Here is a 72,089-nt window from a genome sequence, read left to right as displayed (position 1 = left end):
AGCATCAGGGGTTCCCAAGTGGGACCAAGCTATCGAGGAAGAGTATAGTTCCTTAATGAGGAACAACACTTGGGAGTTAGTCCCTCTCCCTAAGGGGAGAAAGATGGTTCGATATAAATGGCTCTATCAGACCAATTTTCCAGTGGATGGTAGTGTGGATAAGTACAAGGCTCAACTTGTTGCAAAAGGTTTCTTGTAGGTTCCAGGTGTTGACTATATTGAGACCTTCACGCCCATCACTAAGATGAACTCCATTCGCTTGACACTTGCTATTGCTATAGCTCAAGGTTGGGTTGTACATCAGGTGGATGTGAAGAGTGCTTTTCTTCATGGGGATCTTAATGAGGATACTTAAATGGAGCAGTCGTAGGGATTCATCCAAGATTCTTCATTGGTTTGCCAACTGAGGAAATCTACCTATGACCTTAAGCAAGCCCCTAGGGTTTGGTATGCAAAGATGGATTCCTTTCTTCTCTCTGCGGGGTTCGCTAGGTGTCATTCTGATCCAAATGTCTACATTTTGTGACGGGATGACTCACACTCGATACTTGTGGTCTATGTTGATGACTTGATCATTATAGGGAGAACCTCATCCATCATTGGCAATGTCAAATCTGCTTTGCATGATATATTTTCCATGATTGACTTGGGTCTTTTGCACTACTTCCTCAAGATAAAGATTTCATTGTCACCTTATAGGATTACACTTTCACAACCCAAGTATGCTTTTGATCTACTTGCACGCTTCCATGTGACTGATTGTAAGCCTGTATTGACTCCCTTCCTTTTAGGAGTCAAGCTTGAGGATAAGTATTACACTCCACTTGTTGATGCCACATTGCATAATCAGCTTGTGGGTAGTTTCATCTACTTTAATCACACACGCCTTGACATTTCATTCACGGTTGGCATGGTTTCACGTTTTATGCAAGAACCACTTCACCAAACCCTTCATTGAGAGTAAGTATCATCAATTGTGAGCTCTCTTGGGGGTGCAGGACATTTCATCAAGGGGGGTTAGCTAACTTATCCTTCCTCTCTTATGGGGGGACTTTTCCTCTTTGAGGTTTTGTCCTTCTTCTTTGAGAGTCTCTTTGTACATTCATCTCTATTTTGTAGGGGAGTTTTTCCCATTGGGTTTTCTCCCTTTCTCCATTTGTGAGAGATTGCATTGCATAGGGTTCCTTGCATTTTCATTTCTACATGGGTACCTAACATGGCCTAGTAGCCAGGACCCATCTTGCATTAGTTAGCTTGAGTCTACATTCCCCTAAGTTGCACTTAAGGGGGGTGTTGGTGTAAATTATGTCTCATAATTACTCTTTACTGAAGTTGACTTAGAATAATACATCTCATAGTAGTTTAGATATGAGACACTTAGGGAAGTGTGCACATATGGATCATGTATGTAGGAGAAATTCCACCTTTTGTGGTCCTATCTTGTTGTTGCATTCCACCTTCGATGGGTGATCCACCTCTTGTGAAATATTTTACTATTTATCCTACCTACCCTCGTATCTCATTGAGCCACATGTCATGAATGTGTGCTCACATATCCATATGGCATTGCCTTTATAAGCAGCCTCATCTTCTTTGTATTGGTTAATACAGTTGATCATATTTGCATATTGATGAGAATACAGTTCATTCTTGTCAAACTATTGTCTCTCTTATTTGTGCTATTATTTGTACCCTTGATCTTGGAAAATTATCACAATTTTGTTGGCATAAAATAAGGTTATATACCTAGATAATTCATTAGTGGTAATTTATTCATATGTTGAGTTTACTTAGGGACGAGAAATCTTTTCAGAAGTCTTAGTTGTCTAGATGAGATCTTATCTTATCTTATGTCATTTACATTTTGAGTTATATGTATTTATAATTTGTTTTCTTATCTATCTCATGTCATAGGATTCAGGAAAATTTCATGATCTTGTCTAATCTTATGCCCCTACCTTTCCTATATAAGGAAGGTAACTCTAGCATTGTAAAATATCATCTATGTACATGATCATTGTCCTACAGTATTCTTCATATGGTGGAATATAGCATCTTCTCTTGTTGCTTCTCTATTGTCTTGTGGAGGTTATTTGGAGTTGCAAATTGAAGATATTGGATGATTACTTCAACATTATATACATTCCTATTTTTTTTGTTTCTAAGGAGAACATTGTTCAAAAAGATTAGATCATCTTCAACATTCATTTGGGAATCTACCATCATTGTTGGAGACTCTACATTGAGAGAGGTTACATAGTCTAATTTGAGAGGTTTAGGTTGCAAATCTTGGTATACCTTGAAAATTTGAGTATGTTCTTCTCTTTCGTCAAATGATAATCCAAAGAGTAAAAAAACCATGATAGACATATCAGATTTTTTGGGTTTCTTCTTTTTGAGATTGTATTACAAACTTCAAAATCAAAGATTGTTGCTATATATCTAAGCTCATCATTGAGCTTAGAGGCTTTGATAAAGTTGATTTTGTCTCTTTTATCCAAATTGGATATTTAAGGCTAGATATATGATAATTTAAGTTGGGGGGTGGTTGCTAGATCCAAAATGTAGCTACAATTTTAGATCACTTTGGTTTAAAATAAATCGCACTGTCAAGTTTAGAAGTCCCAATAACCTTAATCTGATTATATTATTTTTTTAAATCAAAGCACTTGGTGTAGGACAATCGACGAAAAAAATCCCCCCCCCCCCCCCCAATAATGTAAATTTGCATGGAACAATCTATGTAATAAAAAAAAAATCCTATACAATGATGGCATCACCTTATGTAGTAATTTCATAGGTTGTACCGTTGGTAAATAAAAAATCTATTTTTTCTATTATCTTTCTATATTTTAATTTATTTAAATATATTGGATGGTTCATTCTTGATTATCTAGGTACTACAGACTTGCATCTATGTATGGTATGCAGGATAGTCTACCAAATCAAGCCATGTGCTAGAAATATATGTGCCACAACCCCACATCCTTATCACAAGTTGGATGAAAAATTAAAATGCCCATGCAATATTTTTTATTCTACCCAAGATTCCCTCGTTGTTGTAAAACTCCAATAGAATATTTCATTCTAAAGATTGTATCGCCAAAGTTTATATTAGGGAATATTTTGATCAATGATGAGAATATTTCACTTGATGGTATCATAGAATTGTGGTGAGAATCATGTTGACATAATACTGACATCAACATGCACCTAACAATTTTCAGCCTTTCACAATAAATAAATTTTTTTTGTAATAAATAAATTTGGCTTAGGGGTAAGTACACCAAGATGGTGAACAAAAAGGGGGGTATAAGTGGCCACTTTTTTTCTGAAAATAGGTAAACTTGAACTTCAAAGAGTTATTTGAAGGTCATGCACTCAAAACTAGGAGTTGAGAAAAGAATAAGAATTGCAGTACTCTAAATATAGTTTCTAAACCACTAATTTTTTAAAAAATTGGATAAGATTAAGAGGGTCAAACCTTTCATGCACAAAAAACTATTCCTACTTTTTTCAGAAAAATATAACATAGTTGTTTTCGTGCGCTACATAAAATATATAGTTAGATTTAGTATTTTGCAAAACCCTTTGGTATAATGATAGGTAAGAGTGAGATCTAAAAGTTGTGTATTTTTTTATAATTGTTTGTTGAGTATTTTATTTTTTATGATTTTTGGAAGTGACCGCATCCTGAAAAATTTGATACCTGTTCATGCATTGGGCATAACTTGAATCAAAATAATCAAAAATGCAATTTTTTTTTTTAAAAGTGTATAGAATCTAGTGTAGAACAATAATATATAATTTTTTTTGAATTTGGTCAATTATATCAAAATTTATTAAAAAAATGGTAGACATATGTTTGTGAGGACTGTCAAGGCATTGATAAAGAAAATTAAAGTTTACTATGCTAATGTTGTCCAAAAATTAAAAAATTTATATGGTCAGAAAACTAAGTAGATGTGTGAGATTATGGTGGTAATTTTAGAGATACCCACTTCATCATTTGTAAACCTGATGACGATGAAGTCAAGAAATCATGGTGGAGGATGAAAAAATGTGTAAAGGAACAAAAAAGGGGGGGAAATGGGCTTGCAAGTCTTAGGGTCATTTTCCAACCCTCTTACCAAGCCAAAACCGATATGGATTTTGAAGAACCAAAAGTACCATTTGCAGTTCTAAACAACCCATACGGGTTATGAAGAACTAGAAAAAAAAATTGTTTCACAAAACCCGTACGGATTATGAAGAACTAAAAACATTTTTGTTTTGTTTCACAAAACCCGTACAGGTTATGAAGACATAATAATGTATGCTTGTAAACTTAGCATTTACTACACATGTTTTAGACATACCTAGATAATATGTGTTTATGTATGTATATATGCATATCTATAGTTATATATACATATATTTATATAGATATATGTATATATGTTTGTATACATGCATGTACCTCTTATTTTCCTCTCTCTCTCTCATCTTACTTCCCCCATCATTATATTTGTCTATTCTGAGCCCTAATTATCTTCCTTGAGTTCTATCTCATCTCCCTCCCCCTCACACTTCTCTATTTTTTTATTCTCTCACCCTTTTCTCCTTCTTGTTCTCTCTCTACCTCATGTCTCTCACCCTCTCTCTCTCTCTCTCTCTCTCTCTCTCTCTCTCTCTCTCACACATTATCCTATCCTATTCTCACCCTCTCTCCCTTCTCTCTCTTTCTCTCCCCCTCCCTCTCCCTCTCCCCCCTCTCCCTCCCCCTTTCCTTATCTTAAATCTCTCTTTCTCTCCCTCTCTCTCTCTTATACTCTCTCTCTCTCTCCCTCTCTCTCTCTTTATCATATTTTCCCCATCTCTGCCCTCCCTCTCCCTTCCTCTCTCCCTCTCCCACTCTCCTTTTCCCAATATACCTCTCTCTCCCTCTCCCTTCCTCTCTCCCTCTCCCCCTCTCCTTTTCCCCATCTCCCTCTCCCCCTCTCCTTTTCCCCATCTCCCTCTCTCTCCCTCTCCCCCTCTCCTTTCCCCAATCTCCCTCTCTCCCTCCCCCTCTCCTTCTCTCCCTCTCTCCCTCTCCTTTTCCCAATCTCTCTCTCTCTCCCCCTCCCTCTCTCTCTCCACCTCTCCTTTTCCCAATCTCCCTCTCTTTCCCCTCCCTCCCTCTCTCCCTCTCCCTCCCTCTCTCCCTCTCCCCATCTCCCTTTCACAATCTCCCTCTCTCTCCCTCTCTCCCTCTCCTTTCCCCAATCTCCCTCTCTCCCTCTCTCCCTCTCCTTTTCCCAATCTCACTCTCTCTCCCTCTCTCTCTCTCTCTCCCTCCCCCTCTCCTTCTCTCCTTCTCTCCCTCTCCCCCTCTCCTTTCCAAAATCTCTCCTTTTCCCAATCTCCCTCTCTCTCCCTCTCCCTCCCCCTCTCCTTTTCCCAATCTCTCTCTCTCTTCCTCTCCCTCTCTCCCTCCCCATCTCCTTCTCTCCCTCTCTCCCTCTCCCCCTCTCCTTTTCCCAATCTCCCTCTCTCTCCCTCTCCCCCTCTCCTTTCCCCAATCTCCCTCTCTCCCTCCCCCTCTCCCTCTCTCCCTCTCCTTTTCCCAATCTCCCTCTCTCTCCCTCTCCCTCTCCCCCTCTCCTTTCCCCAATCTCCCTCTCTCTCCCTCTCCCTCTCCCCCTCTCCTTCTCTCCTTCTCTTCCTCTCCCCCTTTCCTTTCCCAAATCTCTCCTTTTCCCAATCTCACTCTCTCCCTCTCCCTCCCACTCTCCTTTTCTCAATCTCACTCTCTCCATCTCCATCTCTCCCTCCCCCTCTCCTTCTCTCCCCATCTCCCTCTCCCCCTCTCCTTTTCCCAATCTCTCTCTCTCTCCCTCTCCCCCTCTCCTTTCCCCAATATCCCTCTCTCCCTCCCTCTCTCCTTCTCTCCTTCTCTCCCTCTCCTTTTCCCAATCTCCCTCTCTCTCCCTCTCCCTCTCCCTCTCCCTTCCTCTCTCCCTATCCCCCTCTCATTTTCCCTCCCTCTCCCTCCCTCTCTTCATCTCCCCCTCTCCTTTTCCCAATATTTCTTTCTCTCCCTCTCCCCTCTCCTTTCCTTAATCTCCCTCTCTCTCCCTCTCCCTCTCCCTCTCCCTCTCCCTCTCCCTCTCCCCCTCTCCTTTTCCCAATCTCGCTCTCTCCCTCTCCCTCTCTCCCTCTTCCCCTCTCCTTTCCCCAATCTCCCTCCCCCTCTCCTTCTCTCCCTCTCTCCCTCTCCCTCTCTCCTTTCCCCAATCTCTCCTTTTCCCAATCTCCCTCTCTCTCCCTCTCCCCCTCTCCTTTCCACAATCTCCCTCTCTCCCTCCCCCTCTCCTTCTCTCCCTCTCTCTCCCTCTCCCCCTCTCCTTTCCACAATCTCCCTCTCTCCCTCCCCCTTTCCTTCTCTCCCTCTCTCCCTCTCCCCCTCTCCTTTCCTCAATCTCCCTCTCTCCTTCCCCTCTCCTTATCTCACTCTCTCCCTCTCCCCCTCTCCTTTTCCCAATCTATCTCTCTCCCTCTCCCTCTCTCCCTCTCCCCCTCTCCTTTCCCCAATATCCCTCTCTCCCTCCCCCTCTCCTTCTCTCCCTCTCTCCCTCTCCCCCTCTCCCCCTCTCCTTTTCTCTCCCTCTCTCCTTCTCCCTCCCTCTCTCCCTCTCCCCCTCTCCTTTTCCTAGTTCTACATAGCTCGTACGGGTTATGTAGAACTAAGGCCAAAAATTCTAGTTCTACATAACCCGTACAGGTTATGAGAAATTGTGAACGTTGACATATAAGGTTTCCATAACCCATACTGGTTATGGGAAAAAATTTATATATTTTAGTCCCAACGACCTAAAAACCAGCATTGCAAGTTGTTTGAAGGCCCCACTGCTTTTGCACATGATTTTCTGGGACAGTAACAATCAGGTTTTCATATTCTTTTGTCATTTTTGCTTTGGAATGATTGATTTTTAAGTTATTTTATAATTGTTACTTTAGATAATAACAAAATCATGATCATTTGTTGTTTTTTTGCTTTGATTATGATTTATTTGTCTTGTATTTTGGTTTTTTTAAGTTATTTTATTATTGTTACTTTAGATTATAGCAAAATGATGATCATCTATTGTTTTTTTGCTATTTGATTGTGGATTGTCATCATGATGTTATGTATAGGACAATGGGAAAGAATAAGAGAGGAACAAATGAACAAAGAGAGGCAGCAAAGGAAAGACAAAGGGAGCGTATGAAGAGATTATGTGAAGGTAGGTCATCTAATGCACCTAATGAAAGTGATGAACATTCAACAACTGAAATTGATATGATTAATGGACCAAATCAAAATGATCAACATACACCAATTCAAATACATATGATGAATGCACCTAATGAATGCAATGAACATACACCATTTGAAAATGATTCCATGAATGCACATGTTAATGAAATTGAAGAAGATATACCCTTTGAATTTTATGTGATGAATGCACATAATGCACCTAATGAAAATGAAGAGCATGCACCAATCTTAACACCTCTTAGAATAATTTGTAGAAAACCAAAGTTCCTAATAGATATTGATGAAAATATTGTGAAGCCAATGCATGATAGTTTTTTTGAAAGAACTTGTAGAAGAACGGTTAGAAGAATTTGGAATAACTATTTTGAAAACTTAAATCAAAGTGGAAGATGTCAATTAGTTGTTGAAATGATTAAAAATCTGAAATTTAGAGAGACAATGAAAATTTTGGGGTTAAGAACATCTAAAAATAATAGTGAAAGAACCATTGTGAGATATTTTTTTGATGCATACCAAGCCATTGGTTCAAAATCACACACTAAAGATGCTAATGTTACTCGTCGTGTCCTCACATCAACCATAATGGGAAAGGAAATGAAAAAATCTCATTTAATAAGCAAAACAAGCAAGTCATTAAGGATAAGTAGAACCAAATTACACTATGCCTTAGAGAGGCGAGAGAAGGGCACACCTAGCATAAACTCGGCCACCTGGACGCGCTCATGCTGACGGTTCATTCCCATGACAAGTAGAATGAAAGATGCACTATTTTGCCACCTCTCACTAACAGTTTTTTACGGTTTTTTATGTGACAGAAAAAATCTCACCACAAGAAAATGGAATCGATTTGCCAAAAACTGAGATAGGATTTTTTAGGCAGTGACAACATGACCCCATAGGTTCAAATGGATCATCAATAAGTGCCACGATCTCCGAGTTACGAGACGTCAAAGTTTGACCATTTTTTCCACTTTAAGCACTAAAGGGAAAACATCGCTACGAGGTGGCTCATAACGATTGGACATCTTGGGGAGAAAGACAAGGGCACACGTAGCGTAAACTTGGCCACCCAGATGCACTCATGCTGATGGTTTGTTCCCATGACAAGAAGAACAAAAGATGCACTATTTTGCCACCTCTCACTTATAGTTTTTGACGGTTTTTGATGCGAGAAAAAAAATCTCACCACAAGAAAACGAATTCAATTTGCCCAAAACCGAGATAGGATTTTTTAGGCAGCCACAACACAACCCCATAGGTTCAAATGGATCATCCATAAGTTCCACGGTCTCTGAGTTACGCTACGTCAAAGTTTGACCATTTTTTTCGCTTTGAGCGCTCAAGGGAAAACGTCACTATGAGGTGGCTCATAATGATCGGATGTCTTGGGGAGTGAGAAAAGGGAACACCTAGCATAAACCTGGCCACCCGGATGCACTCATGCTGATGGTTCGATCCCACAACAAGCAGAATGAAAGATGCACTATTTTGCCACCTCTCACTAACAGTTTTTTATGGTTTTTGATGCAACAGAAAAAATATCACCACAAGAAAATAGAGTTGAGTTTCCTAAAACTGAGATAGGATTTTGTAGGTAGTGATAACACAACCCCATAGGTTCAAATGGATCATCCATAATTGCCACGGTCTCTGAGTTACGCTACATCAAAGTTTGACCATTTTTTTCACTTTGAGCGCTCAAGGGAAAACGTCGCTACGAGGTGGCTTGTAACGATCAGATGCCTTGGGGAGAAAGACAAGGGAACACAAAGTTTAAACTTGGCCACCCAGATGCACTCGCGCTGACGTTTCATTCCCATGACAAGAAGAACGAAAGATGCACTATTTTGTCACCTCTCACTGACGGTTTTTATGCGACAGAAAAAATCTCACCACAAGAAAATGGAATTGAGTTGCCCAAAACTGAGATAGGATTTTGTAGGGAGCAATAACACAACACCATAGGTTCAAATGGATCATTCATAAGTGCCACAGTCTCTAAGTTACGCTATGTCAAAGTTTGACCGTTTGTTCTGCTTTGAGCGCTCAAGGGAAAACATCTCTACGAGGTGGCTCGTAACGATTAGACGCCTTGGGGAGCAAGACAAGGGAACACCTAGTGTAAACTATGCCATCTGGATGCACTCACACTGATGGTTCATTCCCATGACAAGCATAACGAAAGATGCACTATTTTGCCACCTCTCACTAACAATTTTTGATGGGTTTTTATGCGACAAAAAAAATCTCACCACAAGAAAAAAGAATCGAGTTGCCCAAAACTGAGATAGAATTTTTTAGGTAGCAGCAACATGAACCCATAGGTTCAAATGGATTTTCCATAAGTGCCACGGCCTCTGAGTTACGGGATGTTTGACCATTTTTTCCACTTTGAGCACTCAAGGGAAAATGTCGCTACGAGGTGGCTCTTGCACTGACGGTTTGTTCCCACGACAAGCAGAACGAAAGATACACTATTTTGCCACCTCTCACTAATAGTTTTTGATGGTTTTTGATGTGATAGAAAAAATCTCACCACAAGAAAATGGAATCGAGTTGCCCAGAACTGAGATAGCATTTTTTAGGTAGAAACAACACAACCCCATAGGTTCATATAGATCCTCCATAAGTGCCACGGTCTCCAAATTATGGGATGTCAAAGTTTGACCATTTTTTCCACTTTGAATGCTCAAGGGAAAACGTCGCTACAAGGTGGCTCATAACGATCAGACACCTTGAGGAGTGAGACATGGGCACACCTAGTGTAAACCTGACCACCTAGGCATGATCGCACTGACGGTTTGTTCCCACAACAAGTAGAATGAAAGATGCACTATTTTGCCACCTCTCACTGACAGTTTTTGATGGTTTTTGATGCGACAAAAAAAATCTAACCACAAAAAAATGGAATCGAGTTGCTCGAAATCGAGATAATATTTTTTAGGCAGTGACAAAATGACCCCATAGGTTCAAACAAATTGTCCATAAGTGCTTCAACTCTTCTTTTATAGGTGATGAAATGATGAACTTCACTCCATAAGCATGAAATGATGAAGTTAAGCATGAAATGTCTTAATTGGTTCTTCAAATGATGAACTTCACTCCATAAGAATGAGTTTATGAAATAATAACTTCACTCCAATCTCTTCATGCATGAAGGACTCAAAGCAAATCCACTCAATCAAAATACAGAATATCAACATTACCGGTATTAGTACTTGGGTATACACAATATGAGCAATAGATAGTTTAAAAGTATACGCCATATGAGTTACAAGTAATGAACAAATTGGATCACATTTCAAGACATATACACAACTAACAAATTTGATCGCATTTCAATAGCAAATAACTAAGTTTCAGGAATATCATGTTTCACCATCCTCATCTGCGTCAGTGTCTACACAAGAACATACACACTAGCAGGTGGTTCATGCCAAATGATGCATGAGGTGTTGCTGATGAAGGAGGTGTCGCTGAGGAAGGAGGTGTTGCTGATGAAGGAGGTGTCACTGATGAAGGAGGTGCTACAGGTGCTGGTACATCCTCTACTCCGACCAGCTATGTGCCATGCTGAACAATGACATCAGTGAATGATGCAGCTACCTAAAGAGTCTGTAATTCTATAGACTCCTTCAAGGATATAGGGACAGTGACATGAACCATGGGTTTAGGAGTTATACACCTCCTATGTTGTGGATCTACCACCCTATGGGCCCCAGGTCTTTCCTGCACAGAGCCTCTCCCTCTACCCTAAAATTTTTGGATGTCAAAGTAATTCGGTTTCTCGCTGAGGATAAACTCGCAATACAACTTTCTCAAAAAATATAGAGGCACCTCCCAATTATTACAAGTTGGTTGGTCAAAGACCATATACCACCTATCACAAAAAGCATCTTTCAACCTAGCATGAACACACCAATTTATAGGAAACAGAGTCGTATTTAGTTCTAGGTTGTTACTGGTAACAAGATCGGTGAAAAGAGCACATATGTTAGCTTTAACTATGCCATTTTTCTTCACTTGATCATATGACAATCCATCCGCATAAAATGTTCAACATCTATCCCTCCATGAACCCCATTTCGTAATCTCCCTAGATACCTCATTTGCACTATTAGCCATTGTTTCTAATGTTCTAGCAAGGGTTGAGTGGTGCTCAAGCCTAGAGGTCCTCAACCTATTCACCAATATAGAAATTTGGGCACTATTTTGTGTAAGGCGATTGATGAGATCCTCTTGTGTAGCATCTACATGATCTAATGGAGGACGTGGAGGGTTTCAGGGTGGTGGTGGTTGTTGAGGAGCAACATTTTCAGGATTTTGAGGGTTTTCTTGTTGCTCTTGTGCAATGTTAATAGGGTTTTCTTGTGTTGCTTGTGCAAGAGGAGGGCTTTGTTGTCTATTTCATTTTTGGGGATTGCTTGAAGAATCTAACATCAAATTAATAAAAACAAAACTTAAATCAATTTAAAAACCCTAATTTAATTTAAATGCAAAGAAAAATAATCAAACAAATCAAATCTTACCTATACGATGGGGTGCCATTGTTGAAAATTGCTTTCGATAATGGGAAAATAAAAAATTGTTGCAAACCCATGCGGGTTTGATGCTTTTTTGGCTTCTCTTTGCCGCTGTTCCACGGTTTTTGGCATTGAAAATGGCCAAAGCCCGTGGCCTACACAAAAGAAATATGTTTCTCAAAACCTGTACGGGTTTTGAGAAACTTTAAATTTTTTTGTTTAAAAAAAATGTTCCTCAAAACCCGTACTTTTGGTTTTTTTATTGTTTTTTCTCTAGGCTTGGTGTTACCAAGCCTAGCATGTTTTTGAAATTTTAGAACCCACACGGGTTATGAAAAATTTCGTTTTTTTTGGCATGTGGCCACTTTTCTCTTCACCATCTTGGTGCACTTACCCTTAGGCCCCCTTTTATGAGACTTTTTTTCTATTTGGGGTAGAATTTGATGCAATTCATAGTGGTGTTGTCGTTTTTCAATTTTTGTGCGTATGGTGAGAAAACACTTGGATGCATATTGTAGACACATAAAAATTTCCATTAATTTGTCTGCATTTAATTTTAAATTTCTCCGAACATCGAGCGAGTACTTATTATTACATTATTATTTCTCAATAATTCATTATTCATAATTCCCATCTTTCATTATATTATTATTAATATCATACCATTTATCCATTAAATTTATTAAATAAAACATTATATCATGCATACACCTTCATGCATACACCTTCATACATTCACATTATACACATTTTTCTATTTATTTAATAAAACCCTTAAATATCCCCTCCTACCACTTACCATTTCCCATTTACCACTCATCTTCCCTATACCACTCATCTTGTATTATCCCACATTCATCCCACAACATGAACTCACCCAGAGAAATTCTATTTAAACAAAGCCCCCTCTCTTATTTGAGGATATCTCATCTTTATGCGTCAAACGTATGCCAGTTTGCAGTCCATTATCATCTTATCTACTATCTTTGCATTCTCAAATCTCCATTTCCTCATAGCTTTTTTCATAAGTGCTTCTGAGAGCAAATATATCAAATGTGAAATCTTGAGGAATAAGAGTGCAATGGAGTGAATTTTGTTGCATGCATGTGTGTTTCTAGTTTATATTTCAATTTGCATGTATGTGTTTTGTAGGTACTTCATTGTTGGATGTTGGAAGAACCTAAATCCATGATTTAGTTTCCCATTTCCTCCATCTACAATTGGCACGCCCGATGGGACCTCCACTTATCATTCTATTGTTTGGTTTTTTCTTGATAGAAGATAAATTTCCAGGAAGAAAAATCTATTTGTCTGATTTTTCTTAAAATTTTCTAATGCCTCTGTGACAAATCTGTCTTGTGCATATCCTGCAGGTTGTAAATAAGAGAAAGAAAAAAAATAGCTCACCAGCTTGCTTGTGCTACCACGTTTTGCATGCATTTGCTTGAATGTGTAACAAAGCCTTTGCATATCATACAAATTTTGCTTGAGAGTTCTGGCAGTCATTTCAACAGATCTATTTTGAACATTTTTTATAAATATTATCATCTATGACAGGGCATGATATGAGATTACATTTCTTTGATATATTTTGTAGTCTTCAAACAACGCACCTGGCTTAGTCTATGCTCCACAATCTGCAATCTTCAAATAGCTAATGTGTTTGGTCTGTAACCCCACGTTGGGCATTCATTTTCTACACTTTTGAACAAAAAAAAATGTGCCTTGTCTATGCTGCCATAGTTTGACAAAAACATTTTCATTTCGTTATCTGGAAAAGAACTTGTGTGCTTGAAAAAAAAATTGTTACACATTGTAAAATCTTTATATCTGGCAGCAGTTCCTAGAACCTCAAAAAAATTGCAGGTTTATCAAATCGTGTTACTTCAAGGCATTTTGCAAAGTGTTTGCATGTCTTCAAAAAATTCTTTGAAACTATTCATGCCTTTCAAATCTTCATGCATGGATGTTGGCAAATGATTACAGTCTAAAAAAAAAAAAAAAAATCATATTTCATTGAGGCATCAATTCAAACAGCTCACAGGCCTCTTTTTAACAGCCACGTCCCTGGTTTCTGCTCTACGTTAAGACCACAGTCTGTGTGCTATTTTAACAGTCTGAATTTTTACCACGTGGCTAAAATTCCTTTCAACTAAATCCATTTTGGGCATATTGTTCAATCATAATAATTTTTATTAAAAAGTTTGTGAGGAACCTGTGTGAGGGACTGCCTTGGTAGCTTTCTACTTATGATTTAAAGTTTAGATTTTTAGTTTTTAAGTTTATTTTACTTTTTTCTAATTTTAAATATAGTTTAGATTTTTGTTTTATTTTTAAAGTTTAGTCTAGCTCAAGTTTTTGTTTTTAAATCTAGATTAATTTAAATTTTATTTTTTTTCTTAGATTTAGATTTAGATTAGTTTACTTTTTCATTAGATTTAGATATTTTTTTGTTAATTAAAAATTAGATTTAAAAAAATTAAAAAAAAAAAATTGGTAGTTTAGATTTTTAGTTTGGTAATTAGAATTAGATTTTTTTTAATGTTCTTAATTTAGATTTTTTAATTTGTTAATTAAAAGTAGATTTTTAAATTTACTTCTTAGCTTAGATTTTTCTATTTGGTAATTAGAAATTGATTTATTTTTTTATTTTTTTAAAATTTGTTTTTTAGTTTAGATTTTTTAAATTTGTTGTTAGTTTAGATTTTAATTTGTTAATTAGATTTCAATATGGGTAGTGTTTTTCTTTTTATTGACTTTAGAGACTAATCGTTGTTGCTTTGTGTGCTGGTGCAGGTTCACTCTTATGGCATCCAATCTCGTGTGTTGAAGATCATATCTTGAAACTACTAACATTGTTTGATGTAGGACGCATATCAAAGAAATGGTGATTTGAAACAGATTGTCTAATTTTTAGATTAGATCACATTTTGAATTGGTGCTTTAAAATTAACCAGTGTCTTTCGTGTTTTGAGCATTAGGCTCTTTTGTGTTTACCTTTTAGAGGGCCTGCCTCCCGAGAAGCCCTTAAGGCTCAGTGAGAGGGAACGACCCAAGTGGTAACGGGCTAAAGCCAAGCTCTTCCGAACCACTATAAATAAATGTGTTTGTGACGAAAGTTGCAAGCAACGAGTGCTAATTAGTTCATACCGACGGCATGTCTCCCCATAAACCCTATAGAGCACAACCTCTATAGGCTGGGAGCCTTCCTTAACGGAGTGTACGCCGCTGCATGTATGGCCACTCGAACGGATGCCCTTACTAGACACCATTTGTGTTAGAAGCCAAAAACCTTCTAGTTGTTGATGCAGGAGGTCGGACCTCTGAAGCGGCTCACATTCTTACGGTTCTTAGTAGAGATACAAAGTTCGCCATGGGGATTTTTCGTGGGGACTGATGCTTGGCTGCCCCGAAGAAGTGAGTGCCGAGGGTGGAGCCAGTGGGGTCAAGCATCTAAGTATCCGCTCTGAATTGCGTAGCTCGAGGTAACCCCCCAAGTGAGATTCAACAACTATTGTCCTGGCCAGCCTTAGGATTGTGCTTGAATGTGTTTTTATTGCAAAATCAAACAAACACTATGTCTGCCCTATTTTCTGAATGTGTGCACAAACAAACAAGAACATTTCACAATCAACACCACACTTGAAATTGAAACACTTTACAAAAACCTTGGTCTAAGCTTTTAAGTATCCATCCACATTGTAAAACAACATTGTCCTTGAAACGTTGAACTTGTGTTCTCAAAACAACCATTTCAAATCTCTTGAGACATTGCTTTTGGAGTTCTGATCTTTTAGGTCCTCATATAGTCACATCATTCTAGCTTTCCATACCTTTTAGGTCCTTGCATAGTCTTCACCTAGTTGCACCTTTCATCCTTGCATATCTTATTTAATCATACCTAGTCTTTGCATATCCCCCCTAGATCAAACCCATGCATAATCCCCTTAGATCATACCCATAATCTTTGCATAGCCTTCCATCATTCCTTTAGGACATAACCTTAAATCCTACACAAGTTCCTTAGGTCATTTCATCATTGGTCCTAACATTTCATTATTATTTGCATACCAAAATCAAAAAAAAAAATCAAAAATCCAAAAAAACCAAAAACATTGCTTGCACTTAGGATTTCTCATCTTAGGTCTGACATCAAATTTTTATCATCAATCCCCCTTATCAATTGAGGTGCATATCATAGCGCAACTCAAACCTCACATTGCAAATATTTTAAGGCCTAGAGTATCCTTAGTCCTTGAATCAAACATCCTCATATCTCATTTAGGGTTTAGTTGCACATCACTTTCCTATCATATAGATCGCATTTTGCATCAATCCTTTAGCACATTCCCATCTCAATCATGTCACATAGATTACATTTTTACATTGATCCTTATCACATCCCAATCTCACTCATATCATATAGTTTCCCCCTTTGCACTTTAGGGTTCGCATCATATCTAGAGTCTCATACATTGTCCTAGGTCAAAGATTAGAACTATCATAAATATCCATGGCTACCTTGGCTCAAAAAATTCAAGATCTCAAGAGAGAAATATATGACATTCAAGTTCAACAAAATGAATCAATGACCCCTTTTGAGAAACAAATTCATGATATCAACAGTGAAAAACTTCAAGGAATGCTAAAATGACTATATAAGGTGGAACAACAAATAATTGAAAATCAAAAGCCAAATCTCAAGAAAGATCACATGAGTCCTTCACCAAGAAAACAAGACATTTCTTCCAAATATCCCTTAGATAGACAGTTTACACCTTTGGGGCAATCTATTGAGTCAACTTTGAAAGAGCTTCTTGAGCACAATCTTATCATATTGCCTAACAAGACTACATGGGGATGTGAATTTTTGAGCAATTATTGTGAATATCATAGACATAACAAACATAAGACTTCAAATTGCATGGAACTAAAACATAAGATTCAAGACCTCCTTGATAATGATATCATTGAAATTGAAGATCCTAATGACTCATCTATAGAGAAACAAGGCAGTACTCCTAAGAATTATCAAAATAATACACCTATGTCTAGCAAGGCTCCACATGCGACCTCCATCTCTTCCACAATGCCTTCATCTCCTAAAACTTCTCAACAACAATCCATACCATCTCCTTCAAACAATGAACCTAATGGTGAAACTTCTCATGTTGAACCTCTAAGGCTATCAATAGTACAAATCCAAGCTAACCCATTATTTTATACAAATCCTTTATACGATTCAGATATCTTAGATCCTATGCCATCATGCACTCCAATTTCAATCATACCAACTCTAGAAGGCCCCATCCAAAATGCTTCACCATCATGCAAAAACAAGAACACCTTCCAAGAATCCCCCATGCATATCGTAAACACTACCCCTTCCTTAGAAGTGGCTCCATGTCAAGAGGATAATCTGAAAAATGAAGAAATGAGTTCTATCATAAATCAAGATCAAGACACCAAAACTCTCCAATCCCATCCAATGGTTGAAAAAGATCCTACCTCCCTAGAATCCCATGATGATCCCCTTGTACCTTTCTATTTCTTCCAAGATGATCCCCTTCCATCTCAAGAGAGAAGCATCCTTCCAAATCCTATTCCTAATCCACTTCCTAAGCAAGATCATGATGCCTCTTCCACCTTTTCAAATGGTCCTACTCAAAATGAAGTGTCAAACACCCTTCCTACTCTATCCAATGGTCCTCTTCCATGTCAAGATCAAAGTATTCCTTTATTCCCTTGTCATAATTCTCCATGTTTGCCTCAAGAGTCCATCATGCCCATAAAGCCCTCTCATGATCTTATCATTCCCTACATTCCACCTCCACCTCAAAATGGACTTGCCTCTAGCATCAAAAGTAAGAAGAAACTCTTTGTTAAAAATATCTTCCAAAGCATACATTATCAAAGAAAAGGGTTAGACATTCAAGAACATGGTATATTAGAACCCCCTGGCTACATTGCTCACTCCCAAGATGTCGGCATCCTTCATAAATCCTATATTTCTCCCATTAAATACAAATACACACCTTCCCCTTCACCCCTTCCATCTATTTTAGGTCCCTATATCCCTCCATCCCTTATGCGGGATCAACAAAGGCACACATCTTTGAGCATCTTCCATCCATCCAAAATACCTTCATATCATTCCTATCCATCTACACATTTTTTTCCTTCTCCAAGCAATTTTGATGCCAAGCATACAAGTCACAAGTCAAACAATCCACATGCATTTAATGATCAACATGTCCCATCTCATCGACATGTAAAAACAAATAAAAATGCAATCCAAAAAGAAAAAGAGATATACAAAAGGCCACAAAGGCCCATTGAGAAAAAGAAAGAAATTTCAAAAACCATATGGGTTCCTAAGGTGCTTGTAGAAGCAATGCATTCCAAGGGACTACAAAAGAAAGAAATTTCCAAAAGGCCACAAAGGCCCATAAAGAACGAAGAAAAGTCAAAATGTGTATGGCTTCCCAAGTCTTATATCAAGGAAATGCATTCTAAAGTATCACAAAAAAATGAAAAATCAAGAACCATGTGGATTCCCAAGTCGCTCGTACAGGACTTGCACACTAAAGAAAAATCAAAATTGGCATTCAAGTTTGCTACCCCAGCTTTTCCCACATCCACTATCCTAAAACCTATTTCACCTCCTACATCCATTTTGTCTCCTTGTGTCCTAAAATCCACCTCAACCTTTCCATCAAAATCACAAACTCCAAAATCCACTACTCCTCCACTAGCCCACTACCCCTCAAGGTCCGTGCCAATGTTGATCTTGCCAGCATTTCCATCCAGCCATGCACAATTCTTCCAACATCCCATCCATTATCCAAAAATTATGTTCTATCCTTCCATCCCTCTTATCCAATCCTTTGCATAAATCCTTATGACCTTTTTGTCTTATCATCCATTTCATCTCCCTTTACCATCACCCTATCGACATCTTTGAGCATACCTTCAATAGCCATGGATCATTATAGAACATCTTTCAGGGATATTATCTAGAGAACAACTTGATTCCTGAGTCATATCTCCTATCAAGTATCCATCATCTTCCAATAGTTTGAAAAAAGTCAAAAACATGAAAGAAAGAAGTCAAAATCAAAAAAAAAAAATGAAAAATAAGAGAAAAAAAAAAGTCAAAAAAAAGAAAAGAAAAGAAAAAAAGTGAAAAATCAAAAAAAAAGTAAAGAGAAAAAAAAAAAAATCGTCCATTGGTGAAAACCTGGCAAATAGGCACCTTAGGCAAGTACCATGATGAAAACCTGGCAAACAGGCATCATGTGTAATTCATTATTTTCTTGCACTAATTCACTGGGGGCAAGTTCCATCCGTGTGTGTCCATTTATTATCCCCCATCCTCCATTATCCCTCATTCACTCTATATCCATCCATATCCCTTTTTCCACCTTTGATCTTGACAAGGTTAAGGATCTTTACAAGCTTTTGTGTGTCCTATCTATTGCACTTGATCCACAGCCTTAAGCTCCTATCCATTATTTTGTCAATTGCTTACTTCCATCCATCATTACCCCCTTTTGATCTTGCTTATCATATCTGCCTCCTAGCCAAATCTATCCCTTGATCTTGATCTGAACTAAGGACATAAAATGCAACAAACCTCTTGGCATGGTCATTTCTTTGGACCATATGACATTAGTTACACCATACCCTTTCTTTATATTGCTATATCTGGTCCTTGAGCTTGGATTAACATGCTACCTTATTTTGAGATAGTCCTTGACAATCACATAAGCTTTCTCCATCATTTGCTTATCCATTCATATCCTATTCATTCATTCATCCACTCAAAATCCCTTTTACCTTGCTAGACACAAGGGGCAAACATGAAAAAATCTTAAAAATCATAAAATGTCCTGAAAAAATCATTAAACATCATAAAATGTCCTGAAAAAATCTTAAAAATCATAAAATGTCCTGAAAAAATCTTAAACATCATAAAATGTCCTAAAAAAATCTTAAAAATCATAAAATGTCCTGAAAAAATCATTAAACATCATAAAATGTCATGAAAAAATCTTAAAAATCATAAAATGTCCTGAAAAAATCTTAAAAATCATAAAATGTCTTGAAAAAATATTAAAAATCATAAAATGTCCTCAAAAAGTCATTAAACATCATAAAATGTCTTGAAAAAATCATTAAACATCATAAAATGTCTTGAAAAAATCATTAAAAATCATAAAATGTCCTGAAAAAATCATTAAAAATCATAAAATCTCCTAAAAAATCATTAAAAATTATAAAATCTCTTGAAAAAACCCTAAAAAAACAAAAACATTCATAAAACCCTAAAAATCATAAAACTTCAAAAACATGCAATAAACATTGCGATGACACAAACACTTCGGACAAGCATGGAACTTTGGAACTTCAACGGACTCATGACAAGACGAGACTTAAATTGAGCAAATAGGACAACATTTGATCAACTTATACACTTGAACCCATCAACTGTGAACAAAAAAATCATTCAACGTGAAATATATTGTGTGCTTATTTTCTTTTTTTTTTTGTTTTTTATTTTCCTTTTTGGTGACATGTCTTTTAGCTTTTCTGGGATGTCTCTGACTAGAGATTTTATCTCCAGGATGTCTTTGACTAGAAAGGCAAGGATGAGGCATGTTCACTTGTTTGCTGCTTGTGGGATGTTCCTTAGGAATATGACGACACGTCTTAGGACATGATCACTTAAGATCATTGAGGACATATTGGTCTGATACACACTAAGGCATTCCTTTACTGTTTGCTATGTTTTCTTTCTTGCAATTGGTGTGACTAATTCATTTGGATCTAATTGATATCCAAATATTTTTTTGCCTTTTGCAATAATAAGCTCGATGATGATACAAGCACTTAAAAAAGCACAAGAATTCTCATCGCTTTCATATCCTCTTTCTCATCATTCTTCATAATCATCACTTTTCTCTTCTCATCCTCCTTCTCATCTATCTTTTTCATCATTTCTTTCATCATCTTCTTCCTTCTTCTTATTGCAGCAAGATCAATTAAACACTTTATCCAACTGATGCATGTCTTTGAATCTTTCATCTCTTTTTCAACCAACGTGCTTCGTGCAATCTCAATGCCCTTGGAGTCAATCAATCAATCAATCAATCATTGGATCACCTTATCTTGCGCTAGCATCAATCCCTATCAGCTTAATAAGTTCAATCAGCTTAATCAGCTTATCAACCTGGCTATACTGTTCATTTCCATCAATTGTTCAATTACGCCTCATCAACTGTGCATTTCCATCAAATGTACATCTCAATCTAATTACTTGCGCAATATCAATCATCCAATCTTCTCTCCCATGATCTATCGAGAGATCAATCCCCATCATTCTGTTTGATCAATCTCTCGAGGGGGCATAACCAATCAATCATCACTCTTACCAAGACACCTCTGGGGCATATATCAGTTGATCATTTTCTTTGAAACAACGCGACACGCTGCATTGTCTCAAAGAGGGGCAAAATGTAGACACATAAAAATTTCCATTAATTTGTCTGCATTTAATTTTAAATTTCTTCGAACATCGAGCGAGTACTTATTATTACATTATTATTTCTCAATAATTCATTATTCATAATTCCCATCTTTCATTATATTATTATTAATATCATACCATTTATCCATTAAATTTATTCAATAAAACATTATATCATGCATACACCTTCATGCATACACCTTCATACATTCACATTATACACATTTCTCTATTTATTTAATAAAACCCTTAAATATCCCCTCCTACCACTTACCATTTCCCATTTACCACTCATCTTCCCTATACCACTCATCTTGTATTATCCCACATTCATCCCACAACATGAACTCACCCGGAGAAATTCTATTTAAAAAAAGCCCCCTCTCTTATTTGAGGATATCTCATCTTTATGCATCAAACTTATGCCAGTTTGCAGTCCATTATCATCTTATCTACTATCTTTGCATTCTCAAATCTCCATTTCCTCATAGCTTTTTGCATAAGTGCTTCTGAGAGCAAATATATCAAATGTGAAATCTTGAGGAATAGGAGTGCAATGGGGTGAATTTTGTTGCATGCATGTGTGTTTCTTGTTTATATTTCAATTTGCATGTATGTTGTTTGCAAGTACTTCATTGTTGGATGTTGGAAGAACCTAAATCCATGATTTAGTTTCCCATTTCCTCCATCTACACATATGTTCATTAGTATCTTTTTCTATATATATTTTTATTGAATCATGCAAAACACTTAAAGAGGATTTTCAAACTTTGAAAGTTATATGATATAACTTATAACATCATGGTATATCAAATTGATGATGATTTGATGAATCTTAATTCAAATGTTTCCAAGCAGATCCAATACCACATCTCCAAAATCTAGCAACTAAGAACACAACTAAAATACTACAATACCATTAAGGAGGACTTACATCTAATTTATAATGTATTATTTAAGCTTGGTCTTTAGTATTTGGTGTTTTCTTTTTCGCTTTAAGACCTTTCAACTTTATAGAGGGGAAACATAAATGATTCCTAAGCTTGGTGATTTTGCAAATCTCCTCATCCAAGACAAATCAATGTTAATTCAAATCTTCTAAACTACGAGCACTGGTGGCAAAAGATCCTAAGGTATGAAAAGAAATAAGTAATCCTCATAAGAATATAAATAAATAAAAGATCAAGCTACATAAAGAATCTAAATCCTCTCCCTCTCAAGAGGAATCATCTAAGAAGCAGAAGCCTAAGTGTACATATAGAAAAAAAACTAATAATGATGAACATAAATGTTATTCAAAATAAATTAATGAGTTGAGGCATCTTCTTAAGAAAATAAAAATTAATATGCCTTCAACAATGTCATTGATTTCTTCTTCTTTTTCTTCATCAAAACTAGAGACATATAAAGGAAAACACTTTTTGCAATTATAGATTATGGTTCAAAGAGGTGGATACTTGATTCTAAAGCTACACATCATATAGATTCATAACAAAGTATGTTCTCTTCATTTGATTCTTGTTCATTACCACACATCTTGATGGATAATGACACATATACATGTGTTTGTGACTAGGGATCCATTGACATGGATGGTACAAAATTTAATGATGTTATTTGTATTCCTGTATTGTTAACCAATATCTTTCTTATCTATCAGATCACACACGGTGGATAAAGAAAGAGTATTGAGTTCACACTAGATTGTGTCATCATTTGGAATTTGGACAGTGGAGATATAGATGTAGTTAGAGAGTTTGATCACCAATCTTGAGTATACACCTTCTCACATTTCATTCCTATTGTTCCTCAACTGATATACACACTATGACATGTATTGCACCATAAAAACCTTTGAGGAGATTCAATATGGTCATTTAAATACTTCAGTTCCTTCATATAGTAATATTCTAGAGACATCAATTGATATTCAATATATCCTTCATTTTTTGTTGCATGTGATGACACTTGTGTTGCTAAAATTTTGTCTTCTTGTGATTTAGTGTAATAGGAATCACATTGTCTTCCAGACATGGCTACTTGAGATGATCACTTGACAAACATTGTAGGTTTTTTTAATATATAATCCCACATTTTAGATTTGGGAGACACCATTGATTGTATCCATTCATAATCTCTTTGTGGAGATGATCATTTTTCAATTAAAGTGAAGGAAAACTCTTCTTCATTCTCTACATGATCATTCTTAACAATTTGACATGAGTGTGAAAGCTTATGAGAAACATTTAAGGAAAGTATCTTTATCTTCAAAGGAGGTATCTTATCTTTAGATGATAGTCTACATTAGTTTATAGGATATTTTTTATCGCCATCTTCATCAATGTAGCCTAGAATGCTTGATTTGATGGTGGCAGCTTTTGACATCAACGTGGAGATACTTGAGCATATTTTAGATGCATCACACTAGTTCATCCTTCTTTCCTCATCTTCCTTTCAAGAGTAGGAAAACATCCCACATACCATATTGGTTTTTCTTCTTCCTAAGGTGAGGAATGTGTTCTGATGATATTGGATCATTTTCAACAATCAATTTCGAGCATCCATCATCATTGTAGGAGACTTTACATTGAAGGGGGAATGCATCACCTCCCTCATTCTTCTCCCTTATGGGGCTCATTTTCCTCACATGGTGTTTTGTCCATCTCATAGTTCATTGAGAACCTTTTTTTAATCTCTCTTTAGGGGAGCTTTGTCCCAATGGGTTTTCTCCATTTTTCATTTATGAGAGATTGCATTGCATTGTGCATTTGCATATGTGTACCTAACATTGCCTAGTAACCAAAACCCATCTTTGCATATTTGCATTTGTGTCTATGTCTCAATACTCAAGGAGGGTGTTAGTGAGAAAGGGGTTTTTTACCTAGATAGGTCATCACCTAGATTCTTTCACAATTGTCACTTAAGATTTTTAACTTAGGGTACTGTTGTCCTAATTTTGAATCGTTGAAAATTAGGACTTTTACTTTCAAGGTAACGTCATTTGAAGTCTTTATGTATATCACTATGAATTCTCAAAGATGTGTATACATATATCATTTCAATCTAAAATTATCATTCTTAACTCCCATTATGATCAACCCTGAAGTGTATTGATTAAAACACCAAAAATAAATGGATCTTGCAAATTATAAGGCATTGAGCCAAATCGCTTCATGAAAGTATACTTGGGATCATTTCAAGTCATGTGTCCATTTTTTATTAGGACCTAATTCATGGTTTAGAGAATTTAATGCTTCAAATTTTGACATCTTTTCTTTAGAAAATATATGCAAAAAGACTTTTGGATTTTGTTCATTGTATTCCTATCTACCAACGGTTAAAATTTCAAAGTCGGACTCTTTATCAATCAAGAGTTATGACAGTTTGAAAAGTTTTTTAAACCCCTTTACTCCAATGTTTGAAATTACCATCACACTTTAATGCTCCAAAAGTTGAACTTTTAAACTTTTACACCTAATACTCCAAAAGAAACTTTTTAACTTTTCCATCCAATGCTCCAAAAATCTACCTCTCTAACTATTACTCTCGAAAAGTTGAACTTTCTAAATCTTTTACTCTCATGCTCTAAAAATTTAACTTTTGAAGCACATTATGCTTGCTTGCTCTCAAAAGTTGAACTTGTTATCCCTACCGTAACGACTTCCAAGTTTTTATTTAATTGTCTCCAAATTGAAGTTTCCAGTTGCAATATGGAGGAATGAACCAAGGCACATGGGCTGTTTGGAAGAAAGCATCAGAGAAATGTCATCACGGGAATGAAAGGAAATGGGTACAGTTGTAGTTGTCACGTCACACAAAGTAAAGTCATTGAACTATTTGACAAAATAGTTCGAAGAAGATATTGCGGTAGCAAAACATGAAGCCACAGACAAAGCATGTGACTTGCTTGACAAAATGTCATAAAGAAATGTAGTCTCGTAGCTTGTTTGCAAAACATGGAATGACAAACAGAGCATGCGAACTATCTGACAGAAAGGCTTGAAGAGATGTCATCTCAAGGAATGAAATGCAGGGAAAGCAGGTTTTAGCTCATGATGTCAAAACTGGACTCAAAATTGTTTCGAACTATGGGCAGTGTACTTATGGAGATGTATGTAGAATGCGGGTGCGTGGATAGTGTGCTTTTTGTGTCTAATAAGATGCTCGAACCCAATTATTGTTTTTAGTATTACTATGATTGATGGATACCCTAAGTGTGGAAGCGCAGATTCTGCACATCAACTGTTTAACAAAATGCCACATTGAAATTTCACCCTATGGAATGCGATGATTGGAGGTTTGGAGAAATCAATTTGGTGAAAAAGTTTTAGAAACTTCAAACAAATGCAATTGGCAGTTTTGAAACTGAATTTTACAATCTTTCCAGCATTCCCCATCTCGTGCCACGCAGGCAAAATGTGGAATCATTATTATCGCATGTCGATTGTTTGTCGGAATACCCCATAGAGACGTCATCTTAAGGAATGAAATGAACTGAATGCAGAATGTGTGAGAAATGGATTTGTAAGGAAGCTCTTGAAATTTTGAATTGGAGAAGCACTACTCCATGTGGTGGTCGTGTGGATATATTTCCTTGGTGCATACAAATTATATATAAATGCAGGCCGAGTATTTCCATCGACATTGCTTTTTGTAGTTGAATTGAAAGACATAAATGGTACATGCTTTTTGGAAGGAGAAAAATCGCATCTATAGATGCAGGGAGTCTACATGGAATTGGAGATTCTGGCTTGCATAACGAAGGCGCCAAGGTAGTTGAGATTCAAGACATTTTTCTCTGAGATGTCAACCGTTTCAATCATTATAGAAATCAATAATGTTCTTGAAACAATCTGAAAAATAGAATCACACTATAATAGTGTACACAGAGTAAGACTCCTAACAGTATCAAAACACAATGAAATTGAGATTTTTCTCATCCGATGCGGTTACAATTGCATTGGCAAACTTGCACATAAAAACTGTCGAATCGAGCACAAAGGCATTGCAATGGGCAAATTGAATTTGTTGAAAAAGCTTTAGAACTTTACAAGCAAGTGTTAATTGGAGGTGCACAAAATGGATTATGCATCAAAGAACATTGACGAATAAACTTTTTGACAGAAGATAAATTGAAAAGTCCTTTTTTGACATGTATGCAACATAAAGCCAAGGCATGTCAACTGCTCAAAGAGTGCTCGAAAATATGTCATCTGATGAAATGCAATTGGCGGGTACATAGTCAAATTCTTTATTGGCCTCTTTCCAAAGCTACATAATGTCTACCAACGTCATAAGCTGCAGCAATTGCAAGTAGGGTGACTATCAAGTAATTTTTAGTCGAGTACATCGTTTTAGTAGCTACTGTTCAACATTTGAAGTAAGAGGAAATACAAGTGCTAAGGAGAGGACCCTGTTTCAATACTTAAGTGTATGCTCCCTAAGATTTCTACACGAGATTGGGGCATTTCAATATCAAAGACTTTTGGAAATCAATGGAAGAAAGACGCCTTTATCCCAGATGGTGTTAGATAGTGGATTGACACACACTGCGAGCCACCCTCCAGCGGGTCCAATGCCTGGAGTTAGTTTTTGAGTGCATGAAAGCATATGATTCAAATACTAGGGAGGTGAGAAGTAGAACAGCTGAAGGTACAGTCATAGTAAGGCTTGACCCCATTTTGCTTGCCATCTTTTTCAGATTGCCAATTAGGGAAGAATTTGCAAGTGTCACCAAGGAAGATGCTGAAACTTATTTTGTTAGAAACAAAACGCAGTGCCTGAACAACAAGGCCAAAATTTGGTTAAAGACACTTCAGAGAGGCAAATCACAGTTACCTAAAATGCTCTGTTTGCTGAAGATATTTCTAATATAGTGATATTTTTAAATAGATAAATGGACAAGAAGAATTCTGACAATTTTTAAAAATGGATGTTTTTATTCATTAACACAATATGTACGGGCAAACATTATATTGACTAGGGATGATCATTAGTAGTAATCTTTATTACCAGTTGACTTATGATGAATTAAATTAGTCTTTCCACAAGTCATCATATCTCATGCATGCTGTTGCAAGCATGCAGCCTTGGCCTGGGCTTAACAATTATGGTGTCTACGGAGATACAACGTAAAATTACAACTTTTATCGACAACTACGATTAGAGAAAAGTTACCAACACTTTCGTAGGGTTAATGATGCCTTCACGATGCTCATAGTGAGAGATCTTCAGGGGAATATTGGACTCCATATATTACCAGAGTCGACAGCTCTTATTCAGCTGTATGAGACTTACTTTATTCAATTCCCCCGATTCATTTATATCTGCATTGGAGGTTTTGATGGATGTCCTTTCATGCTACCCTGGTTTGTGGATGATAAACTTGTATTGACCGAAGTTTGCAGGCAAATCAGTCGAGTCAATGAGAAATGCAGAAGTAAGCGGATAGATGGTATTCCCTTTCCAATTGGCATAGGACATTATAGTTGTAGGATTTCATCAGATGCTTAGAATGTTGAAAGGTCTATTGTCAAACTCACTTTGTACTTTTACATCGAGAGGTTTCTGTTTGATAGTAAAGGGTATGTGAGTGATAACTTGGATCTCGGGTTAGCTTAGTATCCAACAATGGAGGATTTCTGGGAAGACTATGAACATGACTTCATATCATAAATTTCAAGTTGAGGTGGAATTGAGAAAATCCAGCTACTATCATCATTCAATATCGGAATAAAAGCACAAACTTCTGTCACGCTTTTATAAAGGAAGTGGCCATCACAACTAAAACTGTTTAACTCATTAATATTTCAACTAAATAAAAGTAGAAATATTAATGAAATTTATGTCTATTATTTTTTTTTTTTTAATTAAAATTGATCTCTTTTATATATTCAAAGACAGGTTTTTTATTGCTGAAAAGAAAAATAAAAATTGAATTTTGGTGTATATTTTTCTTGTAAATTTTATTTTAAAGTCCAACATAGCTGAATTTGGTAGTTTTTATTCAACATCACCTTTTGTCTATTAAATTTATCATTATCAAAAAACAAATTGTACTTTTTTGAAGAAGATTCTCTCATCTAGTAAAAAATATATTTTGTAAAAAAATTTAATATCATTTTATTTTACTTTTTTTTTTTAATTTCAAATCAACTTCATTTCGACCGAATTTATTATGCCATTTAGGTGCCACGTGACCTATTTCGGTAGAGCTAAGTTTTATCGAACTTATTCAGTTAGCCTCAAGTGCAACACAATAATGTGCTTTAGCCCATCAATAAGGCAGTCCAAGAATTGAGAAAATTAAGGGAAAGGACTTCTTATGCTATAAAGAGAACAAAAGAACAGGGGGAAAGGAGGATTTCATAAGTGACAACCACTCGACCTACAGGCAGAAATAATTATTATAAGAGGAATAATGGCAGTCATGAAGGTTCATACTCATCTTCTATTCCTTGAATGTTGACCTCAGCTACTAATTCACAACAGAGCACCCAAGGGGGTGGTGGTGGTGAAGATCCAAATAGAAGAGGAAATCTTGCAGCAGCGTGTGAGAGTGACCCAAAAATAAGAAAGAAAATATCAAAACCAGGAGGAATGACTTTAAAACCAATCCAACAAATGGAAGGACTTCATTGCAATCTCTAGATGTTGAAGAGACGGACCATTCTATTTCTTCTCCTACCATTACTTTTTCTCCTTATGATAATTTTGTACCTCCTAAAGTGCTAGTTACAAATGTTGCTAATGATCAAAGTATTTCCCCCTTTGTTTCTAGCATTCCTACATCAAATGGGACCTTCCGCATCAGCATTTTCTTCATCTTGGCTACAATAGAGTTTAAAGAGGAAAAAGAAGAGGATCATTTAGTTAGTAACACTAGATATAGATGCAATCGCTAACTTGATCCAAAAGAATGTGAAACCAAAGAAGATAAAAATGGGTTCCAGATTGACAATAAATCCATCATCAGGGAACCTGTGTGTTGAAGTTGCTCAACCTGTTACAAAAAACAATATAGTGAAGCCAATGAAGCTGATTTCAATATTTCCCAAATTGATTTAGGACACATTAAGGACTTGGTCACAATTTTTTGGTCTTAGTAGCAATACTGGTGGAAAAGGCAAATAAAATAAAACAAAAAAAGGATCAACTCAAATAGCAAGTTCAAGCCTTCTCTTCATGTCTTCAATTTATTGTAGGAACTTCGACCTTGACCTTAGAATCAATACAGAAATGTCCTCAATATACTAGTGATTGGCTTAGGAAGTCTAAAATTAAGAATGAAGTAATGACTTTGTGAGATCCTGATTAGAATATCTGTATTTTATGTATTTTAGAATATATGTATTTGATTCTTGCAATGGATATAGCTAAAGTGTCAAAGTATTTTGTGAAACTCACATGGCATTTGTATATATGTTATTTAGGGTTTCCTTTTCAGGTTTTTAGTTAAAGTCATGTTTTGGAAAAAACAAATTTATATTATACTAGGGAGCTGCCCCTCTCAAACAGAGAGGAAGATTGCATCTCATTAGCAATCTATTCAATTATTGTGATGAATTTGCCACTTTCCATTGGGCAAGTCAAATTACTTTTCAAGTTTCTAATTTGTTTACCAACAGGTACACATAAGATAGTTATCACTTTTATGCCTCAAGTCATAAGGTTATGAGACACATATCATAATCTTATGTAATCATATATTCATTTTGGGCTATAAAACTAAGGGCTCTCCTTTGTACTCTCATTCAAGTTGTTTTAATATATCATTTGCATCTTTTGATAGAATAGCATTATCTCTCATCTCTGGCACTTTCATGAAGTTTCTAGATCTTGGATGGCTACAATCTTTAACTAAATCTCACATGATAAAGATCATTCTATAACAACTCTTACAAAGATACTCGCATAAAAAAATGTGTTAAATCACTTCATAATGATTCATAAGAAAAGGACAGCAATATTCAAATTGAAATTTAAATATTGAAAATTCGATACAAAGACAATGTGGGACAGCCGCCGACATGTTGCTACGAAGTATCATTCGAATTTTGTTAATATGAACACAGTTAGTTAAAGGTAGGCAACCAACCCTTGACCATCTGTACCTTTAACCAACTGTAACGTTCAACTTCGCCGAAAAACCGTGCAGAAGAGGAAGTGAGCTGCAATTAACACCTTGTGGCCGACTATTTACCCGGAAACTCTAGAAGCTACAAGAACGATCACCTGGTGATCCAATATTTTAATGCCTTATATCGTTTTCCTTGTCCCTTTCGCTTGTGTGAGATAAATTCTTGATATAAAAGGCATTTCTTTAAGAATTCATGTAGAACAGAGGAATTCAGATTACGGGAATTTGAAATCAGAAAGTGAAATTATTGGTTTAGGTAGATCACTTAACAACGAATTTTCTGCTGATTGTACTTTAATTATTGAAAAATGGCAAAAAGAATTAGGTTTGGTTAACCAAAACTTTCTGTGATTGCCACCTCTCTGTTCCGTGTACAAACAGCTTTGAATTCCAGTTACGCAATCTCTATTTGCTCACTATATAAAATACAGATATTCTAATCAGGATCTCACAAAGTCATTACTTCATTCTTAATTTCAGACTTCCTAAGCCAATCACTAGTCTTTCTGTACATTTCAAGTTGATTATCAATGGCAGGTAAAATGGAATGCCCTCAACAAATGGTTTCAGTAGCGTTGACTGTGGTGGTAATAATAGCAGGAGCTGCAGAGTATGGCGGTGTGGGTGCTCAATCTTCAGGGTGTGCAACTTCTCTGGCAACATTGTCTCCATGTATGGGATATATCACAAGTAATATGTCCAACCCAACTCCATCACAGGGCTGCTGCACTGCCTTATCTTCTGTAGTGCAGAGCAGTTCAGCGTGCCTGTGCCAGCTGTTCAATACCAGCAATCCACTGGGCATTCCTATTAACCAAACAAGGGCTCTGGCTCTACCAGGCGCTTGCAAAATTACCACTCCACCTCTCAGTCAATGCAATGGTAAATAAACTATAATCTTTCTTCGAATACTTATTCTGATAACAGGATTATGTTTTTAAATTTGGTTGCGTATGTGTTTTTTAATAAATGTTTTGAAACATATTAAGTGAGAGCTTGATAGATCACAGAGTGTGATCTAAAACATGTTAAGAGTATTTTTACATTGACGTTCTAGATCATACTCTGTTATCCATCAAGCTCTGTTGCATTATGGATTCAAACTTTGATGAACAAACCATACAAAATTGATTATAGAAATAGCGAAAAGAAACTACTATTCGATTCAATTTTAAAGAACCAATAGTAATTAGCATACTTCTTGTTGCTGTTTGTCAACAGCTGCAGGGGCTCCGGCTACTTCTCCATCCACAGGTATGTCTACACTTTTTTGCTTGGCTTAAATCTCATGTTCAACTGTAGTTAAAGGGTAATTTTATATATACAGAGAGTGTTGTGTTATTACGTTTTTCAACTGATATGAATATAAATTATATAGCAAAAAGAGTAACATAATTTAATGGCTGCACTTGCAGGTTCTAATGCACCAACAACAACAGAAACTTCTCCTTCCTCTTCCCCTGCAACTCCAAATGCAGTGTCTCCCTCATCTAGATCACCATCTTTACTTCCTCCCACAACTTCTGTAGGAGGTATTTCACCAACATCCGGCGAGAAACCAACATCAAAGGCAGGAGCCCTTTTCGCACCTTCCACCATCATCAGTGCTTTAGCAGTAGCAATGGTAGCAATCAGTATTTGGTGAACATCTTCTGTATCTGTGTTGGATATTCTGTTATGGACCTGAGTGTATTGTGGAGTGTATAAGAGTCTTTCAGCGACTTCCTTCTATTTAGGGAGTTGTATATTAGAATTGGTATTCTTTCTGGTTTTATGTGCTGTGTGCACAGGATTGCATTAGTGGTGTTTTGTAGCTATTCTTTTGTTCCTTAAATAAATAAGGATATATGCATCCACTGTGAATGTCCAGACTGTTGGACCTACTGAATCATATTTTTGTATGATGTAGCATATTTTATTATTGATACACATAAGAATTATTTTTAAATTATGTATGTAAATGACAACTGATTCATGAAACCACATGTTAGAATCCACTTTCACATTTACTGATAATTTTTGGTTACTTCTAGTTTTGTTTATCATAGACAGAAAACCCTGTTTTGGGCATTGTCATTATTCTCACCCAGAGCTTTCTGTTTGTTTATATATAACTATCTGCATCAGTTTTTTTATGATTAATTAATTAACAAGTTGCTGCAGCAATTTATTGTTGTCTTCTGGTTTGCTTTGTTTCTGTATCAATTTATGCTATGCTCAGTTCATCATCAAGTTTCGTGCTGCTCCGCTATGCCCTGTTTTGTACTCTGAATAAACCACCATTTGGTATCAGAGATGGAAACCTGATTTGTCTAGCAGTTGTGTTGTTTGTCTGACAGAAGACAAAAATTTGATATTGCTTACATAAGGTTTTTTGAGGAAAATAAAACAAATTTATTTTTTCAAGCTCATATGAAAAAGAAATATCTGAAAATGTATTGCTTGTGGATAACAGTTGTAGTAAACACACGATGTACAACAAAAAGATCTTTATATAGAGAGATGAATCTAGCAAAATGCAAATATGGCTTAGAACCACTAAGGAAGTTGAGGTTATGAGGAAAGCCACCAGTGCAGTCAAAACAAATAAGGTGGGTGTACAATATATTTTGTGAAGGCTCAATGTGATCTTGTTTATTAGGCCAATAATTATTGTGAAAACTCAATACATATGTACATGGATGAATAACTATTTAATATATATTCATATCATTTGTTGAACTAGTTAAATTATAGATCTATTGTCATGTTAGTTGTATTCCTATCTTTAAGATCTTTTGGAAATAACATTTCAAACTTGACAATGATGGACTTGTAAAGCACTGAGAGGGGGGGTGAATTAGTGACACACAAAACAATACTAGTTTAAACACTGACCGGTAGATATACTTAACAAGTTTGTTAAATACTATGCATGCAATCCAAAATGATATAAAAGCATCCACAATAAGTAAAATATCCACCATAACACAAGTGTTTATACGTGGAAAACCCAAATGGGAAAAACCACGTTGAGATGGGACTCACAAGTTAACTATCTGCAGTAATAGATAAGGTCTACAAAAAATTGCTCTCCTGTTAAAGATCCCAAAGCTTAGTTAAAAGTTATACCCTGTTAAAGATAGTACCCTATTAGGAGTAACCTCAGTAGAGGATTTCTGAATCCAAACTAATGGATCACCTGGTTAAAGGATTTTTACAATGAAGCTTGTTAGAGCTTACATGGTTAGGGGATTTGACTGTTGTAGTGATTAGAAAACAACAAATGGTGTGATCTAGTAGTAGCACAACTTGCTTGAATAGATCCTCTTCTATGCACTCAAAACTTCATTACCAACATACTCTGCAACTTAACACTTCTATCTTCGCATCAAATCATCTCATATAACATCTCCTTCGCTCATACAAAATAATTCATTGTGATGTCAATATATAGACATTTAGATTTCATGTTGGCCTTGAGAAATCATATCACAATTTTCTAGGTGTAGTGTATCTAGTCAAACAATCATAACTCATCACAAAAATACCACCAAAATTTGTCGGTGAGAATAACTCATCATGACCAGTGATAACCCATCACACAATCAATGAATACCGGTTGGAACAACATATAAGCTATTTGTCCTTCGATGCTCCTTTGATAATCTTTGTTGGATCCTCAGGTTGATGTCGAATTATGTATATCCATATATAAACATATATACACACTAGTTGTCACAATGCATATACCGGTTGTCACCATGTATTGGTTTGATATAAACCGTCTAGTATACTGGTTGCAATATAAATAACTTTAAAGTCGCACCAGTAGACAATGTAAACATATGTGTGTATGTGTTACATCAATGACAACATATGAAGTAATTCAATTATCATCAAGCCAACAATCTCCCGCTTTGGCATTGATGGCAACACATAGAAAATTTTACAACAATACAACTAAGTGTGCTTACAAAAATTTGTACACATACAGTACACATATATTTCTACTCCTACTCCCCCTTACTACATACAACATACAAAATTAACATGAATAACTAATTAACATGAATTAATAGGGTACTCAGGTTTTTGTCCTATTCCATTAGTGATTCTTGACTCTTTATCTCTAGATTGTAAGGCTTCCCCCTCAAAATAGGGTAGCCATTAGGAATGTTTGTATGTTTGTTTGGAGGGCACCTCACCCCCTGCTCGTAAATGTTCTACAAGCAAAGATGATGCATATTGGATTATTGTTCATCGCAAGAAAAGAGTTTGTCTCCTACAATTGCTAGCATGTAGATTGTCTCATTGGGGCCGAAGTTGGTTCGAAACTCTGATTTTCGGTGATTGATCATTTTGTTGTTTTTTTAAATGATGTATTTTTTTGTCTCATTACATCTTTGTTGTCCTTTCAGTTTGGTTTTCTATTGTTGTGTCTTTGGTTTTCATTGGTTGTCCCTTTGGTAACTATCCTACTTTGTACAAGGCATGAGCCCTAACAAAAACCCACTTATATTAATCAAAAATATTAATTAGCCATGGAATTTAAAGCATTGATTAATAATTGATATTGCAATAAATAATTAACTATATAAAATTAGTATACTTAGCTTCATTTTGATGTTGGAAATATCATGAAAAATATCAAAATAGGGTCTCCAATGTGTTTGGAAACCAACATCTATTAGACAAGCATGTCAAGACAAATAAATTATTTCTAGATGTTAGTCTCAATGTCGTGCTTGTGAAAATGGACCATTTGTGTATGATATTTACCTTGTTTATAGTGTATAATTAATCACTATTTGTAATTGTGAGCCTAACCAAAGGAATTGATCTCACAAAATTTTGAAAAGTAAAAAAGCACAACCTTATTGTGTTGAACCAAGTTCGAATAGGATTAGCACCTAGTGATATTGTTCAAGAGCTTGTTAGGAAAGAATTAATTCTACTTTGATCAAACTCCTAAGTGTGAGTATTTAATGGCAATTAAGAAGGATCAAAGATAAGAAGCAAGCATGCACAATATACCTAGGTTGATGGTGCAAGAAATAATGCAATTATGATAATCTATGATATTGTTATAATGAATGTGCATGTCTTTTATAAAGTTTCTTTCATGATTCCAAATGTATAAAGAATACTTTTAAATACAATATAGCATACAGACTCATAAAAACGTGTTTTAGGTTGATCCATAACAACTAATAAGAAAAAACAATAATGTTCATTTTGAAATTTAGATTAAAAAAATTTAGAAACACATGAATGCAATCTTAATCTAGATTTGTTTTGCATTTATAAATTTGATTGAAAATAGCAAACACAAAATATAAATAACAAAACTAATTCTTCAAAATGACTTAGCTAAGGAGCTCCCCTCAAGCGTACCTTTCTACAACTTCTATTGGAGTTATGAAGACATAATATTTTGCAATAAATTATTGCTCTTCTTGGAAAGCTAGTTGGAACTATTCAACAAACCCTAGATACAAAAGGTAATTACCTTTACATGTATTTGTGTGGAGATTGACTTGAGTAACCCATTGCCAGATTCTCTTGAAATTTGTCTAGGCTCTTCGTCTTGGGTTTAATAGTTAGATTATGAAACTCTTCTTTTTCTGTGTCCTCTTTTGTCATGAGTATGGACACCTTCAACAACAATGCCCTAGGGTAAATAAAGTTGCTAGTGTTCACAATTCTCCTACTACCCCTACCACGAAGGTGGATATAGGAGACAAAGGAAAAGCCCCTATGGTTGATCATGGTGGTTCAGATACGGATGGTTTTCTCCCTATTAAGCAAGTCGTAATAAGGGGAGGAGACAAAAAAATACTTACAAGAATAGGTAGAATTATAAGAGCTTCAACTATTTTGACGTGCTGGAAACTCTGGCCTTAGAGGAGTGGATTCCACTGATTTGACTTCTAGAGCTACTCTCATGGAAATGGATATTGTGCAGGACCAAGGGGTTGTTTTGGATATGTAATCTTCTCGTGGCATGTACAATCCCTAGTGCAGGAGCACCTAGTTTTGAGTCCAGTTTCTTCATTTTGGTGTGTTTGTTCATAGGTTGGTTTGGAGTGGTGAATAAGAGTCTTCTCTTAGGTCTTCATATGTTTTTGTAATGCTTTGGTAGGTTGAATGTCCTTAGGACCTAGGGATATGCACCTTATACCCCTTGGCTATGCACTTTGATTCGGTATTTGGCTTATCTATTTTGAGAAGGAAGGTTGTTTTAACGTCTATAATATAGAAGGTCTTGTCGCAAAATGATATTTTGTCCGATCGGGTGAAAATAGAAAGTGCTCCATAATTCAAGGAGTGGAGTCATTTATCCTTTTCAATACAATTTTGTGTTTCGCCATCTCCTCGTGGATCCTCAGAATAACCGTGCAAACCAATGTTGATGATTTTGGGTGATGCATTTGCTCAATTTTGGCTTGTGAGCCCTTGTAAGCCTAAAATGGCAAAATCTTGCATTTTGATGAAAAATGCCTTGGATAGCCTTGTTTGGATTTGGAACATTTCAATGTAATGTTTTTTAGTCATCTTAGATGGTTTGGAGGAGAAAACTAAGCATGTAAGGCAAAAATGCACTTTTTGGCAAAAGTTGTCAAAGTTGCTTGACAACTTTTTGCATTTATGAGCAAAGGGTTGGTTAGGAAACCAATGGAGAGTTAGTTAGGACAAAAATGGCATATAACATCCCTAAGAATGAATGTAATAAGGTTGTTGAATTCCTGGAGTTGATTGGAATACAAATTAAGATCATTTTTTAAGTTTTACATTGCATTTTTCAAGAATTAGAGCAGCAATCCATACTTAATGGATTGATTACATTCTTGTACTTTGTTTGTGGATTTATTCTTGTTCTTTTAGTGCTTAGGAAGCAATTTGATTAGTTTGTTTGCAGGTTTTAATTGAGTTTCCAATTTTGTAAGCTCTCGGCCTAAGTAAGGGTTTGAGAGGCTCAGACATGGTTCCAGTTTGAAGCCCTTTGAGTTATTCTCAATAATTCTTGGGACTCGAGCCATGGAACCTTTGTACAGTGTATATAGTTTTTATTTTCCTTTGGAGTTCACTGAAAGGACAATGAGCATCATTTCCTAGGCGAGCTCAGTTATGGCCCAGTTAGGAAATGAATGAGATTATGCAAGTGTTTGTAGGAATGAGCAAGGTTGGAGTTGCAGAGTGTTTGGGATGAACAAGTGATATGTGGTAGAGCATATGTGTGAATTTGGAGGTGTGGCAAATCAAGGAAGACACCTAACCCTTTGGAAAAAGACCAAAACAAGCCCAACACCACCTAAAACAAGTATTTCTCGAGTTTTGTACCTGTACGATCAGACTAAAATTCCTAAATTTAGAAATTGGAAAGTACTTCCAAAAGGGTATCTTGATCAACAAAGAGTTTGTGTGCGTCTTTGGGGAAATTGGGAGAAATTCCACAAAAACCGGTTAGGTAGGGCTAATTGGGGCTCTAGAGCTACTAGGCCTAGAAAATAGGAAACGGAAGGAGCGATGGGGAAATGAATAAAAACCTCACTCAAACCCAGTTTATTTTCTTTGAAAACCATCACAAACACCTACTACAACCTCTACAAGCATTTGTTAGGAGTTTGAGAGTGTAAGGTTGGATTTACCCTTGTGAATCTCAACCATGCTTGAGCAACCAATGAACACATCTTGATTGGGAGCACTCTTAGAGAGTTGAGGTGTCTAAAATGATTATTAGACCAAATGAACAATAAATGAAGCCCACTAGGACAACACCTGACTACCCTTAAACAAGGAATTTAACTCTCTTTGTGAAGGACTCCCCATCATAGTGGTATCAGAACTTCCAAGATTGGGAAGAAGCCATCATATGACAGACATGGAATCAATAGGAGAGAATAGTTTAAGGATGGTTACCAATGCAAAGCTAGCAAAGAAGGTAGAAGACCAAGAAGAATAAAATAGACTCCTCAGAGAAAGATTGCTACAACTGGAGAGAAAATTAGATGCGGTTGAAGATAAAACTGAGAAAGTGACAATCAAGGTCAATGAGGGAAAGTGAAAAGAAGTTGTAGAAGAGGATAGGACTCCTAAACCAGACCCTATCCTACCTGAAGAACCTTTCCTTAAATAAATTAAAGCCTTAGGAGGAAAATCCCTAGAAGGAGTGCCCCTTTTTTGTGGAAAAATGGAGATTGAGGTAGTCCTAGAATGGATTGAGGGATTGGAGAATCACTTTGAATGTGATGGAATCAATGAGGCACAAAAGGTGAAGGTGGCCAAGTCTAGATTGAGAGGGGCAGCATTGACGTGGTGAAAATTTATTCAAGAAGAGAGGCAAAAATAGGGCAAGAACCCCATAGCTACTTGGAAGGGCATGTTAGCCAAGGTGAAAGAGGCATACATCCTTGAAGATTATGAAATCTAGTTGCACAAGAGGAAACAAAATTTGAGGCAAAGAGACTTGGATGTGAGCAGCTATACTAAGGAATTTCAGAAGTTGTGTCTGAGATCCAAGGTGGTAGAGGATGAGAGCATCAAGGTAGCTAGATACTTGAATGGCTTGAGATGGAATATTCAAGAGGAATTAAGCTTGTTATGCCCCAACACCATGCACAAATTCTATCAGTTGGCACTTAGAGTGAAGGAAAAGAGAAAGAAGAAACAAGATCAAAGCAATAGAGGCAGAGGTAGGGGAAGAGATGGCAGAGGTCAGAGAGGTAGTTTTGGTGGAATAAGTGTAGACCAAAGATCCCAAGGGAATCCAAGTTGGTTGAGAAAAGTGGGGATTCCAATAGCAAGAGCAACTATAGAGGAAGGGGATCTAGCAAATCTAGTAGAGGAAGGTATAGTGGATCAGGAAGATGGTCCTATTTTTCCACCATGAAGTGCTACAACTGCCATCAACTTGGACACCTAGCCTATAGGTGCCTTGAGAAGTCTTCTTCATCCCAAGGAGGTGAGAGGAGAGTAAATTATGCTCAAGAGGATGCAGCAAACATGAAAGCATCAGAAGTAAGTTTGGATTCAGATATTGGAGAGAAACTCATGATAAGGAGAGTCTTGATCAAAGAACTGGTTAAGGAGGAACCTAGCCAAAGGAGATCCTTGTTTAGAATAAAATGTAAGATCATGGGAAAGGTATGTAGAGTGGTGGTGGATTCAAGATCCATAGATAACATAGTGTTAGAGGAATCGGTGAGTAATCTCAATTTGTCAGGAATACCACATAGTGATACCTATAGAGTTACATGGCTCAACAAGGGGCAGCATGTTCTAGTAAATGAACAAACTTGGGTGAGTTCACCATTGGAGGTTACAAAGACAAAATCTTATGTGATATATTTCCCATGGATGATTGCAACCTACTCCTAGGTAGGCCATGGCAGTTTGATAGAAAGGCCATACATCATGGAGAGAAGAATGCTTATACCTTCCAAAAAGATGGAACCACCTACAAATCCAGTCCATAGGAGACCAAGTAGAGGGAAGATCCAAAGTTCCTAATGTGTTGTTGGTTGGTGAGAAAGAGTTCATCAACACCCTCAAGGAGGGAGAAGGAGTGGGGTTTGACATTGTTGTAAAGCCAAAAGAAGATAGCAAGGAGAAGAAGGTGAGCATTCCTAAAGAAGTGCAACAGGTCCTAAATCAGTTTGAGGACATCATTAGTGATGGAACACCAACTACATTGCCTCCTCAACGTGCCATAAGTCATCAAATTGACTTTATACTCGGAGCTTCTTTACCCAATAAGGCAGCTTATTAAATGACACCAGATCAAAACAAGGAGATATCCAAGAAGATACAAGAACTCCTAGATAATGGACAAATCAGGAAGAGTATTAGTCCATGTGCAGTACCCACTATTTTGGCTCCAAAGAAGGGAGGTAGTTGGAGACTTTGCACCGACTCTAGATCCATAAACCGGATTACTATCAGATATAGATTTCCCATCCCAAGAATTGAAGACTTGATGGATTGTTTGGGAGGTGTCGAATACTTCACCAAGATAGATCTTAAGAGTGGTTACCACCAAATCAGAATAAAGGAGGGTGATGAATGGAAGATAGCCTTCAAGACTACAAAAGGACTGTATGAATGGCTTTTTATGCCATTTGGACTCACAAATGCCCCTAGCACATTCATGAGACTCATGAATGAAGTACTCAAGGACTACATTGATAGATTTGTTGTTGTTTACTTAGATGACATCTTAATTTTTAGAAAGTTTAAAGATGAGAATTTTAATCATATAGAAATTGCCTTGAGTAAACTATGTGATGAACAACTAACCATCAATTTGGAGAAATGTGAGTTTATGAAAAAGGAATTGGTGTATCTTGGGTTTGTAGTCTCAAGAGGTGATTTAAAGATGGATTCCTCTAAGGTGGAAGCCATAATCAGTTGGCCCACATCTAGGACAACAAGTGAAGTGAGAAGTTTCCATGGCTTGGCTCAGTTTTATAGAAAGTTCATCAAAGGGTTCAGTGAAATATGTGCACCCATGCTTGAGACAATCAAGGGAGGTGTGACAACCAAGTTTGTATGGACAAAGGAAGCACAAAGAGGTTTTGATCTCCTCAAGACAAAGGTGGCTACTCAACCAGTACTTATCCTACCAAGCTTTGACAAACTCTTCACAATTGAATGTGATGCAAGCAACATAGCAGTTGGAGCAGTTTTGAGTCAAGACAATAGACCGGTTGCCTTCTTCAGTGATAAATTCAATGATGCAAAGAAAAGGTATTCCTGCTATGATTTGGAATTGTATGCACTTCTCCAATCACTTACGAACTAGAGGCATTATTTGCTACCTAAGGAATTTGTGGTTTACACTAATAATCAAGCTCTTAGCTTTCTTAATTCACAAGAAAAGTTAAACCATAGGCATATTAAATGGGTAGAGTATTTGCAGTCATATACCTTTACCATCAAACACAAGAAGGGACAATGTAATAAGGTAGCTGATGCATTGAGTAGGAGGTTACTACCAGTGCAAGAAGTGCAGCTCAAAAGCATTGGAGTGGATAGCTTCAAGAATTTGTATGAAGAAGATGAAGATTCTGCCACTACCTACAAGGTTTGCCAAGGGTTTGGAAACCATTTTCACAGTGAATATGCAGATTACACCTTGCAAGATGGTCTTTTGTTCAAAGGAGGATAGCTATGTGTGCCTAAAGGGTCTATGAGGGAAAATTTGATGCAAGAGAAGCATAATGGATGCTTGAGTAGACATTTTGGTTTGAACAAGACCTTGGAACTTGTCCAAGGATTCTACTTTTGGCCTAAAATGCAAAGAGATATCAGAAGATATGTGGAGAAATGTGTGGTTTTCCAAAGAGATAAGGGCATATCTTCAAATTTTGGTCTTTATCAGCCTTTACCTATTACCAACCGGCCATGGGAGTGTGTAAGTATGGACTTTGTGGTTGGTTTGCCAAAAAACAAATCAGGCTTTGATAAAATCTATGTTGTGGTAGATAGGTTTAGTAAGATGGCTCAATGTATTCCATATAATGTCACCCATGATGCCAGTCACATTGTTCACTTGTTTTTCAAAGAGGTTATTACGATTCATGCTTTACCTATCAGCATTGTGTTAGATAGGGATGCAAAGTTTATTGGTCATTTTTGGAAGACTTTGTGGCAAAAATTAGGTACTAATTTGTCGTTTAGTTCAGCCTATCATCCCCAAATGGATTTTCAAACTAAGGTGGTCAATAGAACACTTGGGAATCTACTTAGATGCCTAACAAAAGAGTATGGTCAAGCTTGGGATCAGATCATCCATCAAGCTGAGTTTGCCTACAATGATAGTGTGAATAGGTCCAATGGTAAAAGCCCTTTTGAGGCGGTGTATGGCATTCATCCTAGAGGATTTTTGGAGCTTAGAGATGTGGGAAAGATGGGATAGAAGAATGGACATGCCTTAGACATGGCTCAATCAATGCAAGAGGTTCATGAGCAGGTTAGGACAGCCCTATTAGACACTACTCAAAAGATCAAAGACAAGGTGGATGAGAAAAGGAAAGATATCCAATTTGATATTGGTGATATGATGATGGTTCATTTGAACAAGGCAAGACTTTAGAAAGGTGTCCCTAGTAAGCTTCAGATGAGGAGGATAGGTCCTTGCAAAGTTTTGGCAAAGTATGGAAACAATGCATACAAGATAGACTTACCTGGTGACATGGATTTGTCACCCATTTTCAATGTGGCAGATTTGGTGCAGTATAAGGGCACACTTCCAATAGAAGATAGAAGAGTTTCAGACGTCTCTCAAGCACTTTCAGACCTTCCCTTACCAACTACACCCATTCCCCAAGTCGGGAAGGTGTTGGATTCTAGAATTTTGAAGAAAATAAGGCATACACACTACATGGAGCACTTGGTCAAGTGGAAAAACCTTCTAGCATTAGAGGATACTTGGATACCTGAGGCAGACTTCTCTAAGCATGGAGTTCCATTTTCTTTGCTGCCTCAAGGAGTCACTTGACTTCTTTTATTTGAGGGAGTACGGTGCAGGAGCACCTAGTTTTGAGTCTAGTTTCTTCTTTTTGGTGTCTTTGTTCATAGGTTGGTTTGGAGTGGTGAATAAGAGTCTTTATTATATCTTCATATGTTTTTGTAATGCTTTGGTAGGTTGAATGTCCTTAGGACAATGCATTTGCTCGATTTTGGCTTGTGAGCCCTTGTAAGCCTAAAATGGCAAAATCTTGCATTTTGATGAAAAATGCCTTGAATAGCCTTGTTTGGAATTGGGATATTTCAATGTAATGGTTTTTAGTAATCTTAGATGGTTTGGCGAAGAAAACTAAGCATGTAAGGCAAAAATGCACTTTTTGGCAAAAGTTGTCAAAGTTGCTTGACAACTTTTTGCAACGTTGAGCAACTTTTTGCATTTTTTAGCAAAGGGTTGGTTAGGAAACTGATGGAGAGTTAGTTAGGATAAAAATGGAATATAAAATCCCTGATAATGAATGTAATGAGGTTGTTGAACATCTAGAGTTGATTGGAATACAAATTGAGATCATTTTTGAAGTTTTACATTGCATTTTTCAAGAATTAGAGCAACAATCCATACTTAATGGATTGATTGCATTCATGTAATTTGTTTGTGGATTTGTACATGTTCTTGTAGTGCTCAAGAATAAATTTGATTAGTTTGTTTGCAGGTTTGAATTGAGTTTCCAATTTTGTAAGCTCTCAGCCTAAGTAAGGGTTTGAGAGGCCCAGACATGGTTCCAGCTTGAAGTCCTTTGAGTTCTTCTCAATAACCCTTGGGACTCAGGCCATAGAACCTTTGTACAATTTATATAGCTTTTATTTTCCTTTGGAGGTCATTGAAAGGCCAATGAGCATCATTTCCTAGGCGAGATCAGTTATGGCCCGGTTAAGAAATGAATGAGATTATGCAAGTGTTTGCAGGAATGAGTAGGGTTGGAGTTGCAAAGTGTTTGGGATGAAAAAGTGATGTGTGGAAGAGAATATCTGTGAAGTTGGAGGTGTGGTAGAACAAGGAAGACACCTAACCCTTGGAAAAAGACCAAAACAAGCCCAAAACCACCTAAAACAAGCATTTCTCGGGTTTTGTACATGTACGGTTAGACTGAGATTTATATATTCATAAATTGGAAAGTACTTCCAAAAGGGTATCCTGATCAGAAAATATTTTGTGTGGGTCTTTGGGGAAATTGGGAGAAATTCCCCAAAAATTGGTTAGGTAGGGCTAATTGGGGCTCTAGGGCTACTAGGCCTAGAAAATAGGAAAAGGAAGGAGCAATAGGGAAATGAATCAAACCCTCACTCAAACCCAGTTGATTTTCTTTGAAAACCATCACAAACACCTACTACAACCTTTGCAAGCATTTGTTAGGAGTTTGAGAGTGTAAGGTTGGATTTACACTTGTGTATCTCAACCATGCTTGAGCAACCAGTGAGCACATCTTGATTGGGAGCACTCTTAGAGAGTTGAAGTATCTAAAATGATTAGTAGACCAGATGAATAATGAATGAAGCCCACTAGGACAAAACCTGACTACCCTTTAAACAAGGAATTTAACTCTCTTTGTGAAGGACTCCCCATCAATCCCCCATTTCCCTCCAAGGATCTTGATTTCTTGAATCAAGGTGATCCTTTAAAGACAAATGACAATATTATTTTGTCAAATCTGGTCAAGGGAAGGATGTTTCTTAGGCTCTAGGCTTTCAAGAATGATCCCTTAATAATTTTTTTACTAATAATTCTTCTAAGGGTCATTGAAAGAAGGATCGGGAAAAGATAAAATTAACTAGAGAGATGCTGATGGAATTAGGTCTATAAAACCCAATGATGCTCACTTATCCCAATCTCTCCAATGGTTATTCTCTCTTGTTATGTAAGGGGGTTGAATAGAATCCCTCAACAAAAGGCTATTCTTAATTTGATTGCAACTCAGTCCCCAAATATTTTTTGTATCCAAGAAACTAAGCTTTTAGTGGATGCCATGCTACAATGTGCTCCAAGTATTTGGCAGTTTGGATAGTCTCAATGGATTGGAGCCCTTGTTTGTTTTGGAGGTCTATCTCTTTTTTGGAACTTGAGGAAGATTGTCCTACTTTGGTGGAGGGTATATGCACGAAGTTGTGGTACCAAAAAGGTGCCACACTTCAAAAAAAATGAGAAATGCTCATAAGACGTGCGCCTTATGAGAGAATGTGGGCTTGTATCACGAGTCAAGGGTCCCATATAACCGTTTTTTAGTGCAGCTCATTTGGCTAGTGCCAAATGACTTCCATTGAAATTTTTTAACCTTTGATAAATTTCTACTCTATACCCTATAATCTATACTCTATACCCTATAGTTTTATAGCCACAACCCTAAAAATTAAACCATTTCAAACCTATAACAAATACCCTAGATCGTATGACCAAATATGCTAAATCCTCGACCCTATACAATAACCATATACCCTATAACCCAATATGCTAAACCATATGAGGTTGTTATGGGTTGTATGGTGTCCTAAGGGGTCATATGGTGTCCTATGACCCCTTAGGACACCATATGACCTCTTAGGACACAATGTGAACCCTAACGACATGTAAGGGGTTATATGGTATCCTAAGGGGTCATAGGACACTATATGACCCGTTAGGAGACTATATGACCCCTTAGGACACCATATGACCCATAACGACACTATATGGTGTTCTAAGGGGTCACATGGTGTCCTAAGCGGTCATATGGTGTCCTATGACCCCTTAGGACAACATATGACCCATAACAACACTATATGGTGTTCTAAGGAGTCATATGGTGTTGTAAGGGGTCATATGGTATCCTAAGGGGTCATAGGACACTATATGGCCCGTTAGGACACCATATGACCCCTTAGGACACAATATGGTGTCGTTATGGGTTGTATGGTGTCCTAAGGGGTCATATGGTGTCCTAAGGGGTCATATGGTGTCGTAATGGGTCATATAGTTTCCTATTACCCCTTAGGATACCATATAACCCCTTATGTGTCGTTAGGGTTCACATTGTGTCCTAAGGGGTCATATGGTGTCCTATGACCCCTTAGGACACTATATGACCCCTTAGGACACCATATGGTGTCGTTATGGGTTGTATGGTGTCCTAAGGGGTCATATGGTATCCTATGACCCCTTAGGACACAATATGGTGTCGTTATGGGTCGTATGGTGTCCTAAGGGGTTATATGGTGTCCTATGACACCTTAGGACACCATATGACCCCTTAGGACACCATATGACCCCTTAGGACACAATATGGTGTCATTATGGGTCATATGGTGTCCTAAGGGGTCATATGGTGTCCTATGGGACCATAGGACACCATATGAACCCTTAGGTGACGTTAGGGATCATATTGTGTCTTAACGGGTCATATGGTGTGTTATGACCCCTTAAGACACCATATGACCCCTTAGGACACCATACAAACAATAATGACACCATATGGTGTCCTAAGGGGTCATAGGACAACATATGGTGTCCTAAGGACACAATGTGAACCCTAACGACACGTAAGGGGTTATATGGTATCCTAAGGGGTCATAGGACACCATATGACCCCTTAGGACACAATATGGTGTCATTATGGGTCATATGGTGTCGTAAGGGATCATAAGGTATCCTATGACCCCTTAGGACACCATATGACCCCTTAGGATACAATATGGTGTCCTTATGGGTCGTATGGTGTCCTAAGGGGTCATATGGTGTCCTAATAGGACACCATATGACCCCTTAGGACACAAGTTTTGGTCGTGCTCTCTGTCAGGTTTGCACGTGTTTCAATGAAGTTAAAAAAATACTGTGGTAAACTTGAGCTCCCTTTTAGCTATCCAAGAATGTAATTTATTTCAAATTTTGATTTCGTTAAGTCTTTCATCTATAATTTCTTTTGTCAGTGTGTCCATTTTTTGTCAAAAACCAACATGCACTATTTTGGGTATTGATTTTTACACGTTCATTAGATTTTGAAAAAACTTACATTTTTAGAAACTAGACTCCATTCTACACAATTTTAAAAAAAATAAAAATTGATTTTTGATTAGTTTTCAATGATTTTAGGGGGGAGCATGCTCAAATTTATGTTTTTCAGGATGCGTCCACTTCGAAAATTAGTAAAAAATCATATACTCATTAAAAAATTAGCTGAAAAATATGGCATAAACTACAAGGTGTTAGCTAATTTCTCACTGAAGCGATTTTAAAAATTCAAAAAAAAGTTAACATTTTAGGGGGGCCACAACATACGCTATGTTATGTTTTTTGCATAAAAAATAGGACCACTTTTTGTGACCCCCCTTTTTGAAGCCCTTAATCTCCACCATTTTTAAAAAAATTAATAGTTTAGAAAGTAGACTCGAAGCACTCTGACTCTTGTTCTTGTTGCATCTTCAAATTTGGAGTGTAACTATCTTCAATTTGTCAATGAAGTTCAGACTTTGCTGATTTCAGAAAAAAAGTGGCATCTTAAGACCCCCTTTTGGTACCACAACTTGGTGCACATACCCTGGATGTCTAGTCATTCTACTATTTCCTTGGTGTCTTCTAGCCTAGAATTTAGAGAAACTATTCAGATTACTAATGTTTATGCTCTAACTGATCTTTGTAGGAAAACTCTGCTTTGGTCTCATATAAGGTATGTTTGGTCTTGTGTCCCTTATCTTCCTTGGATTTTAGTAGGTGACTTTAATTCTATCCTAAGTCTGGAGGAGAAAAGGGGAGGGTTGGATCGGTTGGATCACTCTTCTGCTATTTTTCATGAGAATATGGACATTCTCAACTTAATTAACCTCAAATTGGCTAATGGGGTCTATACTTAGACTAACAGGCGATGTGGAGAGGAAGTTATTACTAAGCGATTGGATTATATTCGTGATAGTTTTCTTGCAACTAGCTGGCATACAATGGTGGACTATAAGACTATTCAGGATTTAGGATAGGTTGTTGGTTGTAGATGGAAGGATTCCCATGAATGGCTACTAGGGGAATCAGTGGAGGCTTGACAAGAGTTAGTTCAAATTCTTGCTTTTCGAGAGTGTAATTCTTTGTCAAGGAAGGATATTTTGGCCTGGGGCAGGGATTTGATTGGTAAGTACTTTGCAGTTGTGGGGTGTTTAGAGCTTGATAGGAAATTGTTTGGGAGTATAGAGGTTCCTTGGTGGAAATGCGTGTGGTACAAATTTTTTTTACCCAAATGCATTTTTTTATGTGGGTGGTGGTTCAAATTCAATGTCTTACTTGGGATAATTAGTGCAAATGGGGCTTCCATGGACCTTCTATGTGTGTATCATGTCGTCAGAGTGAAGAGTGTATTCCTCATCTTTTCTTTCCATGCTCTTTCTCTAGGGAGATTTGGCACTTCTAGTGGGGAGTTTGAAATCAGGCATGTTAGCATGTTTCCTCATTGGCTGAGTTTTGGGACCATTGGGGTATGCCTCTAGTTAAGAATTCTTTCTTTCTAGATGCCTAGGTTCTTGAACCCATTTTCATTATTTGACATATTTGGTTGGAATGAAATCAGAGGGTCTTTTGAGATGCTGGAATGGTTGCTTGACATTTGCATGCCGAAAAATTATTCGTTCTCTTCATGAACTATCTCGATAAAGTGTGATCTTGCTAGGGATGTGGATCTTGACTATGTTCATATTTATAATCGGTTCAATTTTCTTGTTCAAGGAGATGATCCTTCTCTCAAGGTGAATTGCAAGCATGCTAAGAGTCCTAGGTGCAAACAACATTTGCGGAGCATTGATCGGGTGGGTTGAGGGCTCCCTCCTTTGCAAGGAGTTTTCGAGACAAACACTTATGGTTCTTCTCAAGGGAATCCTAGTCATGCTAATTATTGGTGGTGTACAACAAGATAGCTATAGTGTTGTTCAATTTATAAAGGATTTTATACGAATAATTGCATGGAGGCTCTCACCATTTTATATGCCATGGAGAGAAGCTGTGTTCTTGGCTGGAAGATGATTATTTGTGAATCTGATTCATTAGTAGTGGTGACTCTATTGAATGAGCAGTAGTTGGATGTTGTTAAATGGCATCTCACTATGGTTATTACACAAATTTTTCAATTGTACAACTCTTTGGAGTATGTTACCTTTACTCACATTCTTAGGGAGTAGAATAGAGTAGCAGACTATTTCATTAAATGGGCTTTTGATCGAATGCAGGGACAATTGTCCTTGGACTTGTCTCACATGTTACATTAATTAATTGATGAATATAGAGTTGCGTAATGTTTTATTCTTGCTAGACTTCTAACCTTTATTGTTATGCAATTCTTTTAATAAATTTTTATCCTTCTTTTAAATTATATATATATATATATATATATATATACCCGTAGAGATGTTAATCCATAAAGGGCAATCCACTCAATATGGGCCCAAAAGGAAACAGAGCATAGGTGTACGATTTTCACCGTTAGAAATGCTAAAAGTTCAAGCAAAATAAAAACAATGTGGAACCGCCGCCGACATGTTGCTCATTCAAATTTTGTCAGAACGGACACTGTTAGTTAAAGGTAGGCAACCAAACCTTGACCAACTGTAACGGTAACTCCGCCGAAAAACTGTGAAGCAGAGGAGGTCGGCTGCATGTTAGACATTCCGGCTGACTATTTACCCGGAAACTCTCGAAGCTACACGAACAATCAGCTGGTTATCCATTATTTTAATGCCTTAAGTCGTTTTCCTTGTCCGCTATAGCTTGTGGGGAATAAATTCTTGATATAAGAGGCACTTGTTTAAGGATTCGTGTAAAAAAGAGGAATTCATATTAAGGGGATTTAGTAATCAGAAAGAATAAGTATTGGTTTAGGTAAATTACTTACAACGAATCTTCTGCTGAATGTGCTTCAATTATTCAAAACTGGTAGAGAGAATTAGGTTTGGTTAACCAAAACTTTCTGTGATTGCCACGTTTCTGTTCCGTATACAAACAGCTTTGAATTCAAGCTACGCAATCTCTATTCGATCACCATATAAATTACTGGTCTTCCAATCAGGATCTCAAGATCATTACTTCATTGTTAATTTCAGAACTTTCTAAGCCACTTGATATTCTTCCCTTACTTTTAAAGTTGATTACCAATGGCAGGTGTGATGGAATGCCCTCAACGAATGGTTTCAGTAGCGTTGACTGTGATGGTAATAATAACAGGAGTTGCAGAGTATGGCGGTGTGGCTGCTCAATCTTCAGGATGTGCAACTTCTCTGGCAACATTGTCTCCCTGTGGGATATATCACAAGTAATATGTCCAACCCAGCTCCATCACAGGGCTGCTGCACTGCCTTATCTTCTGTAGTACAAAGCACTGCAATGTGCCTCTGCCAGCTGTTCACTACCACCAATCCATTGGGCACTCCCATTAACCAAACAAGGGCTCTCGCTCTACCAGGCGCTTGCAAAATTATCACTCCACCTCTCAGTCAATGCAATGGTAAATAAACTAGAATCTTTCTTTGACTATTTATTCTGATAGCAGCATTCTGTTTCTCAATTTGATTGTGTATGTTTTTTATAAATGTTTCATCAGAGCATGGATTAGAGCATGGATTATAGAATGATTCAAATTATCTTAGAGTGTTTTTCCATTGACGTTTCTGATCATACTCTGTTATCCATCAAGCTCTCCATCAAGCTCTGTAACATTCTTTTAAATGAAGCTAAAATTTCGATGAAAAACATATACAAAATTGAATTTAGAAACAGCAAAAAGAAACTACTATTCTATTCAATTTTAAAGAACAAATAGTAATTAGCATACTACTTGTTGTTGTTTGTCAACAGCTGCAGGGGCTCCAGCTGCTTCTCCATCTACAGGTATGTCTACACTTTTTGGGGGTTTGCCTAAATCTCATGTTCATCTGTAGTTAAAGGGTAATTTTATATAGAGAGAGTGTTGTGTTATTACCTTTTTCAACTGATATGAATATAAATTTTATAGCAAAAAGACTAACATCATTTAATGGCTGCACTTGCAGGTTCTAGTGCACCCACAGCAACAGAAACTTCTCCTTCATCTTCCCGATCAACTCCAAATGCAGTGTCTCCCTCATCCAACTCACCATCTTTACTTCCTCCCACAGCTTCTGTAGGAGGTATTTCACCAACAGCCAGCGAGAAGCCAACATCTAAGGCAGGAGCCCTTTTCACACCATCCACCATTATTAGTGCTTTAGCAGTAGCAATGGTAGCGATCAGTATTTGTTGAACATCTTTCTTCTATATCTGCGTTGGATATTGTAATATGGACCCGAGTGTACATTGTGGAGTGCATAGAAGTCTTTCAGCGACTTCCTCCCATTTGGAGAGTTGTCTATCAGAATTGGTATTCTTTCTGGGTTTTATGTGCTGTGTGCACAGTATTACGTTGGTGATATTTTATAGCTATTCTTTTGTCCTTAATAAATAAGGATATATGAATCCACTGTAAATGTCCATACCGTTGGACCTGAATCATATTTATGTATGCTGTAGTATATTTTATTTTATTTTTTAAAATTATAAACAAGATTACAATCTCCGCAGTGCGGGTAGAAAGTAGCATATTCATGAAACCACAATTTGGTATCAGAGATAGAAACCTGATTTGTCTAGCAGTTGTGTAGTTTGTCTGGCAGAAGACAAAACTTTGATATTGCTAACAGAAGGTTTGTTGAGGAAAGTAAAACAAATTTATTTTTCCAAGCTGATATGAAAAAGAAATCTCTGAAATCTTTGATATTTGCTAACAAAAGGTTTGTTGAGGAAAGTAAAACAAAATTATTTTTCCAAGCTGATATGAAAAAGAAATCTCTGAAAATGTATAGCTTGTTGATAACAGTTTTTATAAGCATACGATGTACAATAAACAATCTTTATATAGATAGATGAATCTATCAAAATGAAGTATGGCTTAGAGCCATTAAGGAAGTTGAGGATATGGGGAGAGCCGCTAAGGAAGTTGAGGTCAAAACAAATAAGGTGAGTCTACATTATATTTTGTAAAGGATCAATGTGATCTTGTTTATTAGGCCAATGATTATTGTGAATACTTCTTCGATAATTCTCTGAATCGACTTGAGGTTGAGGTGATTACTAGAACAAGAGTCAACACGACTTTTGTGCTAGTCTTAACCATCCTATTTTAAGATGAGTTCCTTTGAATCCTTGAAGCTTGAATCTTATATTTAAAATAATATTTGATTTACTTTAAAGTCAAGATTTCAATCATCCTTATGTAGATCTAGCTTAAAAAACCAACTATTGAAAAATTAGAAGAAAAGATGATTAGACTATAATATTACTTATAAGAAAGCAAAGCATGTGGAAATAACTTCCTTTGCTATTTTTGAAGGGAGTAATGTATCTAAAATTTAAAATATGATTGAAATTTATTACAAAAAGTACAAAAACACAAATATTAACCAATAAACAATAATACCATAACATAATATTTAATGTGGGAAAAGTCTTTTTGGGAGAAAAATCCCACTCTAAAACTTGCATAATGTCAAATATGAAAGCCATCATAACATGTTTGCAATGCAAGTCTTTACAAAAGTATTTACTAGCAATTGAACTTGGAATTTTTTTGGCAACATTGTAACAATGCCTATATACCTATAAATTTTAAACGACTTCCTCAAGCGCCAAGTTTTACAAAACCATGAGCATCTACCACAAAGAGGTATGGTGGCAAATTGAGCCAAATTTTAATTCCTCTAGGAGAATATGTCCTACTAACAAAAAATAGTATATCATGTTCAACTGTTACAATTGTCATAATTTGTCTTTTCGAGGGTGCTCATTTTTGTACTCCATCATATACTTTGTACTCTCTGATTTTGATGTTGTTGCTTATGTAAGAATTTGGTTCTCTATGCTGCTTTAATGTATTGATGCTATCTTGTATTTAATAGAAAAAAAAATGTCATAATTGATCAAATTTATTCACTCAACATGATCAACCAGGTTTCACACAATTTCAATCTCAAAACAAGCATTCTTTGAAAAATAATAAAGCCTATCATAAGGTGGTTATGATTTCAAAGTAACTCCCGTATTTCTTTCTTCTTATGCAACATAAGCATGTACGATAAGCTATTAGAAGATCCCCTAAATGTAAAATAACTAAAATAGTCAAAATAATCCTCTCATGGGAAATGATCTTACATTTAAAGATCGCATGCCTCATTTCCAATTGAGGATGATATAAATAATATAAAATATAAAAAGTATGCAATTAATTTGTGAGAAAATGTCAAATAATAAATGAAATATGACACCCTAAAATCCTAATAAGAATTATATCTAAAACCCTAATAGACAAGTGAATTTGAAGGATAAAATCTTATAGGGCATGAGATTGTTTGTTTTGTCAAATAATGGAATGAAAATAAATGCTTTGAATATTATCTCACCTAGAATAACTAATTTTAATGGTGGAATTTGGAAGTTAGGGTTTCACCAAGTACGATAAGACCACCAATTAGCCAAATTAACCAATACATTAAAAGGAGGATTAACCCTCAATAGATCCAATCTCAATTCTATTAAGAAGAGGGTTGAATGTTGATTGAGATCCTATCTCCCCTTTTGTTTGAGTTGAAGTTGTGTTTGAACTAGGTTTTGAATTGCAAGTCGTAAATCTATAACAACAATGAGAAATTGAAATAAAATGATGAAAATAGAGTGTTGTAGATATCAAACAGAATCATAAGTTATGATCTGAGCAAGAAAAGAGGATCAAAGCTTGTACTCGAAATTTTAGGAAAAATTGTCGCGACTAAGGCGATGAGCACTCTGGTCCTCCTCCAGTGGCCTAGTCCCTCTACAACACCCTGGTCCTGAGATGTCTCCAGAACTTCTGCAAAAGCCTCTTGAATCTGCCACCTACACACCAAAAGAAGGGAAATTGTGTTTTGGATAGGGGTTTGCCTTAAAGGTCAAACCTTGGTTTGGAATTAACCCTAAATGAAAGAGAAATTGATCTTGAATTGAAATGAAAATTCTTTCCTTTTGAGGGCAAGGGATTGAAATGCTTGAATGTAGATGATTATACCTTCAATAGGTGATGCAATGCTCTTAAGATAAGTCATTCATGTGTTGATATAGTTCAACGTGACAAATCATGCAAAATACATCATGAAATCATAATTGAAACATAAGTTGAAGATGTCTTGATGTAGTTTGATGCTCCTTGAATCAGATCTGCTCTTGAATTGATGATAGTGCCTGCATATGATGTAATTGTTATATGTGTGTGTAAAATAAATTGAGTGGGATGCCTTATATAGGGATTTCATAATTAAAATCACCATAAGGCCGACTTAGAATTGATATAAGTTCACACAAAGCAAGATTTAAACATTATAATACCACCAAAACATGATCCTGAAATTCAAGGAGAAAAAGTCAGGACCATGGTGTCGTGCCATGGTCCAGTTGACTTTTTTCCAAATTTTTAGGGATGCACGGTTTCGTGATTACAAAGTGATGCCCTGCAAAATGGACAAGGTTAGTCTGAGATAAATAACACAAGACACAATAAAATCGTTAGTGTTAGTTAATCAAAAACTAATCTAAACAGGCATATTAAGAGAGACACTAAAATCATGCTAATATATCTAACAAATGAAACAAAGATAATGAGGCATCTCCAAATGCCTCTTAGCATGGTCTTAGCTCCTTCTCCCTTGTTCCTCTCCTCTCCAAGTTCCAAAATAGTGTAGCTCTCAGCAACTTTTTGCACTATGGATGCTTATGGAGGATTGAGATTGAAATATTGCTCTAAATGTAAATAAAGAAGCTAATATTAAGCTATTGATGTTAAAATGATTTATTTTAACCAAAATGACAATACATGAGTTTGCTATGCTAAATGCTCTCTTAAAATGCCTATAGGTTAAATGCATACAAGTTTTCAGGATCTGGATTATGAAGAAATGGGCTCTATTTATACGAAAAATGGAGCAATGGATGGTTGAGATTGAGCAATCTCAACAAGGGTCAGGATTGAATGATTTCAAATCCATGTGAGGACTTTCAACCCAATCCCAGGATAACAAGTGTCAATGTGAGATAGGTTGAGAGGAGAGGGAATAAGCATTAAATGCTTGACATGACTTTGGGAGATAAATTCAAGGTTAATTGAATGAATAAACTCTTTATTCAAAGAATAAAGCTTTTATCCAATGGATAAACTCTTGTGCAAATGTGAAAAGGATAAATATGGTCAAAACAATAAATGTTTGGGGAGACAAGTTTGAAATAACCATAAATGGTTATGTAAGAGCCATAAATGGTCATGTAAGAGCCATTAGTGGTCTTGGAAGACTTTGGGGGTTAATTTGTTGAACACACAAAGCATTAAATGCTTTTCAAAGACTTTTGAAGTCTTTGAGAAGTGACTCCATTTTGCTTAGGAATGTGAAAATAATTAGGGGATGGATTAGGCTAATTAGGAAGGGGTTAGAAGAATCTAGAAGGGGATGAGATTTTGCAAGTGGATTCGGTGGGTGAGGGAAAATAGGATTTTATTTAAAATAAAAATTCATTTACTTCAATAAATGTGTGCAAGTTGCATTTGTAGGAAAATGCAAGTTGGGGGGGGGGGGGGTGATAATGATTTAAATAGATGTTTTATTTTATTTATTTAAAAGAGGAATAGGGGGATTTAATTAAATAAATAGATTTTATTTATTTAATTGATTTGTGGATTTGATTTTAATGAATTAATTAAAATAAATTGAATAATTTATTTAATTAATAGGAGAATGTTTGGAGATAAATTAATTAAATATTAATTTAATTAACTGATGGCTAGTGGATTTTTAATCAAATAAATAGCAAATATTTATTTAATTAAACTGGACAGATTTGTGTGACTACACAAAGTTAATCCTAGCTTTGTGTGAAAATCCAAGGTATTTAGATATTCAAAATTGGGTCTTGACTGTCAAAATAGGACCTTATTAGGGTTTAATTAATTAATTGATTAAAGAAGATAAGATAAAAAGGTGTTCCAACTATGATTATTGCAGATGTGATGGTGATGGTTAAGTGGGTTGTCATTGATGTCAATGTATTGGTTGCCATTGATGTCTTTGTTGTTCTTGATATTAGTGATCCGGAATGTGTGTTCCTAAAATATTTGGTGCTCTGAAAGGTGAGTTGGTGATCTAGATATTTCAGGTTATTGGATATGGTGTTGATCGATGGTATTCATGCATATCTTGGTCCCATTCTTATACTTGTTGTTCTGGGCAATGGTGTTTAGGTTCAGATTAAGTCCAGAATTTGAGGTTATGCAATGGCTTGTGGTGTAGCGTGTGTATCATATTTTTTGGGTCCAGAACTTGTAATGATTGTAAGATGTTGATCTGATCATTTATGTGTGTTGTGGTATGGTCTACTACTCATTCCTTCCCACCACTTGAATGTTTAATGTTGACCTATCTTAGATCTTTGTCTTGGACAACTTGGAAGATTATGCTTCCCGGAAGATAGTATATATATGAAGATAATCTGATTGTGTTAGATATAGGAGAAGAGTGACACTTTTTTGAAGATATGTGAGATTTGAAAGGAAAGATCTGGCAATTGGTGATGTTTGTGAGTGTGTTGGTTTTGAGACACTGAAAGCAGTCTGATTTTGGGGATTGTGTTTTCAGTGATGGATTATTTCTTTCTTTCTCTCTTTCTTCAACAATGAGTCTTTTTCTATGCAGTGAGCCCACCTGCAGTGAACATTCTAGCAGTGAGCCACCCTTTGTAAAAATCACCTTAACCGGTGTTTTATATTGAGAACTTGAACATTCCCCGTGGTTTTTCCCTTCTTGAGTTTTCGACGTCATATCTGATGTTTAAGTGTGTGATCTAGTGTATGTTTATGTTTTCATGCTATATTAGTTATGTTGGTTTGGATCCAAAAGTGAGAATAATAAAAGAAATTATTTTAAGTAATCAACTGATTCACCCCCCCTCTCATTTGCCCAGATATTCAACAATTGGTATTTTAGCTTTTAGTTCCTTGAAGAAGAGCTTAACCGATTGAGGTAGATCCTGCTCTAATGACACATAAATTGATTATTCCTATCGTTGAAGGATCCGACTATAGTTTCTAGAAAGTAGATATGAGAGGCTACCTAATCTCTTTGCGATACAACACTTGGAAAGTAGTGGAAACTAAGTATGCTCAACCAGAAAATGGTCTTACCACTCCAGATGAGATTCAAGCTTGTGAAGAGAATGAAAAAGGTGAGGTATGCTCTCTTTACTATTTTATCTAAGACTAAATTGAAAAAGGTTATTTCATTGAATACTACTTATGAGGTTTTAGAAAAGTTGAGAGAAATATATGAAGGAAATGACAATATCAAATTATCAAAGAAACTAATAGGTAAGTACAAATATGAGAACTTGAAAATGGAAGGAGAAAATATAACTAGCTATTTTCAGAAGGTAGATAGTGTGGTGAATGAAATCAGAGAGCTTGGTGGCACTTTGTCAGATGAAGATATAATTGAAAAGATCTTAATGTCCCTACCAGAAAGTTACAGTGACAAGATGTCGACTATTGAAGAAACCTATGATCCAAAGAAGTTCACTAGAGAGCAATTGTATGGCACTCTATCAGCATTTGAGATAAGAAAGTTGGGAAAAGCCAAGGATAAGACTGGGTCTGCATTTAAAGATCCGGAAGATCTAAGTTAAGATAAGATGAAAGTGAACTTCATGAGGAAAATGAAGGCACCGACAAATACAAAGGTTTGTTACCCCTTAAATGTTTTAGATGTGGAAAGATTGGTAATATTGCTACTAGGTGTCTGGAAAATAATTCAAGACAAAAATCTAGAGAAGATAAAGGAAAATTCAATAAGAGAGCCTATTATGTCAAAGATGATGCCGGACTTTCAAATAATTAATTAAATTATGAAGAAGGTGATTGTTTATTCTTGGTAGAAAGAGAAGTTCTTAAGATTGATATCCTTGGGATAGTTGATACTACTTTACACGCTAGAAGAGATAGAAGTGAATGTTTGATTGATAGCGGATGTTCAAATCATATGACTAGTGACAAAAGTAAGTTTGTGAAACTTGATAAGTATGATGGTGGTATTGTTAGGTTCGGAGATGATCAGACAACACAAATTGTGGGAATTGGTTCTATTTATTTTGATGGAAAGCATATTACTGACAATGTTTACTATGTGAAGGGTTTGCATCATAATCTTTTGAGTGTTGAATAGAAGTGCTAGAATGGCTACAATGTTGTCTTTTAGGATGATGGTTGTAAGATCTAGAAAGGATTTAGAAGTATTATTGCAACAGGGAAAAGGACTGCAGAAACATGTATCTGCTAGAAGGAGCTATGAAGCATTATTTGTTGTCTCAGACTAGTGATAGCTAGCTCTGGCACTAGAGAATGTGTCATATCAATTTTGACAACTTAGTAAAGATTAGTTCATCAAGTGTGGTGAGAGATCTACTAAGGTTGACCAAATCGGATAACAAAATGGGCAGAGAATGTCAAGTTGGAAAATAGGTAAGAGGAACATACAAAGGAAAGGAACACTCCTCCACAAGATTTTTGGATTTATTACATACAGACCTATACGGTCTGACTAGAACAAGGAGTATACAAGGTGAGAGGTATTTCATGTTATTGATTGATGATTATTCTAGAATGTCATGTTTTACATTTTTTAGAGAGAAGTCAGAAGCATTAGAGAAATTCAAAATATTCAAAGCTAAAGTTGAAAATAAAGTTGACAGAAAATATGGTGTAACATTCAAGCTTTGACAGAGGAGGAGAATTTACTTCTAATGAGTTTAACAACTTTTGTGAGAAACATGGTATTAAAAAATAGTTGTCTACCCTAAGAATACCTCAACAAAATGGTGTAGTAGAAAGGATGAACTAAACAATCCAAGAAGCAGCTAGAACAATGACCAAAGGAGTAGAACTTTTGAAAATATATTGGAGAGAAGCAATTCATACTACAGTTTACACTCTCAACAAAATTCTATACTAGAAAAGATGTGGGAAGACATCCTATGACCTATGGCATGGTAGAACTCTGACAATGAAATATTTCAAGGTATTTGGAAGCAAGTGCTACATTTGAAGAGATGAGGATAATCTTGGAAAGTTTGATAGTAGAGCTGATGAAGGTATATTTCTAGAATGTTCTACAAGGAGAAAGGTATACTAGTGTTACAACAAAAGGCTAAACAAGATTGTTGAAAGTGCAAATGTGAAGGTTGATGAAGACACATCTAAGGAGACTAACAAATTGATAGGTTATGATTCTGATGAATCGATTGATAGAAAAAGAGAATAGAAGATCAGAGAAGGAGAAGAAGAAAAGGAAACTCAGGAAGCTCCAACATCTACATCTAAGACCCCAAGATATGTTTAGAAGAATCACTCGGTGGACTAGATTATTGAAGATAAGATCAAAGGTATCATCACAAGAAGCAAAGTAGCTCAAGAACAAGTTCTATCATGTTTACTTTAAGAGACTGAATTGAAAACAGTAAAAGAAGCTTGCAGTGATTAGAATTGGATGAAGGCATTGAAAGAAAAACTGGATTAGATTGAGAAAAATTAGACATGAGAATTAGTTAACAGACTAGAAGATTAGAATGTGATTAGAAGAAACTAAGTGGGTATTTCAGATCAAGTTGGATGAAGATGGAAAGGTTGTGAGAAATAAATCAAGGTTAGTTTGCAAAGGTCATACTTAGATTGAAGGCATTGACTTTGATTCAAGACATATCCCCTAGTTACTCAGATGGAAGAAATCGGGATGTTTTTGGCTTTTGTAGCTTTTAAGGATTTCAAGGTTTATCAGATGGATGTGAAATCAACATTCTTGAATGGAGAGTTGAAAGAAGAAGTTTATATTGAACAACCAGAAGGCTTCAAGTTGAAAGATGATCTAAACATTTTTTACAAATTGTAGAAGGCCCTATATGAACTGAAACAAGCCCCTAGAGTTTGGTATGGAATGCTAGATAAGTACTTGATTGATCAAGGATTTCAAAAAGGATCGGTTGACGTGAATTTATATCTCAAAATTGATTCAGGTAAAATCCTATTTGTTGTAGTATATATTGATGATATAATCTTTGGAGGAAATGAAGGTATGTTTAGAAGGTTTGCTAATGAGATGTAGAAGGAATTTGAGATGTCCATGATTGGTGACTTAAATTTCTTCTTTGGTTTGCAAGTAAATCAGAATGATAAATAAATTTTCATTTCTTAGTCATATCAAGTAATTATTGAAAACGTTTGAGTTAGAGAACTCCAAACTAGTGTTATGACCACTGGATGCAAATTGATAAAAGATGACAAGTCCCTTAAGGTAGATGTGAGTCAATATAGATCAATGATTAGAGGATTGTTATATTTGACTGCTACTAGACTAGATATCACGTATGCAGTTTTCTTGGTAGCAAGATTTCATCAAGAACCAAAAGAGTCATGTTGTGGTAGTGAAAAGAGTTTTCAAATACTTAAAGGGAATAGAAGAAGTTGGTTTGTGGTACCCTAGAAGTTTAGATTTCACTCTAACAACATATACAGATGCAGATTGGGCTAGAAGTGTTGATGACAGGAAAAGTAAAAGTGACGAGAATTCTTTCTCAGTTCCTAGTTAGTGGCTTGGTCAAGTAAGAAGCAGGTTTTTGTCTCTTTATCTACAGCTAAAGCAAAATATATTGCAACATCTTCATGTTGCACACAAATTTTATAGATGAAGTAGACTTTGAAGGATATTGGTGTAACATTCAATGAACCTATCTCTATTATGTGTGATAACACTAGTGCAATAAACATTTCTAAGAATCTAGTACAACATTCTACAACAAAGCATTTATCCATTTGGTATCACTTCTTGAGGGAAAACGTGTTGGAAAATGAGGTACAACTTGAGTATGTACCTACAAAAGAGAAGATCACATATATCTTCATGAAGGCATTATGTAAAGATACTTTTGAGTACCTTTGGCGGAAGTTAGAGGCATTAACCCTTCCCACTTTGACTTAATCTGCATTTGATGAGGATTGGTCTAGTGAGCAGCTTGCATATTCTTATCTCGACTAATGCTTGGGTGATTCCTCTTAGGGGGAGTAGGAGTAAGTTTCATAGGGGGAGTTATGTTCACCTATCATTGTTGTCAAAGGGGGAGAGATCTTGAGAGTTTCAGTTAGTTGCAAAGTTTTTGGAAAGTTGTGCAGAGATTATTTTGAACACTTAGGTTTAAGGGCCCAATTTTATAATATGTGAAATGATAAGAGAGCACTCTAGATTTAATTAAATTAATAATTAAATTCTTAAAATAATTTTAAAAATACAAAATGTAACACACTAAGGCAGGTGCTAACCTAAGCGTGAAATTGGACAACCCTAATTAAGGGTGTACAATTTATGATGTTGCACTAATTAACAAGCAAGAGAAAATAGTTGAGGTTGAGGCCAAAGCCAACACTTGGGTTGAGGATTTGGATGTCGATAGAGTATGGAAAACTACCAATGATCTAGTGGATATTGTGGAGTAGTGGAAAAAAGTGCGCTGAAAGATTGCTGACGTGGACTCTAGGATTAAGAATATAAGTAGTGAGTACCAGCTGGAAGTTATCAAGAAAACCAAAGAGGCCCTTAAAAATAAAATTGAGGAGGTCAACAATGCTTGCAGGGATGTGACTATCAAGCACAATGCCTCCCTACAAGCTATCCACGACAAGATGGAAAAGAGAAAGGCAAAAAAAAGAAGACACGTCGATTCCCTAGCCATAGGCTCTGACGGCCATCACTTCAATAGTCAAGGCTACCCTTGACTCTATGTTGGTCTCATCTAGTTTTGGGGTTGGTTCAAGTAAAAAAGTCTCTTTTTTCTCATAAATTTCTTATTTTGTGCCATAATTGGTGGGATAAGGGTACTCCCACATATTAGACCATCACTTTGTGTCTTTTCTAGATAGTTGTTTTGTGTTTTGGTGGTCAGGTGGTTCTTTTTTGTCTGGTGGTTTTTTAGTTTAGTTGTTAATTCTATGCTCATCCTACTAGGCTTTTGTTGTGATTTGGTGGGAGGTCATTTTGTTGGTTGTGCATCCCTCATGTCCTCTTGGTGTCACTTTGTGGTTATGTAATGGTATGGGCCTATCCCACTTCTATTAATCAAAACAATAGTTAACAAGGTACTTAGGTTTATTTTATATTCCATTAGTGATTCTTGACTCTTTATCTCTATAATGTAAGGCCTCCCCCTTAAAATAGGATATCCATAAGGAATGCCTATATGTCTATTTGAAGGGCACTATTGATGTTTCTTTATGATATCATGCCACATAGAATAAAAAATTAAGTATTCTATCCTCACTTGAACAAAATATCCTCTTATTCTGAACTTCATGATCATAAGAGGTGACTCCAAGGTTTCGATACTTAGGGACCTTGACTGTATATGTGGATAGACTCAGTGATTGTGATGTGAGTTGTTGGAATCACAAGAGGGGCTTATGTTTTGAATGAGCTCATGATTGAATATTGTTGGAATGTGGAATTTACTTCACTTGAAAAAAAAATGAATTTAAAAGAGATGAAGGGTTTAGAGAAATCTAATCTACTCCTAATATCAACGAAAATAATGGATCATGCTTGGATGGACACATTTCTTCAATTGAGCTTTGCTTCACCATAATACCAACAACTACACAAAATTGATGCAATATTTCAAGGGAGATGAATGGTTTTCAATCATGAATAATTCACCCAAATACCCAATACACTGACCAGTGCAACTTGAATAAAACAATCCACAATTGAACTTGGCACATTTTAACATTTAGGTTAACTATGCACTACAATTGAAAATCATCCAACTGCAAATAGTATGAACTAAAGAATTATCAACATCCACAAATTACTCCATTACAATTAAAGAACTTCGTCTAGCATGAGGATCCAACAAGAAACCATGCAATTATGTAGAAGAAACAATACATTCCACCATAACTTGAATGAAAAAGGATGTTCATTTACTTAGCTTGGTAACAATTTCTACCTTTTCCTCCTACTCTATTCTATTGTATTTGTTATTATCTATTATTAAACTATTAACCTTTATAAATAAGAGAATAGAGCCTTATATAACTTGCTTTCATTACAATTGAATGGTCGAGATCAAATCCACATCAATGGCCAAGATTAAATTATAAAAACCCTAATTAGGGTTTGTTACACCCATTACATAGCATTTAATGCTTGATCAATGATAAAATTATAATAAATGGGGAAATATCCTTCTTTGAATTATCGACCAACGAATGATCAGGTTACGTACATTGGACTTTGTGCCCACATGTGGTAGTTATCTACCTTGTTGGATGATTCAAGTGCATTGAATCTAGATGTCTTGACTTGGAATGATGGGATTGGGTTGAAAATGATTGGGCGCCACCTCAACTTAATCCCCATAACTCATCACAAGTGTTCGTGATTTGGGCAATATCTCTTGATACTCAACATTTTCAAGTTACTACAATGATTATGAAGGGAATGAGATGATGGTGGGAGACATTCTTGAAAATTGCATCATCTTCCTTGACTTGATCACCTTTGCCTTGAAGCTTCTGTATTGGATTAATTTCTTGCTATGCTAGCAATGACTCTTGGATTTTTAGAGGAAATTCAATATAGTTGTACTTCACCCCATTGATATTGATCTTTACTCTTTGCCTTGTAGTATCTTTCATTGATGCCTCCATGATGTGATGTTTCACTCTTACATCCATCATTGTGAATGTCTTCTCTCCATTCTCCTATGTGCTTATTTCCTTTCACTACCTTCACTCTCTTGCATGTTAAACTTCTAATACCCTTGTTGATTCAACCTTGAAGTATGTTAACCCTTGTGTTGGTGATGTTACTATGACTTCACCATCACTTGCAATCAGACCTGCGAGAGGCAAATAACACATTATTACATTCTAAACTAAAATAAATACTTACTAATTTTACAAAATTAATCAAATTCCTCAGTTTGAAAAGTGTAGTTTTGCCACTTAGGTTAATGAATTAGGATAAATCATTCTAATTTTAGGTCTATTCCATGTTTATTTTTTATTAATTTTGAGCCTAAATTCACTGATATAAATGAAGTTTGATTTCCCATGTTCTCAGTTTGAGACTCCACCTTTTGTAAGTCTGACTTTTTAATTTCATCAAGTGGTCCGAAAAGTTGTTGTTATTCATTACCTACCTAAGCCTTGGATTTGGGAATCCATTGGAAATATCCTAGAGTAGATCAAGGTTTTGAAGAGTCACTAACAGTGCAACATGGTCAGGATTTTCATGACCAAGTGGAATTGATGACTGATGGTCATACATTTTAGGAGCACTAGCAGTGTCTCAAAGAAGGTCAGGGCTTTGGACCTCAAGTGGAAGTGTAACCAAGACAAAGCATGGATTTGAGCCCCAAGTGGAAGTAATAACTTCCTCTCTTGTCGTTATGTTTTCCTTCATTTCTTCATCATCTTCAATCCCTTGTTTGATCAGAGGTTACAATCATTCATACCTTTCTTCAAAAAAGCAACCTCATCTTTCTTAAGGTGGCAAGTTGGCAATATATTCTTCCTATCATCTTAGGCTAAAACTTTCAAGGCCAAGTTGAAATAACCCAAACATGGTTCGGCTTTTGAGGGGGCATTGGAAGTGCACTCAAGTAGGTGGGGCTTTTAACCCCAAAGTGGAAATTCTATATGCTTGGTCATGGCATTTGGGGACAACTGGAAGTCCCCATTATTTGGTCATGGATTTTGAGGGTAAGTGGAAGTGTTCATCAATTGGTTGTGCTTTTGGAGGGTCACTAGAAGTGACTCCAAAGTATCAATATAGCTTTCTCAATGAACTATTCAAGGCATTTCCACTCTCGACAGACTTTACCAATCTCAATCCAGATCATCCTTTTAAAATATTAAGTATTTACCTCAACAAGCGTTGATCTCATCAAGAAGAAGGACATGCTCATTCTAGCTGGGGTTTTGATAGGCAATTGGAAATGCAAGGTTGGTTGGGCTTTTTGGGTGCTATAGGAAGCAACTCCAAGAAATTGGTCGAGGATTTAGGCATCAACTAGAAGTGGGTTCAACTAAGTTAGGGTTTTGGAGGCCAAGTGGAATTCCTCCAAGATAGTTGTGGATTTCACCAACAAGTGGAAGTCCAGGTATTTCAGCATGAGGTGGAAGTGAGGATAAGAAAGTTTGTGGATTTGGGGAGTCACTGGAAGTGACTTGACTTGTTCTAATTTGTTGATTGTAGCACTTACTTCATCCATTTCAAGAGTTCCACATTCACTCATCAAAGTAACCTCACCATCAACAAGCCTTCTTGATTATTGCTTATGGCCTAACTACCCTCTCACCTAGCATTGCACTTCATCTAACTATCGTCAACACTTAAACTCAACATTCCCATCCTAGAACTTGAAAGTTGCATGGTGATGATCAAATGAAATGATCATGCCAAATTGCTGATCACCAAGACATTGAGAGCTAAAATGATCTCATTCTAACTGAGAGAGAGAGAGAGAGAGAGAGAGAGAGAGAGAGAGAGAGAGAGAGAGAGAGAGAGAGAGAGAGAGAGAGAGAGAGAGAGAGAGAGAGAGAGAGAGAGAGAGAGAGATGACTTGATCACTTCCTGACAACCTAAGGCACTGCACCTCCTCAAGTAAAAGGTGGAAAACTCTAAAACTATTGTCAAGCTAGACAACTAAGGTGTCTAACCTATAAGCAAAATGTAGGGGTCCCCATTTTCAATGGGGCGATGTGTGAAAATGTCACAACAAGCACCTCATCCCCTCCTCGTAAATGTTTTATAGGTAAAGATGACACATTTTGGACTATTGTTCCCTACCCCTTTGGTAATTGTCTTACTTTGTATAGGGTATGGACCCTAGCAAAAACCCACTTATCTTAATAAAAAATATTAATTAGCCGTGAAATTTAGAGAATTGATTAATAATTGATATTGCAATAAAAGAACCAACTCGATGTAATAATTAACTATATTAAATTAGTATACTTAGCTTCATTTTGATGTTGGAAATATCACGAAAAACATCAAAATAGAGTCTCCATTGTGTTTGGGAACCAAAATCTATTAGACAAGCATGCCAAGACAAATAAACTATTTCTAGATGTTAGGTTCAATGGCATGCTTGTGAAAAAGGACCTTTTGTGTATGAAATTTGCCTTGCTTGTGTACGATTAATACCTATTTGTAATTGTGAACCTAACCAATGGAATTGATCTCACAAAATTGTGAAAAGTGAAAATGCTTAACCTTATTGTGTTGAATCAAGTTCAAATAGGAGTAGTGTCTAGGGATATTGTTCAAGAGCTTGTTAGGCAAGAATTAACTCTCCTTTGATCAAACCTCTGCGTGCAAGTTGATTTAATGACAATTAAGAAGGATCAAAGACAAGAAGCAAGCATGCACAATATACTTAGGATGATGGTGGAAGCAATAATGCAATTACAATACTCTATGATGTTGTTATAATGAATGCACATGTCTTTTATAAAGTTTCTTTCATGATCCCAAATGTATAAAGAATATTTTTAAATACAATATAACATACAAACTCATAAAAACGTGTGTTGGGTTGATTTGTAACAACTAATAAAGAAAGCGAATAATGTTCGTCTTAAAAGTTAGATTTAAAAAAATTTTAAACACATGAATGTAATCTTAATCTAGATCTTTTTCACATTTGTGAATTTGATTGAAAATAGCAAACACAAAATCTAAATATCAAAACCAATTCTTCAAAATGACTCTTAATAAAAATAAACAATATTTAATAGTATATGTAGAGTTGTCAATGTATAAAGGGCAGTCTAGTCGATATGGACCCAAAAGGAAATAGAGGACAGGTGTACGGTTTTTACTCTTAGAAATGCTAAGAGGGAAGTAGGTAAACTCTACACAATACGACAACGCAACAGATTTTCAGAAATCAAATCTTCATGCTCTACATCCCATTGCTGTCAAACTACAAGAAAAATCCAATAAAAAACAATATGTTCTACAGATTGGAAAGATTTTTTTGAAATGCTACGCCATAAAAGTTAAAACGAAATAAAAACAATGTGGGACCGCCGCCGCCATGTTGCTAAGAAGTATCATTCAAATTTTGTCAGAACGGACATCGTTTGTTAAAGGTAGGCAACCAACCCTTCACCAACTATAACGGTAAATTCGACTCAAAACTGTGCAGCAGAGGAGGTCGGCTGCATGTTAGACCTTGCGCCCGACTATTTACCCGGTAACTCTCGAAGCTACACGAACAATCAGCTGGTAATCCAATATTTTAATGCCTTATGTCGTTTTCCTCGTCCGCTATAGCTTGTGGGGAATAAATTCTTGATATAAAAGACATTTGTTGAAGGATTCATGCAGAGAAGAGGAATTCAGATTAAGGGAATTAGAAATCAGAAATATTAAGTATTGGTTTAGGTAAATCACTTACAACGAATCTTCTGCTGAATGTGCTTCAATTATTCAAAAGTGGTAGAGAGAATTAGGTTTGGTTAACCACAACTTTCTGTGATTGCCACCTTTCTGTTCCGTGTACAAACAGCTTGTAATCCCATTTACGCAATCTCTATTCGATCACCATATAAATTACTGATCTTCCAATCAGGACCTCACAAAATCATTACCTCATTGTTAGTTTCAGAACTTCCTAAGCCAATTGCTAGTCTTTCTGTACTTTTTAAGTTGAATATCAATGGCAGGTGTGATGGAATGCCCTCAACGATTGGTTTCAGTAGCATTGACTGTGGTGGTAATAATAGCAGGAGTTGCAGAGTATGGCGGTGTGGGTGCTCAATCTTCAGGGTGTGCAACTTCTCTGGCAACATTGTCTCCCTGTGTGGTATATATCACAAGTAATATGTCCAACCCAACTCCATTACAGGGCTGCTGTACTGCCTTATCTTCTGTAGTGCAGAGCAGTGCAATGCCAGCTGTTCACTACCACCAATCCGCTGGGCATTCCTATTAACCAAACAAAGGTTCTGGCTCTACCAGGCGCTTGCAAAGTCACCACTCCACCTCTCAGTCAATGCAATGGTAAGGAAACTTTAATGTTTCTTTAACCGCTTTCATAATGTGTTTTTTTTTTTTACAAAGATTTTATTATGTATATACTTTTGCACCAACGTTTCAGATCAAATTTTGATCATCAGGATGTTGGAAAATTCAAGAAGTGTTTTTCATTAACATGTACTAATCTAAAAAAATTGATACAAATACACTCTATAAACTCTTCAACATCCTGATGATCTATCACAGAATGTACCCTAAGATATTAATACGAAAATAATACACAATCAAATAAACGAACCAAACAACACAAAGTAATTATTCTATTCTATTCAATTTCCTCTTTTAGTAAAGAACAAGCAGTAATTGGTATATTTATTGTTATTGTTTGTCAACAGCTGCAGGAGCTCCAGCTGCTTCTCCATCTACAGGTATGTCTACACTTTTTTTGGTTCATCTGTTGTTCAAGGGTAATTTATATATGGAGAGAGTTGTGTTATTACCTTTTTCAACTGATATGAATACAAATTTTATAGCAAAAAGAGTAACATAATTTAATGGCTTCACTTGCAGGTTCTAATGCACCAACAGCAACAGAAACTTCTCCTGCATCTCCTTCATCTTCCCCTGCAACTCCAAATGCAGTGTCTCCCTCATCTAACTTACCATCTTTACTTCCTCCCACAGCTTCTGTAGGAGGTATTTCACCAACAGCCAGCGAGAAACCAACATCTGAGGCAGGAGCCCTTTTTACACCATCCACCATTATCAGTACTTTAGCAGTAGCAATGGTAGCGATCAGTATTTGTTGAACATATTTCTTATATATCTGGTGTTGGATATTCTAAGATGGACCTGAGTGTATATTGTGGAGGACATAGAAGTCTTTCAGCGACTTCCTGCTATTTGGGGAGTCATCTACTGGAATTGTATTCTTTATGGTTTTGTGTGCTCTGTGCACAGCATTACATTGGTAATGTTTTGTAGCTATATTTTTTGTCCTTTAACTAAATAAGGATATATGAATCCACTGTAAATGTCCAGACCGTTGGACCTACTGAATCATATTTTTGTATGATGTAACATATTTTTTTATTAATACACATTAGATTTTTTTTTTAAATTATGTATGCAAATGATCACTTATTAATGAAACCACATGTCGGAATCAACTTTCACCTTCACATGACCACTACCCTGTTCACTGCCTCAAATATATTTTCATAAGTTTTGATTTCTTCCTGTCTTGTTTATCATAGACGAAAAACCCTGGTGTATCATAGAGAGAAAACACTGTGTATATATAACTATCTGCATCAAATAACCAGTTGCTGCAGCAATTTATTGTTGTCTTCTGATTTGCTCTGTTTATCATCAAGTTTTGTGTTGCTCTGCTGTGCCCTGTTTTGAACTCTAAGAAACCACCATTTGGTATCAGAGTTTGAAACCTGATTTGTCTAGCAGTTGTGTAGTTTTCCGGGCACGAAAAGAAAAATTGATATGCTAACAGAAGGTCTGTTGAGGAATGTAAAACTAGTTTATTTTTTCAAATTGATATAAAAAAGCTCTAAAAATGTATAGCTTTTGGATAACAGTTGTAGTAATCACGATGATGTAGAATAAAAAAATCTTTATATAGGTAGATGAATCTTTCAAAATGCAAGTATGGCTTAGAGCCACCAAGGAAGTTGAGGTTATGGGGAAGGCCACCATTCCAGTCAAAACAAATAAGGTGAGTCTACATTATATTTTGTAGAGGATCAATGTGATGTTGTCTACTAGGCCAATGATTGTTACGAAAACTCAATGCATACGTGTACATGGATGTTTAACCATTTTATATATACTCACATTATTTGCCTTAACTAAATTATAGATCTATTATCATGTTAGTTGTATACATATCTTTATGATCTCTTGAAAAAACCTCTCAAACTTGGAAAGGCTCAAAGAAGAGAAGGTCTTTGTTGTCTCTTACCTAATTACCTTTTTTTTCTTATCTAAGTATGAGCTACATCCTCATTGTCTATATTTTATCTTGGATCTAAATATATTCGTGAATCGTCTTTGAGGTTGAGGTGACTTCTAGAACAAGAGTCAATAAGACTTTTGTGCTAGCCTTAACCATCCTATTCTAGGATGAGATCCTTTGAACCCTTGAAGCTCAAACCTCATACTTATAAAAATATTTGATTAATTTGAGAGTCAAGATCTCAATCATCCTTATGTAGATCTAGCTCAAAAAATCAACTATTGAAAAACTAGAACCAAAGGTGATTAGGCTATAATACTACTTATAAGAAAGTAAACCACATAGAAATAACTTCCTATGCTACTCTTGAAGGGAGTAATGTATCGAAAACCTAAAATAAGATTGAAACTTGTTGCAAAAAGTAGAGAAACACAAATATTAACCAATAAACAATAATACCATAACACAATATTTTATATTGGAAAAGCTCTTTTGGGAGAAAAATCCTAGTCAAAAACTTGCATAATGTATTATCAAATATGAAAAGCATCATAACACGCTAGCAATGCAAGTCTTTAGAAGAGTATTTACTAGCAATTGAACTTGGAAAAATTTTGGCAGCATTCTAACAATGCCTATATACCTTTAAATTCTCATTATCTAAACTACTTCCTCAAGCACCAATTTATAGATAGTTAACTTGGAAACCATATAGTTTTACAAAACAATGAGAATCTACCACAAAGAGGCATAGTACCCAAATTGGGCCCAATTTTTAATTCCCCTAGGAGAACATGTCATACTAACTAAAAATAGTATATCGTGTTTAGCTCTTACAATTGTCATAATTGACCAATTTTATCCACTCAAGATGGTCACCTAAGTTTGGCACAATTTCCATCTCAAAACAAACTTTCTTTGAAAAAACAATAAAGCTTATCACACGGTGGTTATGATTTCAAAGTAACTCCCCTATTTCTTGCTTCTTATGTAGCATAAGCATGTACCATAAGCTATTAGAAGATCTCCTAAAGATAAAAACAACTAAAATAGTCAAAATAATCCTCTCACAGGAAATGATGTTACATTTAAAGATCTCATGCCCCGGTTCAAATTGAGGGTGTTATAAATAATATAAAAAATAAAAGATATGCTATTAATTTGTGAGAAAATGTCAAATAATAAATAAAATAAGACACCTTAAAATCCTAACAAGAATTGCATCTAAACCTTAGTATAGAAGTAAATTAAGGATAAAACCTTAGAGGGTGTAGGAATGTTTGTTTCATCAAATAATGGAATGAAAATAAATGCTTTGAATATGATCTCACCTAGAAAAACTAATTAACATTAATTAATAGGGTAGTGAGGTTTTTGTCATATTCCGTCACTGTTTGTTAACTCTTTATCTTTGGATTGTAAGGCTTCCCCCTCAAATTAAGGTAGCCATCAAGAAGGTTTGTCTGTCTATTTGGAGGGTACTTCATCCCCCACTCATAAATTTTATACAAGTAAAGATGATATCGCAAGTAAAGAGTTGGTCTCTTGCAATTGCTAACATGTAGATTGTCCCATTAGGGCCGAAGTTGGGTTGAAACTCTGATTTTCAATCATCAATCATTTTGCTAATTTTTATTTATATTTAGTCTCACTACATCTTTGTTGTTCTTTTAGTTTTTTTTTTTTGTTGTTTTGTCTTTGGTTTTTGTTAGTTACCCCTTTGGTAATTGTCCTACTTTGTATAGGGTATGGGCCATACCAAAAATCCACTTATCTTAATCAAAAATATTAATTAACCATGGAATTTAGAGCATTGATTAATAATCAATAGTGCAATAAATAATTAAATCAATGTAATAATTAAATATATAAATAATTATATAGCTTCGTTTTGATGTTGGAAATATCATGAAAAATATCAAAATAGGGTCTCCATTGTGTTTGGGAACCAAGATATATTAGACAAGCATGTGAAGATGAATAAATTATTTCTAGATTTTAAGCTCAATGTTGTGCTTCTGAAAATGGACCTT

At 36.1% G+C, this 72,089-nt stretch overlaps 2 protein-coding genes across 4 annotated transcripts; both read left to right on the top strand.

Annotated features, from left to right (window-relative positions):
* Nucleotides 1–30,904: 30,904 nt before the first annotated feature.
* Nucleotides 30,905–51,596, top strand: LOC131061214 (non-specific lipid transfer protein GPI-anchored 15). Of its 3 annotated transcripts, none has more exons than XM_059209077.1 (3): nucleotides 30,905–31,355; nucleotides 50,773–50,805; nucleotides 50,967–51,503. In XM_059209077.1, the coding sequence occupies exons 1-3, from the start codon at nucleotides 31,004–31,006 to the stop codon at nucleotides 51,194–51,196; spliced, it is 615 nt and encodes a 204-aa protein (XP_059065060.1). In that variant the 5' UTR covers nucleotides 30,905–31,003; the 3' UTR covers nucleotides 51,197–51,503. The 3 variants fall into 3 exon arrangements, with proteins under 3 accessions (XP_059065060.1, XP_057850731.2, XP_057850728.2); XM_057994748.2 differs by lacking the exons at nucleotides 50,773–50,805; nucleotides 50,967–51,503 and adding exons at nucleotides 31,695–31,727; nucleotides 31,889–32,459 and having other exon boundaries at nucleotides 30,908–31,355; XM_057994745.2 differs by lacking the exon at nucleotides 30,905–31,355 and adding an exon at nucleotides 50,010–50,422 and having other exon boundaries at nucleotides 50,967–51,596.
* Nucleotides 51,597–64,659: 13,063 nt separating this feature from the next.
* Nucleotides 64,660–69,179, top strand: LOC131061212 (non-specific lipid transfer protein GPI-anchored 15). The gene is made up of 5 exons (XM_059208284.1): nucleotides 64,660–64,798; nucleotides 67,775–67,914; nucleotides 67,985–68,111; nucleotides 68,483–68,515; nucleotides 68,658–69,179. The coding sequence occupies exons 1-5, from the start codon at nucleotides 64,660–64,662 to the stop codon at nucleotides 68,894–68,896; spliced, it is 678 nt and encodes a 225-aa protein (XP_059064267.1). The 3' UTR covers nucleotides 68,897–69,179.
* Nucleotides 69,180–72,089: the final 2,910 nt, after the last annotated feature.

The sequence above is a fragment of the Cryptomeria japonica genome, chromosome 7 (genome assembly GCF_030272615.1).
Source record: "Cryptomeria japonica chromosome 7, Sugi_1.0, whole genome shotgun sequence".
Classification (NCBI taxonomy): domain Eukaryota; kingdom Viridiplantae; phylum Streptophyta; class Pinopsida; order Cupressales; family Cupressaceae; genus Cryptomeria; species Cryptomeria japonica.
This window is presented reverse-complemented; position numbering and strand designations above follow the sequence as displayed.

Bases quoted from the DNA above. Each gene is read 5' to 3' on its own strand.
- LOC131061214 (XM_059209077.1), top strand. From the start codon at position 31,004: ATGGCAGGTAAAATGGAATGCCCTCAACAAATGGTTTCAGTAGCGTTG. The intron at 31,356-50,772 runs GTAAATAAACTA...GTTTGTCAACAG, and splicing joins ACCTCTCAGTCAATGCAATG to CTGCAGGGGCTCCAGCTGCT. The intron at 50,806-50,966 runs GTATGTCTACAC...CTGCACTTGCAG, and splicing joins AGCTGCTTCTCCATCTACAG to GTTCTAGTGCACCCACAGCA.
- LOC131061212 (XM_059208284.1), top strand. From the start codon at position 64,660: ATGGTTCGGCTTTTGAGGGGGCATTGGAAGTGCACTCAAGTAGGTGGG. The intron at 64,799-67,774 runs GTAAGTGGAAGT...TATCAATGGCAG, and splicing joins TTTGGTCATGGATTTTGAGG to GTGTGATGGAATGCCCTCAA. The intron at 68,112-68,482 runs GTAAGGAAACTT...GTTTGTCAACAG, and splicing joins ACCTCTCAGTCAATGCAATG to CTGCAGGAGCTCCAGCTGCT.